Source organism: Heteronotia binoei, chromosome 2 (genome assembly GCF_032191835.1).
Source record: "Heteronotia binoei isolate CCM8104 ecotype False Entrance Well chromosome 2, APGP_CSIRO_Hbin_v1, whole genome shotgun sequence".
Classification (NCBI taxonomy): Eukaryota; Metazoa; Chordata; class Lepidosauria; order Squamata; family Gekkonidae; genus Heteronotia; species Heteronotia binoei.
Window position 1 is genome coordinate 130,901,206 of NC_083224.1, and position 72,089 is coordinate 130,973,294.

Sequence of the window (72,089 nt, forward strand, 5' to 3'; positions counted from 1 at the left end):
CATTGTTAAGGAAGGCTCCAGAAGTACCCCCAGGTTCCTGACTTTATGCGTCGCAATCAGCGGCGCACTGTCAAAAACCGGGAGGGGTATTTCCTTCCTGGACCCTGACGGCCCAAGCAAAGGACCTCTGTCTTAGCTGGATTTAGCCTCAGCCCGCTCTGCATGAGCCACCCAGCCACAGCCTGTAATGCCCGGTCCAGATTTTGTGAGGCGCAGACCGGCCGGTCGTCCATAAGCAGATAAAGCTGGGTGTCATCAGCATACTGGTGACAGCCCAGCCCATACCTTCGGGCAATCTGGGCGAGGGGACGTATACAGATGTTAAATAACATCGGGGAAAGAACCGCACCCTGAGGCACCCCGCAATCAAGCGTGTGCCTACGGGACAGCTCATCCCCAATAGCGACCCTCTTTCCCCAACCTTCAAGGAAAGAGGAAAGCCATTGCAAGGCCAACCCCTGAATCCCCGCGTCGGCAAGGCAGCAGGCCAGCAGCCGATGGTCGACCGTATCGAACGCTGCTGATAGGTCCAACAGCATCAGTACCGCCGAGCCGCCCCGATCCAGATGCCGTTGCAGGTCATCTACTAGGGTGACCAGCACCGTCTCCGTCCCATGGCCCGGGCGAAAGCCGGACTGGAGGGGATCAAGGACGGAAGTGTCATCCAGGATGCACTGGATGCACTGCATCACCACTGCTCTCTTGATAAGTTTGCCCCAAAAGGGCAAATTCAAGACCGGCCGATAATGTGCCAATTGGGCCGGGTCTAATTATGTTTTTTTCAAGAGAGGACGAGCCACCGCCTCTTTAAGCTGTGTTGGAAATTGCCCTTCCGTGAGGGATCTATTTATGATATCCCGTACAGGATATCTAAGCTCCCTGTGGCAGGATTTAATAAGCCAGGAGGGGCACGGGTCCAATTTACAGGTTGTTGGGTGTGCAGATAAGAGGATCCTGTCAACTTCCTCCAGGCTGAGAGGGCTGAAACCATCCAGAACATAATCCGAAGACAGGCCCGGAGCCTTGGTTTCGCTAACTGCCTCCAATGTGGCAGGGAGGTCGAGGCGGAGCGACGCGATCTTGTCCGCAAAGAAGTTCGCAAAAGCCTCACAGCCAATCTCCAATTCTTTACAATTTGGTCTGCCCTGAGGCAGTGTTGTTAGACTCCAAATTATATTAAATAATTGTGCCGGGCGCAATGTTGCAGACGCAATCTCAGGCGCAAAGTATGTTCTCTTTGCGGTTTTGATTGCCACCTCATAGGACTTCATAATCTCTCTATAAGATGTTCGAGTCGCTTCGTCTCGAGTACGCCGCCATTGCCTCTCTAGTCGTCTACGTTCCCGTTTTAGTTGTCGCAACCCCTGGTTGTACCAGTGTGTCAACTTCAAACGGGGACGCAGAGGACGCCTAGGTGCGATTTCTTCGATAGCTCTGTAGAGTCTATCATTCCAGGACTCCACCAGACCATCCAAGGAATCACCAGGGGGCCCGGGATCCCGCAGAGCCGTCAGGAACCATTCCGGGTCCATCAGGCTCCGCGGGCGAGCTAAAATACGCTCCCTGCCTAAACAGGTTTGGGGTGGCACACCCACCCGAGCCTTAAGGGCATAGTGATCCGACCATGGCACTGCTCTAGCAGTCATATCGTTCACTAAAACTCCCGCCGCGAAGACCAGGTCTAGCATGTGCCCCGCCTGATGAGTGGGCGTTGTGACAACTTGGGAGAGTCCCAGTGTCGCCATGGATGACACCAGGTCCATCGCCTGACTGGAGGCCGCGTCATCGGCGTGAACATTGAAATCACCCAAGACCAATAGCCTTGGGTACTCCAATGCCCAGCCCGCCGCGGCCTCCATCAGGGATGATAAGGCACCGGCCGGTGCGTTAGGTGGACGGTACACCAGCCAGATCGCCAACCCCTCCCCAACGTCCCACATCAGGCCGACACATTCAACACCCCTGATCTCCGGGGCCGGGAGGGCCCTAAAGGAGTAAACCTCTCGTATGATAAGTGCCACTCCTCCCCCCCGCCCACTAGTCCGGGACTGGTGAAAGACCGAGTATCCCGGGGGCGCCATTTGAGAGAGGGCTACAGTCTCCCCATTGCACACCCAGGTCTCGGTCACGCATGCCATGTCCGCTTAGGATCAAAACAAGCATGACAGACATAGAATCATAGAGTTGGAAGGTACCTCCAGGGTCATCTAGTCCAACCCTCTGCACAATGCAGGAAACTTGCATATACCTCCCCCTAATTTCACAGGATCTTCATTGCTGTCAGATGGCCATCTAGCCTCTGTTTAAAAACCTCCAAGCAAGGAGAGTCCACCACCTCCCAAGGAAGCCTGTTCCACAAAGGAACTGCTCTAACAGTCAGGAAATTCTTCCTAATGTTGAGCCAGAAACTCTTTTGATTTAATTTCAACCCACTGGTTCTGGTCCTACCTTTTGGGGCCACAGAAAACAATTCCACACCATCCTCTATATGACAGCCCTTCAAGTACCTGAAGATGGTGATCATATCACCTCTCAGCCATCTCTTCTCCAGGCTAAACATGCCCAGCTCCTTCAACCTTTCTCATAGGACTTGGTAGGATTGATCCATGCCATTCTGCTAGCCCATTCTCTTGGGGCGTGGCTGGGTTTGCTAACCTGTGAGCAATTCCTTTGCTCTCCAGCCAACGTTTAAACTCATTAGAAGTAAATTCCCCTCCACGGTCGCTCTGGATTGACTTGATATGCAAGTCCAACTCCCTTTCAACCGCCTTTGCCCATTTGGTAAAGCATTTGTACACCTCGGACTTGTGCTCCATGGCAAACACCCAGGAATACCTTGTATAGTCGTCGGTAGCCACTAGGCAGTACCGCCTCCCCGACAGACTTTTGGGAAATGGGCCAATTACATCGAGCTGTATTAGCTCTAAAGCACGTTTGCTCTCCCTGGTGCTTTTTCTAGCCACAGCACAAGCCCTGCTCTTGGTCTTTTTGCAGACCTGGCAGTCTAGGTAACACTTGCAGGGCTTTACATTCAAACCTGGCACCATCTGTAGAGTTTTTTTCAGTGCGTAAAACCCACAATGCCCAAGTCTTCTGTGTAACAGGTGGATACATTGGTCGTGCACTGGCACATTGGAAACTTGTGCAGCCTGGGCACAATCACTCTTGACCACATATACATTTCCATCCCTTTTGCCAGTAGCAAGCAGCTTCCCCCCACCTCCTAAGATCTTACAACAGGATTTCTTAAACATCACCTCATAGCCGTCATCAATTAAATTGCTGACGCTTAGCAAATTAGACCTTAGCGAGGGGACACATAATACATTCTGGAATGTGCAATTCAATACAGGAAAATTTACACTCCCAGTACATTTTACAGCCGCAGAAGAACCGTTGGCTAATCTCACATGGGAGAGTTCAGGAATGTCAACATCTCTTAGCAGCCTCTCATCGCAGCAGAGATGGCTTGTTGCACCAGAGTCAAATATCCATCGAGACCCGGTACTCTCTCCTGAAGAAGTGACCAGCTGGGCTTCTTCCTCACATCTGCTGGTGGTCCTCTGCCCCCGCTGCCTCCATCCACGCTGCTTCCCTTTCTCTGGGCAAACACGTAAAAGGTGCGAGGATGAGCCGCAACCAAAGCAACGCCTGACCGACAGTGCCGTCGGCTCCTCTTCAGCCTTTGGTTGTCTGCCAGCAGCACAAGCCGGCTCCTGCTTGGACGTCTTCCCAGACGCTCCGATAGCCACACGTTCTCCAGCCAATACTCCCGGATGGGTCACAGCTGCAATCCGCTCCTGGAAATCATGCAAGTGGGCACACACGTACTCCATAGTCAGAGTAGACACATCAACCGTTTCCAGGGAGGTAATTAGTGGTGTAAACTAAGATGACAACAAGATATACACTCTGTCATCAGGAGCAACAGTTTTGCCCTGGGCTTCAAGCTCCACGAAGCAGTCTGTAAGCTTCTTGATGTGCTGCCTCACACATCCTCCAGCCGGCATCAGAGTGCGGAACATTTTTCTGGTCAAGGCCATTAGGGAGCCTGCAGTGGTTCTCACGTATACCCCACTGAGTGCGTCCCAGGCAGCCTTGGCAGTGTCCTTCCCACGCACATATACTAATTGGTCATCTCCCACGGCTAGCACAATATTTGCCAGCGCCTTCTCGGCCAACACAGTCTCATCAGGAGATAACACGGCAGGGGGATTACTCACGCTTGAGATAGTGTTCCATTCGTAGGCTCCACACCGCGTAGTTGGCTGAATTGAGCTTCTCCATGGCCACTCCAAGCTGTTGCTGAGCCATGTCGCAGACTCCTCCAGACAGCTGGCTGCTGTCCTCCCCCTCGCTCTCAGACTGGTAGCTGGTAGCTGGTAGTCTTCGTCCTCCATGGCGTTCCTCGCCTCCGGCTCCTTCACAACTCTCGGTCAGCTCAACACGCACGACACTCCTCCGCACAGCAGAACCGCACTGGGCCCATAACCCTGTCGGTGCTGGTGTATGTAGAGTGAGCGGTGTGATATATACAACAGTGAGCCCCAGTAAGTAAGTGAGCCAGACACCTGCAGCTAGTGCTAAAACAGCGTATTTACAGATTATATACAACGTGTTCACTAGTGCAGTAATATACATCAACCTTAGGATCAAAGTGCTCTGCCAGCAAGTGACTCCTCAAAGAGAGACCTGTGCACTGCAAGTGCAGTCCATATATAGTTCCATCAGCCAATCCTGGCAGTCCATAGTCATGCTGACTCAGCAGGTACTTTCCACCTGTCCTTTACCGGCTAGAACCGGCTTGCTGATAAGGTCACTGTGACCTAGCCTGCCAGCTAGATCACTTGCTGTCATGTTATCGCTGTCAAACTGTGTAAAGGCAGACTTAATACTCACACTGCTGCTCTTACCCTGGTAGAAGAAATTTTGCACGATGTAAATAATAGATTTCTGTAATGGATGTATTTAGTAAAAACACTTTCGATTTCACCTCTACCAGAAGCACAGGCCATCAGATCGTCCACAACAACCAGGTTTATTTTATTAGGAGATAACAGTTCATCATCATTCAAGTTGGAGGGCAAACCCTCTACAAATTTTATAAAAGCATAGCGTTTGAGCAATTCTTCATACAATGGTTGCCAGCATGAATAAAACTACACAATATTTTGAGGCATTACAAAAAGTGTAGATTTTGCATTCAAGAGTAAATTTTTAATAGAATAACTTTTCCCACAATTGCTGGGAACTGCTAGGATGGCTGAGAAAGGGTGACGCCATCTTGTATCCATTTCAGTACCCATAGGGCAGACTCTTAAAATCCTCTTGAGGACCCATTTGTCGTAAACCACCTTCTGAATTTTTAAAAGAAGTTTTGCTGTAATGACAAAGTTCTGTTTGTCTCTGACGATGCCCAGGTGACTCACTGTGATCTCGCGTGGCTCAGAGTCAGAAACGTCCCTAAAAACCACATCCTTCAAACTGTCAAAATGGATCTTTTCTCTGCTAGCGGCATTCAGCGTAATGCCATTTACTTTCAGACACACTTCCAGACAGCTTGTATCTGTAAGTCTTAGGACCTGCAGAAACACTGTTATATACTGCCCCATGGGAACCTCACTTGTCAGCTGACATAAATAGTCTCCTAGAGGGGGGTTCGAGTCACCGGGGCAGCTCACAAAGATCATGGAATCGGTATCTGAGTACAAGCACCTCTCTCCTAAACTTTCGATGAGATCATGGAGTTCCAATTGCACATAAGCAGTGGTGAAAGCCGCTATGTACACGTTAGTCTAACCAGGAGATGTCAAACACCCTTTAGCGTGTTTCTAAGACACGCAGGCAGCATCCTCACTGATAAAACTGCTTGTGGCAACCTCGTAATTGTTTGAAAATAGCACCTCGAAATAATGGTCTGGATCTCTCACAATTTTGGTAGTTGGCAAGTTTGTTCTCTGTGCAAATTTACTCCACAGAGAATTGAGAAACAGTTTAGCGATCTGACGCTTTGCAGGGTTGGGGCAGATATGCTCGGGGTGGAGAAGGACCCCCTCCTTTTTATAAAAAATCAGCAATGTATTTAATAATAATAACAATACTTTTTATTTATATCCCACCCTCCCCGCCGAGGCAGGCTCAGGGCGGCTCACAACACGTAAACACAATGTACAGTAAAACTATATATGATAGTTACAATTACAATTATAAAATCATACTTAAAATGATAAAACCACTTGTATTAAAATTAACATTATGGTGCTATGTCTAAGGTCTTCTGCAGAATTCAGTGACTAAAACATAGAAACATATCCAGCGAGACTTTCTTGGCTCGGTATTAAGTGAAGGCTATTTTAAAGAGGTAGGTCTTGCAGGCCCTGCGGAATTGGTCTAGGCATCGCAGGGCCCGCACCTCCAGCGGGAGTTGGTTCCACAGTAGGGGAGCTGCTATGGAGAAGGCCCGATCCCGGGTGGTCTTCAATCTGGCCTCCCTTGGCCCAGGGATATTCAGCTGGTTCTTTCCAGCTGACCTCAACACCCTCTGGGGAGAGACGGTCCCTCAAGTAGGCAGGTCCTTGGCCATATAAAGCTTTAAAGGTAATAACCAGCACTTTGTAGCGAACTCGGTACACCACCGGTAGCCAGTGCAGCCCGCGTAGCCCCGGCTGTATATGCTCCCATCTTGGGAGCCCCAACAACAGCCTAGCCGCGTTCTGCACTAGCTGCAGCCGCCGGGTTCGGCAATAGGGCAGCCCCATGTAGAGGGTGTTACAGTAGTCCAGCCTCAAGGTGACCGTTGCATGGATCACCATTGCCAGGTCCTGGAGCCCAAGGAAGGGGGCCAGCTGCTTCACCCGTTGAAGGTGAAAAAACGCGGACTTAGCAGAGGCTGCTATCTGTGCCTCCATAGATAGTGAAGCCTCCAGAAGAACCCCCAAGCTCTTGACCCTATGGGCCGCTTTCAGCGGTACACCGTCAAAAGCCGGAAGGGGGATTCCCCCCCCCCCCCCAGGGCCCCACGGCCCAAGCAAAGGACCTCTGTCTTCATTGGATTCAACTTCAACCCACTCAGCCTGAGCCAACCTGCCACAGCCTGCAATGCTAGGTCCAGGTTTTCCAGGACGCAGGCAGGCCAGCCGTCCATTAGTAGATAGAGCTGGGTGTCATCTGCATATTGGTGGCACCCAAGCCCAAACCTCCAGACAATCTGGGCAAGGGGGTGCATGTAGATGTTAAATAACATCGGAGAAAGAACTGCACCTTGTGGCACCCCACACACTAGTGGGTGCCTCCGGGACAGCTCTCCCCCAATTGCCACCCTTTGTCCCCATCCATTAAAGCCCTATATGGCTTGGGACCTGTCTACCTGAAGGACCGTCTTTCCCCGCACGTTCCCCAGAGAGTACTGAGGTCGGGAACACAAAATCTCCTTACTATCCCTGGGCCGAAGGAAGCCCGGTTGAAGTCCACCAGAGAAAGGGCTTTCTCTGTTATGGCCCCTACATGGTGGAATCAGCTGCCGGAAGAGGTGAGGGCCCTGCGGGACCTTGTTCAGTTCCGCAGGGCCTGTAAGACGACCCTCTTCCGGCTAGCCTATACTTAGCTTGAGAATTTTACTGTAACTTGCTGGATTCCTTTTATATATAGCTGAAATATTTATGTGTATTAATAACTAGGGTTTTATCTGTTTTATCTGTTTTATCTGTTTTAAATATGGATCCCTTTATATGTGTAATTTTGATGGATCTACTATTGGAAGCCGCCCTGAGCCACTTGTGGGAAGGGCGGGATATAAATCTTAAATAAATAAATAAATAAATAAATAAAATCAAGGAAGGAGGAAAGCCACTGTAAGGCCAACCCCCTAATCCCTGCGTCGGCAAGCCTGTGGGCCAGTAGCCGATGGTCGACTGTGTCGAACGCAGCCGACAGGTCTAACAACATCAGCACCGCCACACCGCCTCGATCCAGATGCTGCTGGAGGTCATCCACCAAGGCGACCAGCACTGTCTCCGTCCCATGACCCGGACGGAAGCCAGACTGGTAGGAATCTAAGGCAGAAGTGTCATCCAGAAAACTCTGCATCTGTGACGCCACTGCCCTCTCAATAACTTTACCTAAAATCGGTAATTTCTCTTTATCACCCTCCGTCACACACCAGTTGGGGTAGTCTGAAGATTCCTGTTTCTGTCTGAAATGCCTTTTAATGTATTTTGCAAACAACTGATTGGATTTGTCCTTGAAATGCCAAACCTCAAAGATTTTCACAATCTGATAACCTTTCTCCACCACCCTCTGCAATTCTGCTGTAATCCACGTGCCCACTAGAGACCTCTCATCATCGGTATGGGTACAGGTTTCCTGCTGTTTTGTGTCAGCACAAGTCCTGCACAGTGTAAAAAACAGCTTCCCATCCACCTTGGAAGGCAACACCGGGTAGAAAAGCCCTCTCAGGGGATAGACTTTGACCTTAGCCAATCCAAAATATTCTGTCAGAGGTGCAAAATTATTCTGGATGATCTTGGTGGCCTAGAGGGTATGTTTTCCTAGCATTCACGAAGGGGTGCAGGCTGATGAAATCATAGTGGATCTCCTCCCCTTCCTCAACTTTGTAGTAGAGGGTAATGGCATTAGTGCGCCCCCCATAGAGGGCATCTATAGGAACCAGAGGTTCAGGAAACTGAGTTGATTTAAGAAAGGTTTTCACAAACTCATCTGTGTTTTTTAGATGATTCCACTCATGTTCCCAGATGCTCCTGACTTCAAACCCCATTCTTTTAAGGTCATTACTCCTCTGCCTGGTGGCGCAGTAAAGGTATTGAAATGGTTTCCTGGTTGCCTTGTTGATTTGGAAAGAATCATAGCATTGGGTGCAGCCGTGCCAGAAGCTACTGTTAAACTCGAAGACCGTTCTTTTACCATCCACCACCGCAAACCTGTCTAAGGAATACTTCCCCACCTTAAACTCATCCCCTTCAGTGCATGGCAAATTTGGATCTTTTCAGAGTGCTCTAAGTAGCAGAGCCACTGAATTGAAGAAGATGAAAACCTCTTTGTTTGCCTGTCATAACCATCGGGAGGGGGAATGGTCACAGAGAGAGGCTGCAGAAAGTTAAACGTGTACATGGCTAAACAGACCCCCACTAGGGTGAGATATTGCAGGGGATCTATGGAGAGAGTGTCCTGAGATGCCATGTTCATAATCTCAAAATGTTATAGAGTACAAGCATGTTCCAAAATATTCACATCTTGCTGGCAATAAAAAGCTAGTTCTTTTTGGAGATCGAAGATATTAAAACGATTTTCCTCGTGCCATTTTAAGAAATCCTCCCTTTCTTTGGGCATCATCTGGTCTACCCCATAGTATTTGGGCTCTGGTAAAGGTCCCACATAAGACTGATTTTCCTCTGTGTTGAAAAAACTGAGGAAAATACCCCTTACTTTGGGGGAATCCTAGCGTTTTTGGCAGCTTAGAGAGGGCCATGGGAAGATGGTTCAGAGAATCGATGAACTCTATGTCCATGCTTTTTATACTCACACACATCAGCTTTCCCCCTATGGAAACTAGTTTGGGATCCAACCTCTCTTCAATCAACTGCTTAACGATAAAGTATGAATCGTAGGCCTTGGGGTTATAGGCAATAAAGGTCGTTTCTCTAAACTGCTTCTTGGAAGTAATTGTTTTCACAAACTCATACACACATGTTTCGCCCCTAAATTCCCAACTTTGACCGGCTATGCGCCATTCTTTGTCTTGGTCAAAAGCTTTAGCAAAAACGTAGTTCGGCTTATGCTCCCCACCTTCTTGAGTGCATTCAAAATCGTAAAATATGTACTTTGCTGAAACAGGGGGCTCTTTCAAAGGCTCTAAGTAACACAAGTCATGAAAATCTTCATTTTCCTCCAGCACCCCACCACATTGTCTACAGACCCTCTCCCCTGCACTCTTTATATTGGTGGTTCGTGTCAACATAAGACCTGCATTTTTTACACCACACCCTGGAGGGACAGGCAATTTCATTCTTGGCAGCCAGCTCCCCATGTAGTTTTAAGCAAAATTCACTGCTGCAGTAGAAACAAAAGTTGGGACATTTCCGCAAGGTACTGCTGATGTTTTTACATTCTGAGGTTCCACACATTCTGCAAAATAAAGAACAATTGTGCTTATGATTGTACAGGGTGTGACAATGCTTACAGAAATTCCTAGATCCTGTGAACCCCTGAACATTTAATACACCAAGATAATGATCTCGATACAAAAGCATAAAATGGGTCTCAGGATATTTCAGGGGCTGTGTTTTAAATATGTTCCACCCATTCTCTGAACACAGCACCACCTGGATGTTCACTTTTAAATGCTCCTCAACAATTGATATGTCATGAGACCCACTTGTTTCTGATCAGACCACCCCAGTTCAGCATGTAATTTCTTAGCGGCCTCTAAGACTTCTGCATCAGTAGGACTCTCTGCTCTTTTCATAACACCCAATAGCCCTGCCGCAAAACAGAGGTTGTTGTCGTAAAAGGAATAATCTACCAAAACCCTGCATTTTTTGTCAACAATTAAACTGTGAGGAATAGACTTGATTTTCTGGTGTGCACCACCGCCACCCCGGGAGGTTTAGATATGGTCACGATTAAATGCAGAGTATTGTTGCTCAGAACCTCCCTGTTACTTTGGAGCATATTAACTACAACATCCAGAAAATCAGAAGCAATTAGCTGATTTTTTTCTTTTTGTAAATGAAAAGAGCAGATTCTGTAGTCCTCCTCCCTCAAGCCTCAATTGAACATAGTCACCCTCCTATATGTGCCCATTTATCTCATCCAAAACCTCCTGAACCCCGTATAGTAATGCTTCAATAGCATGAGCAAAGGAATGCACATGTTCTAAATTGATAATCGGAAATCCTCATTGATTATCAGGGATCGGAATCTATCATAGGGCCTTTGCCACCCTTTGACACGCTCCACATAGACTTCTGGAGGTGGTGGAGAGGCTGCTACTGTCTCCTCCTCTCCCCCCACCCTGTCAGAGCTAGCAGAGACTTCTGGAGGTGATGGGGAGGCTGCTTCCATCTCCTTCTCACCCCCCACCCCGTCAGAGCAAGCAGAGACTTCTGGAGGTGGTGAAGAGGCTGCTACTGTCTCCTCCTCTCTCCCCACCCCGTCAGAGCTAGCATAGACTTCTGGAGGAGATGGGGAGGCTGCTTCCATCTGCTCCTCACCCCCCACCCCATCAGAGCAAGCAGAGACTTCTGGAGGTGGTGGGGAGGCTGCTTCCAACTCCTCTTCCTCCTATCCCCCCACTCCATCAGAGTTAACAGGGCCTTCCAGAGGTGGTGGGGAAGTGTTGGGTGCCTCAGTGGTATTCTCTGGAAGAACCCACCCACCCTGCACGCTGGGGACCCCGTGCTTAGATTTTTCATTCATTTGGGCAATATAATTCTCAACAAATCGGTTGTAAGTCCGGTATTTTGCATCCAAAATAAATGTTTCAGCTTCCATCATGAGGACATGTTTTCTTAACTCAATACTCTCTCAGTCTATCACGCTCTCATAGTTATTTATCTCTGTCATGAACTCAGAGATTACCTGGCCCAATTCCTTGTGCTTCTTCAGATCAGGACCTTCCCAGGCATGGTCTGGCAAAGGACGCTTCTGGGGGTTGTGGCTGACCAGCTGTAAGAGGTTCCAGGAACAACATCGGGGATGGGGGGAAATGTGTTTACAAATATATAGTGGAAACTTTACCCTCCCCCCCTCCTAATCTAAAATTAATGTATCCCCTCCAACTACACATGCAGGTACAATTTTGGTCACCACACCACAAAAAAGACTTTATAACTTGGAGAAATGCTGCCTGAAGGTGGCAGGATAGAGAAAGATGTACTTTTCTCCCTTTCTCACAAGAACTCAATGACCTGTGGAATTCACTGCTACAGGAGGTAGTGGCAGGCTTCAAAAGGAGATTGAATAAACATGTGGAGTTTGCTCTGGAGCCAGTATCCTGGCCCCACTATGTGAAACAGAATGCAGGCCTCATCCTACATGGCTATTCTTAACTAACTTTAATTTATTCCTCTCCTGTGTTTTTGGTTGACTCCTTGGGTTGCACCAGGCACACAAGAACATAAAAGTACAAGAATTGAGTTAAAAATTGGCTATTTACCCTAAACACAACGGTTAAGCTGTTTAAGATCTTTTAAAAATCTTACCAGGTTCCACAGCTGGTTCTGGAACAGGCCAGACAGTCACTTGCTGGTCAGCTGTACCAAACATAGAAGCCAATTGCTGGGAAATTGGCATTTCCACTGTTAAAAAAGAAAGGATATTAATCCTTTGAACCCAATGCCATAGAGTCTATCCTTTTTCTCCAGGGAAGCTGGAGATCTCCAGGGTCTGCCTGGAGGTCCCTGCTTGTCCCCTCTCCACATTTAATAAAAAACACCTCTGCATAAAAGTGCCACAATTGGGTAAAAGACTTTTAACTCCCCCCCACACACACAATGGTCAAGCTGTTTAAGAACTTTTAAAAATCTTACCAGTTTCCACAGCTGGTTCTGGAACAGGCCAGGCTGTCACATGTTGGTCAGCTGTACCAGGTATAGAAGCCACTTGCTGAGGATTGGCACTGCCCACTGAAATTGGCATTTCCACTGTTAAAAGAAAGGAAATTAATCCTTTTAACTCATCAAAAAACCCTATGCCATAAAGTCTACCCTTTTTCTCCAAGGAAGCTGGAGATCTCCTGGTTCTGCCTGGAGGATGGCAACATTGCACATACCCTCATTCTCAGCGATATATAGGTCTTCTGCAGAAAATTGGAAAGCATCTGTGGCATAGACAATGTGATTTTCTGTAGATAGAAAATATAAGTGGACTGAGAAATAAAAGAACTGGCACCCATTTGCATTTAAAAAATTTTTGAAACATGGGCATGACACATACCTTCAGAATCCTCAAACAGCTGCTGCTTTGGGGGATCCATGCTGAAATTTTGTTGCAAAGAAATCCTGGAAAGCTGCAAGTTTGTTTAAAATGCAACTGTCTGAAAGCCCCCTTTTATCCTCGTGTTTGGGCCCCTACCCATTCTTATCTATGCAGTCCAAGAAATCCCAGAGCCTGCTCTGCAGGGGGGCTGTGCCAAATGTTTTCCATACAGCTCTATGCAGACTTTATTTTTAAAAAACACCTTAGCAGCCACTATGCAAACTTTTAAAATTTTGGAACGTGTTTTTTTTTTTTATTATTTCATTCAGAGCCCCTTTTTTTTGTTTGAATCCCCAACTCAGTCACTTGCAGTTGCTGGAATGTCCTTGGGTCAGCCGTGGCTATCACAGAGTTGTCCTTGAAAGGGCAGCTTTTAGGAGGGCTCTCTAACACCCACCTGCCTCACAGAGTATTTGCTGTGGGGAAGGAAGCTAATGGAGACTGTGAGTCACTCTGAGACTCTGTGTGGTAGGCGGAATATAAATCCATTGTCTTATTATTTATAAGGTGTGTGTGTGTTTTATTTTAACAAGTCAGAGACGGCAGCAAATGAAGGGGGGGATTCCTCTTCAGTTAGAAATGCAGGCAGTTAGAAATGCAGGCTGAAGGGTGCAGCTGGCATTGGCTGAAAAGACTCGTTATTCCCTGCTTCCTGAATGGCTAAAATCTCCATTTCAGCTGTCAGACTGGAGTAAACACCTGGTGAGCTATGTTGATTGGTCCTTGGTTTCTCAGTCCCTCCTCCTCAGCCTGACACGCTGTTCTGTATTAAAGTCTGTTGTCTTGTCTTTGGCATATCTAGATTCAACTTGTGTTTTCAACCACCAACTCATTTTAATGTCCATATTTTCTAGCTCTTCCCTGGTTTTCAGTTGGTTATCATTTTTCGACAGTTCTTCATATCTATAACACTGGTTAGGTTTCAAAAGATTTGGAGGAGTGAATGCTTCCACTGGAGATACCCATCTTGGAATTTTCTGATAGATTCTCGGTTTTAGCCACGACCATGTATGATACAGTGATTTCCGGAACCAATGGTTTTTAAAATAAGAGTGTCCTTCTAGTCTTTGGTACCATAAATACACATGCCAACCCAAATTAAGGTCGTGACCCTCTAGCAACAACTGTCTCCTGTCATTCAGTAGCACCCAGTCTCTTACCCAAGAGAGCACAGAAGCGCTGTAATACAATTGCTGATCTGATAGGCCCAAGCCTTCTCTCAATTTAGAGTCTTGCAATGACTTTAGCTTAATTCTTGGTTTTTTACCTTGCCAAATATATTTAGAGATCATCTTATTCAGTTCTTGAAAAAACACTAGTTAAGAGTACTGGAATAGTTTAAAATAAAAATAACAGTCTTGGCAAAATGTTCATTTTTACTGAGGCTATTCTTCCCATTAGGGATAGATTCAAATCTTGCCATTTTCCCAGGTCTTTTTTTAATTTCTGTAAGTAATTTATCATAGTTATCCATCTTTAAGCTGCTACACTTATTTGAGATGTGTGCACCTAAATACTTAATTCTTTTCTCATAGGAGAATCCTGATTTTTGTTGGAGAAATTGAATTTGTTCAGTCGTCATATTCTTCATCAAGAATTTTGTTTTGTGATAATTAATCTTCTGTCCTGCCCATTAGCCAAATTGGTTGATCTTTTTTATCAAACAATTAATTGAATCCATTGGTTGCTCTAATATAAAGACCACATCATCCACAAAGGCTCTCAATTTGTATGGTTCACCTTTAATCACCGCTCCCTTGATACTTGTGTCTTCTCTTATTTGATTATTCAGTATCTCTAAACGCAAAATAAAAAGGAGTGGTGACAGTGGGCAGCCTTGTCTTGTACCCTTTTGAATAGCAGTTGCTTCTGTTAGTTCACCATCAGCTTTGCCCTTTGCAAGGAATATATTGATTCTATTGTTCTCAAAAACTTCTCACCACATTCCATTCCCTTCAATTGTTGCAACATAAAATTGCCAACGAACATTGTCAAAGGCCTTCTCTGCATCCAGACAGATAAATGCCAGTTGTTTCTTTGGATGGTTCTCATAGTATTCCATTATATTACATACTGTTCTAACATTATCTTTCAGATATCTTCTAGGAAGAAATCCTGCCTGGTCTTGGTGTATTGTGGACTGTAAGACCTTCTTCAAGCGTTGTGCCAATATTGCAGCAAAAATTTTATAATCCACATTTAAAAGAGAAATTGGCCAGTAGTTTTTTATATCTTTCAAATCTGCACCCTCTTTTGGAATTAAAGATATTGTACCTTCTTGCCACGAAACTGGTATTTGGGCTTCCTCTTGAATCCTTTCCATAAGACATTTAAATGGCAACAATAAGGGCTCCTCATAAGCTTTATAGAACTCTGCAGGTAAGCCATCTGGACCCGGTGCTTTGCCATTCTTTTGAGATGCCACTGTGTCTCCCACTTTCCTTATTGGTTCATTTAAAATTTTTTGTTGTTGTTCTGTGAATTTATTAACATTATTTTGTTTAATATATTCTTCTAAGTCTACCTTTTGGACTTGTTTATCTTCATATAGTCTTTTATAAAATTGTTCCACAATTTGACATATCTCCTGTCTTTGAACTTTCTCTTTACTATTTTCATCTTTCAATACTGGTATTATTCTTTTGGCATTCTCTTTTCTCATTCTATAGGCTAACCACCTTCCAGGTTTGTTTGCATGTTCAAAAAAGTTTTGTCTGGCAAATCTCAATTTTTTTCTCCGTTTCCTCTATAAGCAGAAAATTAAGTTGGTGTATTTTTTTAACTTTATTTTGAAACTCCTGTTTTGTTGGTTGTGCTTTTAAATTCTTTTCAGCTTCTCCTGCTTGTGACATTAGTCTTTGAAAATTTTCATTTCTTTCTTTCTTTTTCTTGGAACCATATCTGATTGCAAGGCCCCTAAAATATACTTTGGCAGTATCCCAGACCACTTGCATCTTTACATCGTGAGTTATATTCTGTTTAAAGAAGAATTCCATTTCAACCTTGGATTCTTTAAGAAAGTCTTTATCTTTTAAAATAGAAGTATTTAGCCTCCAAGTTCTTCTCAACTAAGCACCTTTAAGTTTTATCATTACAGGACTGTGATCTGATATAACTCTTGTTTGAATTTCTCTCTCAGCTAAATCTTTGACCAGGTTTGTAGAGAGCCAACACATATTAATTCTTGGCCACGTTTGGTGGCTGGCGGAGTAATATGTAAAGTCTTTCGAACTTGGGTATCTTGTTCTCTACGCATCAACTAGCTCTAATTCTTCTACAAGCTTCCAAAACTTGTTGGTAGTTGGAGACCTTTAGCTTTAATGTATTTATGTATTTTTTATCCAATTGTCTATCAGAAACTGTGTTAAAGTTTCCTATTATACCATATTCTGCATAGTCCAGATTTGACAACCTAAGATGTAATTCTTTGAAGAATTTTTCTTGGTGATCATTTGGGGCATAAATGTTTGCCAATAATTTTTTTTTTATTATCCACCATAACTTCCACTAGTAAAATTCTTCCATCTTCTGAAGCATACTGTAATTGTGGGTTAAATTTGTCCTTAATGTATATTGCCAATCCCATTTTCTTTTTATTTGAATCTGTTGCTGTAAACAAATTGTCAAGTTTCTATTTTTTTCAAAAAATGTTGATCTTTTGCCAAAATATGAGTTTCTTGTAAACAAATTATATCCATTTCCAGTTTTGTTAGATATCTAAAGGTCTTCCACCTTTTTATAGGAGAATTAAGTCCATTCACATTAATAGAGATTACTGATACCATTATGGATTTATCTTATCACTATCTTTTGTTATCTATTTTAGTCTGCAATCTTGTTGGATATTTCCTTAGTTCACTTGAATCTTCTTCATCTGAGATTTCTTCCTTTTCATACGCCTTCTTTTTCTTCCCCTCTTTTTCTCAGCTTTCTCCAGAAAGTTTTGAGCTTTGAAAATAGAGTTTATCCTATATCTGTTCTCTTCATAGGTAAAGAGTAGGCCTTCCAGCATTAGCCCCGTATAAGGTATTTCTCTCAGAAAGTTTGTCAAGGTTTGCTATTCTCTTCTCCTTTATCTGACTGGCCTGGGCACCTCTCTCAAAATTTTCACCATATTTCCAGCTATCGTCACTGGTTTATCTCTTGCTTGCTTCAAAATATTGTCTCTAGTCTTCTTTCTTGTGAGTTTCAAATGGATTTAGCTAGGCAGTTTATTCTGCCTTGTGATGCTTGATGGAACTCGCTTCATTTGATCAAACTCTTCTTCCATCTTTTCAGATGTTACCTTTAAGATTTCTGCCAGGGTGTCACTTAGTATTTTCTGTAAATCTTCAGTTTTTTCTTTTGGTACATTTTGAAACCTCAGCATATAGGCCGCTCAATCTATCTCTAACTATAGAAGTCTACTGTCATATACTTTCTGTTCTTTTTCCAGCTGTTCCACCTTTTGTGTGTTATCAGTCACCTGTGCATCTAGGATCTTTAAAGATTTATTCATCTCTCTTGTCTGTTTTCCGTTCTCTTGAAGCTCTTGTTTGATTTCTGCCATCTGTTCTCCTATATTGTCTACTTTACCAGTCAGCTGTGCTATGGCAGTTAATAGATTATTTTGCATTTCTTTCATGTCCCCCTGCATGGCTGTAAACTTCCCTAGGCCCAACAAAGAACTGGGTGAAGGGGTTGGTGGTTTACCTTCTTGATTGCCTTTTTTTTTTTACTAACTCTTTAAAGCCAATAGCAGCTTTATTTTCCATCCTTATTAGTATATTTGCACTCATGGCCACAAATTTTTTGTGTACTGCCCTTTCAGTAATCTGTTTTGGAACACAGTATTCCTATTGATATTAGTTGAGCTAGTATCTATCAGACAATGTCAATATTGTGGAAAAATAGCAGTTTGTTTGAAAATACAACCGTCTTACTTCTATCAACAATTTAACAAACCCCAAACAGTGATAAGTCTTATATTAAACAGAGTCTTTTTACCACAACAATCTTTAGTATCACCTAGCCAAAACAGTTCAACTCACAGAAACAGACAGTTCATTGTCGTGCTTTTTTCAGAGCAAGTAGTCCAATAGAATCCAAGTCTTAACAAGTTCATCCAACTATTCCAAGCTATAAATTGTAATCCAAGGATGAATGCCCCATTTGTATAATCCACAATTAAGAGCAGGAATTGAGAATAAGCAAAAATAAATAAATAAAAAGATTTTAGAAAATCCAGATGAACCCAAAATGAAAATAAAGAAATAAAAACTCCACAGAGAAGGAAGAAAAGAAAAATGGAGAAAAATAGATGAAAAAAGGTAAAAAAGAAAAAATGTTCAGACCATATGTTTAAAAAGGAGTCCTCCAGGAAAAACCACTTGTAATAAACACACAAGAAGAAAAAGAGAAAAAAAAAACAAAAGTTAAAAACCATGTCCATAATATCCACCATCAAAAATTTATAATCCACTTAGAAAATTTCACAGCTATTCTTCCAACAGCAACAACATAGCTGCATTTTATAATCCACCGTACAAATCCAATGTGATCTTAAGTGTATATTTAGGACCCATAGAGACTTATTCAGGATACTTCAACATAAACTTCAAACTCCTTCCTTTTCTTATGTCTTTCAAAGTCACAAAGGTTTATACAACACTATATCTGTCCGTTAAAGTTCAGTTCTTTATAATATTCATTGGCAACTGAACCGCCTTCTCATCCACAAATGCTTGCAAGCAAACTTTCCAACAGCAAAATATTCCTCCCCAAAAATATAATGTGATATATATATATATATATATATATATATATATATATATATATATATATATATATATATATATATATATATATATATATATATATATATATATATATATATATATATATATATATAATGATATATCATGATATAAGTTTAGGACAGATCAATTCAATTCAGCCATGAAGTCTTTTCTATCTTTAGACACTGGTGTGAGTCATTCATATTTTCCAGAGTAACGATAAGAGACTCATCAAATTAGGCAGGAACTTTTGGAGGCCTCCGAAGAGAAAAGGAGAGTTGTATTCCCCCCTCCTTTCTCATTGCCTTTGCTCTGTCCATGCTCCGCTTTGCTCCCAACTCTCCAGTCCCCTGTTTGCACAAATGCTACTTCAAAATTCAATATAGAAAAAAGGAAAAACTTACAATCTTCATAGAAATAATACAGTCTGTTCAGATCATGCAGAAAACCTTGATAAAAGGAGAAGAAAAGGTCCGACAATCAACCCCCATGCCATTTAAAAATGGCGATCGGGGCAGTGAGGCTCACAGCGGGCCAGGCTCGGGAGACAGCCGCTGCTGTCAATCCCGACCCTCAGCTCAAGCTGACCGCCTTCTATGGTTATAAACAATTTTTATTAGTAACATATGGTAGCAAAACTATATCTATATCTTACAACTTAAAAAAGAAAAATTTATCTACCCCATATCTTACTTTTCCCCCACCCCTCCCCCCCATTACTTGACCCCCGCCAGTGTTATTTACTTAAGGAAAAACAAATATTAAAGGTACCCTTAACTATTAAAGAACCAAAAGTTATACTCTTATTTTAAAAACTTAATCATTATCAAAGATTGTCCAGTGTCCCTTTATTTTCTACTCTTTTTATTCATATCTTCTGAACTTCTTCCACTCCAACTTAAAAAGTTCTAAATCATAGTATCTTAATATTCTTGTTAATTTGTCCATTTCACTCCATGACATAACTTTTATAATCCAGTCCCATTTCTCTGGTATTTTTCTTGCTTCCACAACTGCGCATACAATGTCCTAGCAGCTGAGAGCAAGTACCAAATTAAAGTTCTATCTTCTTTTGGAAATTTTTCCATTTGTAATCCCAACAGAAAAGTCTCTGCAACTTTGTTAAACTCATATCCCAAAATATTAGAAATCTCTTGCTGGATCATCTGCCAAAACGTTTTAGCTCTTTCACAAGTCCACCACATATGGTAGAAAGAACCTTCATGCTTTTTACATTTCCAACACCTGTCTGGCATCTTGTTATTCATCTTTGCTAATTTTTTAGGAGTCATATACCATCTATACATCATCTTAAAACAGTTTTCTTTAATACTTTGACATGTTGCGAGTTTCATAGAGTTCTTCCACAAATATTCCCAAGATTCCATCTTTATTTCTTTATTTACATTGATTGCCCATTTTATCATTTGAGATTTCACTACTTCATCTTCCGTAGACCATTGTAAAAGTAATTTGTATACTTTTGAAATTAGTTTCTCATTGTCTCCAAACAGAACTTTTTCCATTTATGTTTGTTCTTTCCTTACTCCTTCAGTTTTGATGTCATTCTCCACCAAGCTTTTTATTTGTTGCATTTGAAACCAATCATATTTATGATTCAATTCTTCAGCAGTCTTCAGTTCTATTTTCCCACTTTGTATTTTTAATAATTGATTATATGACAGCCACTTTTCTTTGCCTGTCTTATCCTTTATCTTTATCACTTCAGCTGGCACAATCCATAAAGGTCTTCTCTCATCTCCATATTTCTTATATTTTATCCATGTATTTAATAAATTGCTCCTTATATAATGGTGAGAGAAAAGACCATCCATCCTCTTTTTTCCATAATACAAATATGCGTGCCAGCCAAATTTATTTCCATGGCCTTCCAACACGAAAAGTTTTTTGTTTAATAGCGTTATCCATTCTTTCATCCATACTAAACAAACTGCTTCATGATATAATTTTAAATCTGGTAGTTGAAATCCACCTCTCTCTTTTGCATCTGAAAGAATTTTCATTTTAATCCTTGGCTTCTTCCCGGCCTACACAAATTCTGAAATTTTCCTATGCCATTTATCAAATTGTTTGGCATCCTTCACAATAGGAATAGTTTGAAACAAATACTTTATCCTTGGTAGAATATTCATTTTTATTGCAGCTATTCTACCCAGCAATGACAAATTCAGCTTGTTCCATTTTAGCATATCTTCATCCATTTTATGCCATAACTTCTCATAATCATTTTTAAACAGATCAATGTTTTTCATTGTTATCTCCACCCCTAGGTACTTTACCTTAGAGGTAACTTCACAGCCCGTTAATCTTTGTAATTCTTGTTGTCTATTCAACTACATATTCTTACACAAAATTTTTGATTTGTCTCTATTTATAGAAAGTCCCGCCAACTTCCCATATTCTTGTATTTTCATTAACAACAAAGGTGTAACTTGTATGGGGTTTTCATTTATAAACATTATATCATCAGCAAATGCTCTATATTTGTAAGTACATCCTTTTATTCGTAAACCTTCTATATCTTTTTCTTCTTGAATCTGCATCAATAAAATTTCAAGAGTCATTATAAACAACAATGGTGAAAGCGGACAACCTTGTCTAGTACCTTTGCTAATTTTCATTTCTTCTGTAAGGTCTGCATTAACACACAACCTTGCCCTTTGTTCAGAATAAATTGCTTTTATCATTCTTATAAAGCTTTCTCCAAGCTCCATCTTATCCATTACTGCAAACACAAAGTCCCAGCTTAAATTGTCAAATGCTTTCTCTGCATCTGCAAAGAATAATGCTACTTCTTTTTCTGGATGTCTTTCATAATATTCTACAATATTTACAACAGTCCTAATATTGTCTCTTATTTGTCTTTTGGGAAGAAACCCTGCTAGATCTTCCTTTACAAAATTTATCAAATGTTGTTTAAGCTGTTCTGCCAAGATTCTTGTAAATATTTTATAGTCATTATTTAATAACGTAATTGGTCTGTAGTTCTTTACATTCATGGCATCTCTATCTTCTTTAGGTATCAAGAAAATAACAGCTTCTTTCCATGTATTTTGTACATTCCCTTTTATTCTTATTATATTCATCAGCTTCTGCAATTTTGGTATTAATTCATCCTTAAGAGTTTTAAAGTATTTAGCTTTATATCCTTCTGGCCCAGGAGCTTTTCCATTTTTCATTGCGTTGATTTCCCCCTATGGAAACTAGTTTGGGATCCAACCTCTCTTCAATCAACTGCTTAACGATAAAGTATGAATCGTAGGCCTTGGGGTTATAGGCAATAAAGGTCGTTTCTCTAAACTGCTTCTTGGAAGTAATTGTTTTCACAAACTCATACACACATGTTTCGCCCCTAAATTCCCAACTTAGCATATGTGTCTGTGTGTAGTCTGTGTCTGTTAGCAACAATCTCTTATCAATATTTAATTTCTTCAGCTTATCCCAAAGTCAGTTACTGTCTATGGAATCAAAAGCAGTGGCCAAGTCAACAAACACTGTATATAGGGCTTTGGTTGGATCTTTTATGGCTAAACTGCATTTGCTTTTTTAGCCACCACATCACACTGTTGACTCATGTTCAGCGTATGGTCCACTAAGACCCCTAGATCCCTTTTGTACATACTACTGCTAAGACAAGTCTCCCCCATCCTATAACCATGCATTGGATTTTTCCTACTTAAATGCAGAACTTAACATTTATCCCTGTTAAAATTCATTTTATTGGTTTTAGCCAGTTTTCCAGCCTGTCAAGGGCATCCTGTATCCTGTTTTTGTCTTCCACTGTATTTGCAACCCCTCCCAATTTAGTATCATCTGCAAATTTAATAAGCATTCCCTCTATTCCTTCATTCAAATATTTTATAAAGATGCTAAACCAAACAGGTCCCAGGACAGATCCTTGAGGCACTCCACTTGTCACTCCTCTCCAAGAGGATGAGGAACCATTCACAAGCACTCTTTGAGTGTGATCTGTCAACCAGTTACAGATCCACCTAACGGTAACATGATCCAAACCACATTTTACCAACTTGTCAACAAGGATAGTATGTGGAACCTTATCAAAAGCCTTACTGAAATCACAATAAATGATGTCTACAGCATTCCTGATACAGCAAGGTAGTCATTTTCTCAAAAAAAGAGATCACGTTTGTCTGACATGACTTGTTCTTAGGAAAACCATGCTGGCTCTTGGTAATCACAGCCATCCTTTCTAAATGTTCCAGTACTGACTATTTGATGGTATGTTCTAAAACTTTTTCAGGTATAGACATCAAGCTGACAGGTCGGTAGTTACCCAAATCCTCCATTTCCCCTTTAAAAACAACCAGGGAGCAGGCCTTCTCCATAAAAGCACCCCAATGCTGGAATCAGCTGCCTGAAGAGGTGCGGGCCATACGGGATCTTAATCAGTTCCGTAGGGCCTGCAAAACCGCCCTCTTCCAATTAGCCTTTTAAGATGGAACCAGAACTAATATTACGCTATCTTGGACAAACAGAGATTGTAGCACCATTGTATTGTTTTAGCTTAATTTTAATATTAATTTATATATTGTATTTATGCCATTGTTTACTGATTTTATTATCTGTTCATTGTTATACCATGATTTATATCATGCTTTGTAAGCCGCCCTGAGCCTGCCTTGGCAGGGAGGGCAGGGTATAAATAAAAACTTTATTATTATTATTATTATTATTATTATTATTATTATTATTATTATTATTATTATTATTATTATTATTATTATTATTGAAAATGGGGACAATATTCACCCGCCTCCAATCTTCCGGCACCTCTCCTGTTCTCCAAGAATTCTCAAAAATAATAGCCAGAGACTCAGATATTACATCCACAAGTTCTTTTAGAACCCTTGGATGCAGTTCATCTGGCCCTGAGGACTTAGTTTCATTTAAACAAACTAGGTGTTTATGTACTACCCTTATGCTGATACTAGGTTGGAACACCATACCCTCCTTATATGTTCTGTTTTTCCCATGTTGAGCACTGTTTCCCTCAGAAGAGAAGACTGCAGAAAAGTAGGAATCTTTTCATTACCTGTTACAATTTCACTTTCCTGCACTTGCAATGGGCCTAACATGTTCTTGCTCTTTTTCTTACTTTGAACATAAGAAAAGAACCCTTTTTGTTGTGGATCATATCAGTCCACACAAAGTAAAATAGTCTATAATGTGGATTGAAGTCATGTGGGAAGAGAAGAGAGGATTTCCAGCCCTCCTTAGTTTAGTTAATCAAAACTGGACACACTGTCCAGATCTGGTGAACCCAGACTTAGACTTACAACTGGGGGAGGAGGAAAGGAGAGTCAGAGAGATTGAGAGGGAGGGAATAGGAAGCCCAGAGCCATTCCTGACACGACCAGAAGAAAGGTGGAAGTAGAGCAGAATGGGGAAGCGGCCAACACCAGGGCTGCCTCATCACTGAGTGAGGGCAGAATTGAACCAGGAAAGGAGGGAAAGTGTACCAGGGAGCTGACCGTAATCAGTCACAGCTGGAGGGAGGGGGAAGAGCCCGGACTAACTGGGAGTGAAGGGAATGTTCAGGAAGGGAGAGTCAAGTGTGGTGTGTGGGCCATCAGAAGGTTCCAACACCATTGGCTCAGCTGAGGGGACCGGGGAAAAGGCAGGGGAATAAAAGGGGGATTGCTGAGGGAATGTGAGGATTTGCTCTGTGGGAACGAGAGGGGACAAGTCTGTGCCAATGGGGAAAGAGATAGACCCGGGCCACGGAGTCTTTCCCCAGAGACTCTGATGCAGGGAGAACGATGAAGTGTAACCACCCTGTCAGAGAAGTCTGATTTCCCCAGACAGCAAACCACCTGGTTCCCCACCCTGGAGGTCCGCTCAGCTGATGAAGAAGCTGACACACACCTCCCCAAATGCTATCAACAGATTTAAAAGAAAAAAAATATATTAAAAAACTATTTTTCCTTAAAACATGTTTAACAGTATATGAAGCCTAGTTTTGATCAGGATAATTGAGTGAGAACTGCAAGATTAAATCCCCCCTTCCTGTGTAGTCAATCCAAATCATGTCTACATGCATGCACAATTTATCATTTATAGACCAACATTGTATTACGCATCATTGGATAGAGAAGTCAGGTTCAGCAGTAACAGACATATGCAGCTGAATTATTCTGCATGAACAAACTGTGAATGATTGCTATAGCACACTGATAGAGAGATATCTAATGTGTGAATGTAGCCTAATGAAGATCCATGGTTTCCTTCACTGTTTTGGCTATGAGGTCAAGAGATCTATGAAGGGATTTCCAACAATTTTTTTAAAAGAGTAAATAGCACCTGTATGGGGAAAGAAGGAAGGTTACAGACGTTAACTAATTAGAACCTAAATGGAATGCATCCCATTTTTAATATTATTTATTATATCACATTCAAATTAGAAAAATTAATTACAATCAGTAATAAAAGGAAATCTTCAGATGTGGCTGTTCATTGAGAAGGTCACAGGGTGAAGATAAAATGAAAAGAAAGAATCTTAAAGATATGAAAGTATCTGGGGTGTTTACCAGCTAGTCAAGTTATAATTTTGCAGCACCAAAGATATTTATGTCAATATGTCTATCCTTAAATGTCCAGTGATATTGTTCAATCACTGATTTGTGGGGAAGGTTTTGATTTGATCTGGTGTAAACAAAAATAAAGAGATTCTCTCCATCACATTTATTACGTCTCCGAGAACCAAAGTACACTCTGTCAAGAAAATAGACCTCTAGTCAATTTCTTGTTCTTTCATTAGACATAGAACTAAACCTTGGTTAACAAAATTTAGGTCTTAAACATGAGGGAAGAGATCAAAAGGAAAATATCTGTTATTTTTTCATGACAAAGTTCACAGGTCTGATTTAGTGTTTTGAATAACAGTGACAAGAAGCCATGCCTTTGGTCACCAGGAAGAGTGGCACCAAAAACATACCTCACTTCTGCTTATTGATGTTCTGAATTTACATTCCAGAGACTAGTACTCTGGCATAGACTGTTCCTCTGCTAAAACCATCTGGTGCCAAAGTTGCATGTTAAGAAACTTCAAAGGGCCCCAGCCTATGCAAATTTCTCAGCTTTAAGAAGCTAGAATTCTCTGTTGTTTTGAATTAGCTGGAGCAAGCCCAAAGGAAGTAATGGGTTAATCCTGTATTGTGGTAGGCCCTGATCTGACACAAAGGAAGACTTGGAATAACTGCCTGAGTTCACTCAAGAAGCATAACTTGGTAACTCTGGCTTATGATTTAAGTGTGTAGCCAGAACCTTAAATGATAGCTTCTTTGTTTTCTTTCTTACTGCTAAGTTCCTTAGAAATATTCTGGCAGTCTTTAATAAAATGAGCTTTTACTATATCTAGTTGTTCTGTGCTTCAAGAGTTACTATTGAAATCCTGTATCTTAGACTTAAATACCAATTTCTCACCAGCATTGCTCCATTTCCAGGCTTCTGTTTTCTCCCAGTGCAAGCAATTGATTTCCCACCAGTTTCTCCATGGTTGCATTTTGAGGTACAGCTCCCTCCAGTTCCCTTTGCAGTTTCTTAATCCTTAAAAGATGGTATCACAAAGCTGAGAGGGAAACTGGAGGGAGTTGTGTGTCAAAATGCACCTGCAGAGCAACTGGTGGGAAATCAAACACTTGTGCTGGGTGAGAGGAGTGAAATAATGAAATGAGCTGAAACAGAAGGAACCAAATGTAATGTCTTAGTGATTGTTAAGGTGCAAGGAGCGGAACCGGGTACAAACATTTAGTAACCATAGCACAGGGGTAGTAGCCATTGTTAAAACGCAGAAGCCGAAAAGAAATAACACGGCTGAACAAGCCATGGCAACAGTAGAAATTAATAGCAATAGAGATTAATAAGCAGCAAGTACGCAGGCGTAATCAAGTAATGAATATTAACTGACACACCCCACCTCGGGGAAAGGTAAATTTAAATGCACATGCAATGTATGTAACGGGAGGGGTACATATCAAGGAGGGGGTGAAGTAGGCGTGCCGGGTAGCCTGTACCCTCTAAGTACCTCAGCCTATGGGGAAAGGAGGAGGGACTCATCGGCCGGGAGTAAAGGATAAAATGGCATGTATGGAACTAATCAGAGAGCTCATTGAAAAGCGACTCCCCTCTTTCTTGATATCAATAAAGTTGTATACTTCAAAGGAGACTCCCGACTGACAGCTCTTTTTCTTTGCATCTCCTGGAGGGGCCAGGGGAGGCGGACAGATTGTCTCTAACAGAAGCTTGGGGGGGGGGGGGGAAGCAATGCTAGTGAGAAATTGGTTAAAGTGTCCACATATTGGTGAATTGTGTGGAGATTTCTGCAGATAACCCACCCAGCAGAGTTGGCTTTCTTAATTTCCATTATGATTAGAAACTTGCCCCTTGCCTTCTGACTGCATGTGTAGATAAGAGGCTGGTGGTGGGCTATCCCCCTCTTGGTTTGTGAAGACTCACACTTCAGGTTGGTTGTGTAATTTTTGAGCCCTTCCCCTGAAACCAAGGATTCCCTGGGTTAGGAATTCTTGACACACTTGACATTAAGAAATTCAGGAATTCCTGCAATTTCTCCGCTAATTTAAAATATTCTCTTCTTCTGTTTCTTATTGACCATGGAATCTCTTTTAAAATCTTAATTTTACTACCTCCAATCATTATTTGTTTTTCTCTAGATTCCATCCAGACCATCTGTCTAATTACCTTACGTACAAACTTTACATGTACCTCCCGCGGAAGTTCATTCTTTTTCGCATATAGTGTATTAACTCTATAGATAGCATCAATTTCTTTTTCTATTTCCTCACTTTCCAATCCTAATATATCCATTAAGAGCTCCGCCATTATTTTTAATAAAGATTCATTTTTTTGCTCAGGTAAATTAAGAAATCTGAGGACATATTCCGCCCGCTCCATTTCCATTTGTGCTATCTTGTCATTTTGTTGAACCTGTTTTTGTTCTATCTCATCAACTTTGCTTTCAGTTAATTTTAATTTGCACTCTATAGACTTAGTAATTTTAACAACTTCAGATAAATCTTTTTTAGTATCTTTAAATTTACTATCTAAGCCTTCTAATTTGTCTGCAAGACCATCCATCTGCTTAGATAACGTATCTTTCATTTCATTTAGTGCCTCCATAAAATTCTGCTGCATTTCTTTCATACCTTCTTGAGAAATTGCAGACGCCACTGTTTTAGGATATCCAGGGGATGCCCTGAATTTCCCTTGCTGAGACATGGTAACCAAATGCGATAATAAACTTAACAAATTGAAATACTGAATTAATTCCCTGACAGGGCTTCTCAGCTGAGCTGACAGCAAATCAGAGCAAACCTTCTCACCAGTACCATAGAACAAGAAAAGATAAAAAATAAACCTTCTCATACACGTCAAAAAGCATAAACCGTAAACCTTAACAGTCAGGTTGTGGCTTTAAGTTTCAAGCTATATATTAACTCCCCCAAAGTTTCTTTATCTTTCTTCACAGTTCTTTGCAACCCAAAGTGTCTTCACTACAGCGTCTTTCAATTCCTCCAAAGTCTGATACACATCCCCACTTCCAGTTCCTCAGAATATAGATTAGAATCAGTATAAATCAACAGACTCAGCAGATCAAAGTTTAGTCCCAGCACTGTTGCACCACCGACAAAGAGAGTCTTTGCAGGCTGTGAGTCATCAGTCAACGCCTCTTTGACAGCCCGACCTTCTCACCAACCGCTTGCTCTGGTGTTTCCACTTCTGTCCGCCCGATTTGGCGCTTCCCAGCCACCGTCCCGATCACCTTCTCTTCAGTCCGATAATAAAGAAGCCGCTCTGTCAGGACTCATAGTTCTCCAAGTTTCTCAGTTATTAAAGTTCAAAACCACTCCACAGCTCTACTTCTCAGCCAAAAACAAAACAGGAGAAACAAAAATTTAATCGAACCGCCGCAATCAGCTCCACCCCTGATACCGTGCGAATGCTTCCGCCGCCGTCCCCGCTCCTCAATTAAGAGGGGAGGAGCCTTCCTCTTCGCTCGTTAACTTCAACGCCGAAATGTCAAGAACAAAACAAAACAAAACTGGAAATACCGCCGTCCAAAGTGCCAAAAGGAAAGCCCAGACAATAAAGCTGAAAAAGAAACTTGCGTCGTCCTCTTCAGACTCACCACCCCCTGTGGCCCGGTGGTTAGAAGAGTGCGTTAGAAGAGTGTTATTCTGTTCACTATTACACTAAAGATCTACCAAACTTTCTTTCAATTTTGATTGAGGTCAAACATCAGAGTTGGAAAATACATCATTTCACTATCTAATTTACCCTCTTCAAGATGCTGTTAACTGTACCATGAAAAAAAAAAGTTCCAACACAATATAGGGACAATACATGTAAATAATGTGAGGGGAAGGCATGTGCTAATTCTTAGCACATCTACTTGGATCAATAGTACCCTCTGCTGCTTGAAAGTTTTTAACAGTCAGATGATGTCATTATGGGTTATTCTCATCTGATCTGTTTTGATCCTTTGCATTTGAGGTTTTTGATTCAAAAACTAGTTTCCCTGGCCCTCAGTGAAAATTCAGTGGCCAGAAGGGTGTAAGGTATTTGAATATAAAATACAACCTCTTTGAAATCAGGCTTAGGGATTCTGGGTCTTCTGAAGTTTGACATGTTGCTGATGAATTCTTTCTTCCTAGAACACTAAATAGCTTACTTTAATTTCTCCTAAATAAGAGTTCACAGCTTGTGAGAAGCTCAGTGTTTTTAATTTTTATGAGAAATGCTTTATCCATGCTAGATGCTTCTGATGACATTAGGGAAAGGGGTTTACTTTATCATGCTTCCATTCCTGCCATATTTTATGGGATGACTATAATTATAAAGATTAAGAAAGAAAGAATCCACTAAGCATTCTTTTAAAACTCTGCGAGTAGATAGGGCCAGAATGCCTGCCTTTAATACATCCCCTGCAATTTATTTCATTTATCCATGCCTTGTTATATCTCTATTGTTACTTTTTAATCATCACTTCCACTAGGCAGTTTTTTCCTATGGAGGCAGCAACTAAATGAGCTGAGAATTAGATCTACATTACATCAGCAGTGGGCATTTACGATATTACCAATACATTTAAAATAAAATCAAACAAAACAAAGAATATGTCCTTTTCTTTTCCCAAAAATTGATCCTGATTTCACTGCTTTAGCACCAGACCTGCATTCAGGTTGCTGGTGAGACTGTCCATGAAAAACTTATTATACAAGATCATTAAACAAAATAAGATTACCCACCATCCTGAAATTTGTTTTTTTCTTTGTTAGATGAGATTGATTAGGTGGGAAGAAGATTGATCCTACTACTGTAGTAATGGCACAGCGGTTTTAGATTTTCTCTTTGAGATTTAGAGCCCTGAGCAGTCAAGATAAGCATCCATAGTTTAAAGCAATTAACATTTCTATCTAAATAAGCTTAGTGAATAATTTGCCAATCCCAACACTATCAAAGACAACTAATGCCTCTTGTGCTATGCTCTGTTGTGACAGCTCCACTGATCTGAACAAAGGCTTCGGAAGGTGCCACCCTACAAACAAGTAAAATCAGCAGTTTGCTGTTCATGGAATTTTTTTTTGGAGGCTCCTACACTGTGAGGCATTCTGCCTGAGGCTATTAGGAAGGGACATGCACTTCTATTTTTTTTTTTTTAAGTGCAAAATAGAATTGTTCTGGAGGCTATTCTTGTAGAAGGAGCAAAGATGCATTGTAAAGGTTCAGCTCAGGAAGCAAATTTTAATAGGGATAACATCTTTCCTACACTGATAGTTGTGCTCAATAGATACGTTTGCATGCACTATTTGGGGTTCTCCCCCCCTCATTCTACAAGACCAGCCCAAATTCCTGTTCTACAAACCCAATGCAATCTCACTAGGAATCTTTGCTGTTAAAATAAAATATTATTTTGTAATCTACTTACTGATGGACTGAAAAGTTGTGGGGGAGTACCTGTATTATACCTGTAAGCAGGAGTCATTTTGTAGAAAAAGAGGTGCCAGAGCTCATTAGCACAACTTATCTAAGTTTTGCAGGGCCTGTAAGATGGAGCTCTTCTGCCAGGCTTTTAATTGATCCAGCAGGTGTCCCCAGAAATCATCGCTCCCCCAGCATCTTATGCTTATGTTTTGCTGAACATTACCAGCCTATATGTGGTCTATGACTTGTTGCCAATGAAGTGGATCATGGTTGTGACGGAACCGGCCCGATTCTGCCTTCAGACCCGGTCCCGTCAGCTCCCTATTGAGTCGCCAACTCCTGGAGGGAGCTATTTCTCCTCCTGCCCCTTGGGCTCTCTGCCACCACCTGCTCAGTCTAGGGGTTCAGATTGAGAGGAACAGGACTCCCAATCCCCCTCTCCAGCTATGAGGCCAGGCCTCAAGGTCCTCTGCCACCCTGTACTTGGGTTTCACAGAGACCTCAGCACTTCTTTGGGGCACCCCTGGAGGATTGGCACCTTATCCAACTGCATGCCTTCCCCCTTCCCCGGGGCCCCCTTCTTAAAACAGCGTGGTCTAAAGCGGTTTGGGGATCTATGTGGTACAGAGATGGACTGCCAGCATTTAAAACAGTAAAAATATTTAATTAAAAGAGAAAAAGAAAAGAACAGAAGAACAAAACAAAAACAGTTGCTTGTAAAAGGTTACACAGCACAGCACCCGCACAGCAAACAGCATGACAAAGGAAATGTGGTTATAAACGCATCCTACAGTCCCTGATCTAAACACACCCTGCCTTTTGGGATGACTTACTTGGTCTTACTGCCTGGAGGCCTCATTTTCCTGACTAGGCCGCATGCACAGGCAGGAGCCCCCACACTGGCAACCTCTTCCTTCGAGCTGCAGCTGAGAACTGACTTCTCTTCCTGCCTAACACATGCCAAGAACAAAAGAACTTCCTGCCGCTCTAGGAGACTTTCCCCCTAGAGTTGTTGGTTTGGCTCTGGAAGGGAGGGGGGAGTGAGGGGAAGGCTAGGCCCAAGCCTGCTTGGCAGTTTAGTGATCCCTCCCAATGAAGCACCAACATTGACTAAAATGGCGTTTCTCCACAATGGTTTTTGTCAATTTTGTGATTATGAGATTATCTAGTTTGGATGTAGTTCAATGTTTTATAAGGTTTCTTAATGTTGTGTAAGGTTCCTTAATGTTGTAAGCTGCCCAGAGCCTGCTTGCAGGATAGGGTGGGGTATAAATTGAAAAATTAAATTAAATTAAAATACTTATTGAATTACGTATAATTGTCATAATAAAACCTTACTCCCATCATAGTTCTTAAATTACTTTCTCCTATGTGGCCACAGTGGCATGATGAAGATTTCCATCTGTCTGCTTTATATGTTTTAGTTATTTTCCCATTTTTGGTGGGGAAAAATATTAGAAACGGGGGTTTTGTAGAAAAAGCCCAGCAGGATCTCATTCACATATTAGGCAACATTCCCTGATGCCAAGACATCTGGAACTGCATTCCTGTGCATTCCTGCTCAAAAATTTGTCAAATCTTAGAATTCAGCTAAATTTTTACAGGGGGTTTGAACAATGGAGCCCAGAAGCAAGCATTGGAGGAGAGGGAGAATAAAAGAGCACAATAAAATTTAGAGGTTCTGGAGCTCCACCCCTGTGAACTCCTATCCAAAATGAGGCCTGCCTGTAATCCACTTTGAGTACCAGTGCCAAAGGTAGGAAAAATCCAATACATGGTTATAGGATTGGGGAGACTTGTCTTAGTAGTAGCATGTGCGAAAAGGATCTAGGAGTCTTAGTGGACCATACATTGAACTTGAGTTAACAGTGTGATGTGCTGGCAAAAAAGGCAAATGCAGTTTTGGGTTATATCAACAGAAGTATAGTGTCCAGATCACGTGAAGTGATGGTATTGCTTTACTCTGCTCTGATAAGACCTCACCTGGAGTATTGTGTTCAGTATTGGGCACTACATTTTAAGAAGGATATAGACAAATTGGAATGGGTCCAGAGGAGGGCGACAAAGATGGTGAGGGGTCTAGAGACAAAGTTCTATGAAGAAAGGTTGAAGGAGCTGGGCATGTTTAGCCTGGAAAGGCGGCAGCTGAGAGGTGATCTGATCACCATCTTCAAGTACTTAAAGGGCTGTCATATAGAGGGATGGTGTGGAATTGTTTTCTATGGCCCAAGAAGGTAGGACCAGAACCAATGGATTGAAATTAAATCAAAAGAGTTTCTGGCTCAACATTAGGAAGAACTTCCTGACCATTAGAGCAGTTCCTTAGTGGAACAGGCTTCCTCAGGAGGTGGTGGGCTTGGAGGTTTTAAACAGAGGATGGCCATCTGACAGCAATGAAGATCCTGTGAATTTAGGGGGAGGTATATGTGAGTTTCCTGTGTTGTGCAGAGGGTTGGACTAGATGACCCTGGAGGTCCCTTCCAACTCTATGATTCTAGACAGACTATAAAGTTTGGTGTAGCCAGTTTGGTGTAGTGGTTAAGAGTGAGGAACTCTAATCTGGAGAACTGGGTTTGATTCCCCACTCCTTCACATGCAGCTGCTGGGTGGCCTCTCTCAAAGTTGTTCTGCTCAAGAACAGTTCTGTTAGAGCTCTCTCAGCCCCACCTACCTCACAAGGTGTCTGGTATGGAGAGAGGAAGGGAAGGAGATTGTAAGCCACTCTGAGACTCCAAGTGAAGGGAAGGGTATAAATCTAATCTCCTCCTTTTCATAAAAATAATAAATGTCTTAGAGAAAGTTATACTGATTTGGGACTTCAAAAAACAGCTGTGCAATATTTTCTTCAAACTCTGATTGCTTTTATATTTTACTAAATCAATAAGTTTCATGATGTCATGGTTACCATCTGGATTCCCTTGGGTCAGTCACAAGCTGTCAGTCTAACCTACCTCACAGAGCTGTTGTGAAGATAAAATGGAGGAGAGAACAATGTAAACTACTTTGGGTCTACATTGGGGGGAAGCATTTGACACAGTTGATCATCCAGTACTATTCATCTGCCTAGCCTCACTGGGATTGTGGGGCATTGTCTTTTTTTGGTTCTCCTACTTCTTATTCCTTCAAGGACACACTCAGAGAGCAGCCATTGGAGACAGGACTTCTTCCACTATTATGGCCTACTGCACTGTCTTCATTATGCTGCATTTACACATAAAAAAATCAACATGATTGTATTTTTATTTCACCATATGGGGCACATTTGTAAGAATTACAGAAGAATTAACAGATTTCTCAGTTCGAGGTGACATTTCTTTGGATGATCAGATCTTGAATTCCAAATATCAAGTATTTAAATATGAAGACATATACTACAATATCAATGGCAGAGACAAGCAGCTACAAATCAGGTAATGCAATAAAAACCATATGTAATAAGAGACAAAATATTGCTACAAGATTTCGTCTAGCTTACTACCTTATAGCACGTCCACCATGATAGTCAATTTATGACTTGTTCTGCAGAAATTCACATCTGAATGTTATCAAACTCAAATGCAGAATGGAAATGTGAAGTGGAGAAACAGAATAGGCTAGATGCATGGACTGACCTTTTAAAATTGTTTTAAATCTCTCTAGAGAAAGTGTGATTATTCAGTATTAGCTCTGACTTGTATTATCTTGTGGGTCTTCATGGACAGATTAGTGAGATAGAAGCTCGCACAGCAACGACATAAGAATGTTTGATCACATTTCTTAAACACAGCAAAACAAAACCATCTTCAAGTAGTGAAGATATCACCTGCATGATAACAGCTGATATTCTGTCAACTGGCCCACTTCACTAAGATTCTAGAAGGGCTTTGCATATTGATGAATTTGCACTGAGTGACCATTTTAATCAGTGACAACATATACAGCCAGAAATATATTGAAATGAGGTGGTGGTGGTGGAACTATTTTCAAAATAGAAATTTTAAATAATCAACGCTATATTATTTCTCATTAATTGAAGAGTAAATGGGAAACCCCTTCCCTACATCCCCCACTTAACAGACTTTCCTTACTATAGTATGAGCCAGTTTGGTGTAGTGGTTAAGTACACGGACTGTTATCTGGGAGAACCGGGTTTGATTCCCCACTCCTCCAAATGAACCTGCTGATGTGATTATGAGTCAGTTACAAGTTCTCACAGAGCTGTTCTCTCAAGAGCAGTTCTGGGAGAGCTCTCTCAGTTCCACCTACTTTACAGGGTGTCTGTTGTAGGGTGGGGAAGGCAAAGGTGATTGTAAGCCAGTCTGAGGCTCTTTTGGGTACTAAAGGTGGGGTATAAATCCAAACTCTTCTTCTTCTAGATCGGTTCTGATAGAGAAGATTTTCCAAGAGAAAAGTCTACTCTCTTGCCATGAGACCTTACAAGCATCTTTCATTCTTCTCAAATATCCTTCACTGCTAGGAGCAACCAGACATATGATATATGATAAAAGATTATAGATTATTGTAATTTTTTTGTAATTGAAGAACAGAGAGAAGGACATGATCAAACATTAAATTTACAGTTAGGGGAACCTAAGAAGTATTATTGTTTTACACCAAGGATTAAAATGCTACATTAAAAAAATGTTCTTGGGAGCAGAATTTAAAGTTGTTGGCTCCAAACTCTTTTCCTGTTATGTTCAGCATGTAGATAGGTTTAATACATACCAACATATGTAAGATCTGACCTACTGAAGGAAAAATTCAAAAGTGGCCATACTATAAGCTGTAATTTATCAATGATGTTAAATTTTGTTCGAAAATACAATATTGGAATACTTGAACTAGTGTACCAAATTTTCATGATTTTCTAGTTTCAGTGCAAATGATTCTTTGTAGGAGTGATGCAAAAGGGGCTATGAACTATGGAAACTACCATCCACCCTCTTCTACAATTTTTGTGTCTGCAACAAATGTCTCCCCAATTTGCTTCTGTGCCATTATTTTAAATGAAAGGGCTTTTTCACTGTGAGATCCCAGCCAATCAGGCATTTAGTGGCCATTATGGATCGACAGTGCCAAAGAAGCCTTCCTGACGTATTTCAAGAAAGATAAGGAAGGACTGAATTTCCATTGCCCAGTCAACTAGACTGATACTTCCTACTCTGACTGGTTGCTCTGACAGTTCCATCACCTGCAGTGCTGCATGGCGATGCTTTACTATACTTGAACGTACCTAGAGGGAGCAAATGTAGATGAGGAAGCACATTCAGATGAACAACATCCAACTATTTCTCCTATTGATAATAATGCAACACAGATGGACAATATCAGCATTTGGATACACATGTCCTGATTGTCCCAACAAGGGAGTATATTTATGCTTCCACAAATTCTACTATTGAGTTTACATGCTTTCACAAAATTCTCCAAACAATCATAAAAAGAGGAACTAAAACTTGGGTGGTAAAAGTTTGTGAAATGCACATTACCATTTAGGCTCAAGTATACTTTATTTTACCCTGTTTCATATAAACTTCAGAATTTAATTTTATCTCTGATCTTAGATCTGATTCATGTTTACAATTCTTGGAAATGATAAACGCCTGGAACAATAAAAAGGAGTGTCTCTGATTATGTGTGAAGTGAAGTACATTCAAGGATGGACTGGATAGCCCAAAACAGTCCATGAATATGGCCATACATTCTCCTGCCATTACCCACCCCCATCTTATGGTTTTAAATTTATACTGTTGCTTACAGATTTGTCCTGATCTGTGTATTGTAGATGGATGGGTGTTGTCCTTCAAGTTACCTATGAGGGCTTTACAAGAAGACACTATTGCCCCTTCCTTTTTCCCCCTTTTCTCTCCCCACCCACCATATTCCTCCAGCAGTCTTTGCAGCCCTACCTTCTCCTTTCCATTATTTTGTCCCCCCTCCCCCATTTCTTTCCCTGGAGGTCTCTGCTCTTTCTCCTCTCAATGGTACACCTTTCCACCCCCCTTCTCTACCTTGCTCTATTTGCCTTATCTGTTCTTCCCATTCCAGTTTCACCTTTTCTATCTTACCCCATTTTATATACTTTTTCTATCCCACCACATCTTGTTCTCCTTGTCTTTTTGGCTTGTTGCCCATTGTAAGGTAAGGAGTTGCTTGAATGCAGGGTCTTGCTGGCCTCAACAGCAGCAGCCTTTTATGCTCACTGGACTAAATATTTTTTCCTTTTGGGATCAGACTATGTGGGTGTTGCTTGTCAGAGCCTGATTCAGTTGCTCATATTTCACACCATTGCCCTGTGTTTCGTGAGATTCATCAGCAACTTCTTGATCCTGCTGTCTCTGACCTTCCCAGCTCTCCAGTGGGAGTTGCCCAGCATTTGCTGGGAATTCCTCAGACTGATGGGCTGGTGGCTGGATGTTTGGCTGTTGTATTGCATAGGGGCTATCATAATTTTGTGCAAAGGTGATTAATATTTGATTGGTTTTTCCATGATGTTGTCTTGATTGCCTTTCTGGTAGGTGTAATTTTTACTCAGCTTCCCCCATTTTGGATCCTGTCTATGTTTTTGTTTCATTCTTTTATGACATTAAAGGTTTTGTATCCCTGTATCCCATTAATATGGCCATACATTCTCCTGCCATTACCCACCTCCCATCTGATGGAGGGCTGTAAAACCATCTGAAGAGATGCGGTGTTCCTCCTCATGGGCTGTAACATGTTCAGGCCCACACAACCTAGACAGGTATTGTTGTCCCTATGCTCCTCCTCACGGGCGGAGTTGAGTACTGTCATGCGCATGGTCTTGCTTGTAGGGCAAATATGGTTACTAACGTCCTCCTCCTTATTGGCTACACCATTCCAAGGCAAGCAGGATGAAGCCACATGTCATGTTGCTCCTCCTTGCTGGCCTGCTATAGGGATGTCTGGAACTCAGAGTAACAGCCCACAAAGATTTCCCTGGTAGAATAAATATCCAATCCACCCCTGATTATTTTTTCCTGGTGCTGGGTACCATGTAGATAAGTCTCTGCATGAGAATAATTTAATGGTTGACTCCTCTTTTTAAAGAATACAACCACTGGAATTAAAAGATGCCAGAAAATTAAGAAGGATGTAGAAGATTTCCAAGAATTGCATTCATTGGCTTCAGAGGACACCAGACTGGACTCTCTACAATGGACTCGCTTCCCCCCTAAGTCAAAACACACAGGAAGAGGAAACTGCAGCAGTAGGTTATAAAATATAAGCAGCCATTTAAATAATAAATGGAGACAAAAGTTTAAAAAATAGAACTTTAATCAGGATTAAGGTAGTTCTACAATGAGTCAGCTGCTGATTACAACCAAGGTAATTAATGATGAATAAATCTTTACTGTCTATGAATGACAGTATTTTTTCTCCCCCCCCCCTTTTTTAAAAAGTAGGCTTCTTCTGCTGTTCCCTTTCCTTCCTTTTCTTAGTAAGTCAGGTATTGTGAGTTCTCAGATAAAAGCAATGTAATTCAAAGATAAGTCTGACACTCCATCCTTATCTTACAAAGAATGCACACATGGCAGAAGCTTAAAGGAAGTGAATACCAGAACTTCATTTTTCCCCCTTCTACCAGTTTCTGTCACAACATTCATACTGTTTAAGCTGAGTTTTGCATTTGGATGTTCTGAGTCTGCAAGAGTGGGAAGGCAGTGGGAATTGACACCAAGGAAGGGAGAGATGGGCTACACTCTAATAACACTTGCCTAGGGCCTCAAAAAGAATTTACATGAAACAAGCCTCCCATTGGCTAATATGTTAATAAGACAGACACAGCGCATGCCTGTTATATACATTTTTTTGTATCCTGTCTATAGTTTCCATATATTTATAAAAAGAGTTTCCAGGTTTCATGACACTGTCATTATCTAAATAAGTAAATTTAGCAGAATACAAAACTACTATGATCTTCAAAAACAGCAGATATTGCTCATGCCCAAGTTTCATGTAGATACAGTGGAGTAAAGAACACTTAGCCTTTTCTTGCCCAATTTGAAGCCAAGGGGACACTGGCACATGCTAGGCTTGCCAGTCCCCAGGTCCCAGCAGGGGATCCCCCATTTTTGCAGGTTCCTTCCACTGCCAGGCAGCTGGCCATCAGGAGAAGCCCTGCACCAACAGTGTGCCTTTAAATCCTGTGATTAGTACTTGGATGGGAGACCAAGAGGAAAGCTGAATGGGCAGGGTGAGTAGGCAGAGCCACATGGGTCTTCCTGGTTAGTGTGTGAAAGGAAGAGAAGCCACCAGAGTCTCTTTGTTTGAAGGAAAACTCAACTTCCTATGCTGCTCTGCTTTTGTTTTGCTGTTAGTCTGAAGAAGCTGGTTGAAATACAGCAGATGGTTGCATTCAGGAGCTCCAGTGAGAACATTGCCCCAGGGAGACCTCAAAAGTGTTTGAGTGCTGTGTTTATTTTGGCTGTTTTGTGAGAGTGTGTTCACTCTCATTTAGTGGATATGCAGCTGCTGGGGGAGGTAAGAAAATGAAGATTGTATTCAGGGGTACCGCACTGCTGTATTTTTGCTTATTTATTTTAGAGAATAGGAAAGTCTCCTGGCTCCACCTCCAAAGTCTCCCAGCTCCATCCCCAAAGTCCCCAGATATTTTGAGTTGGGCTTGGCAACCCTAGCATGTGAAGCTTGGGTCTGAGCATCAGAATGTGGATCACTAGATCATATCCTCAGAGAGAGGAGAGAAAGAGAGAGAGAGTCCTCGAAACTTACAGCATGGCAGTGTCAATTAAAAGAACAAGACTTTGTTTTTAGTATCAATTTAAAAAATATATAAATGCAAGTATTGATTTTATTTAAAACATTTTGATACCATCTTTTCACCCAGTTCATGGCCTTCAAGGAAGTGAACAGCCAAAACTTAAAACAACTTTTAAAATGCATTCGTATAAGGCCAGGGATTTTTCTCATAGAAAAAAAACAGCAGGAACTCATTTGCATGTTAGGCCACACCTCCTGACTGTTGTTATTAAGTCTTCCTTTACACAGTTTGACAGGTGCAACATGACAGCAAGAGATCTAGCTGACAGGCTAGGTCACAGTGGCCTTGTCAGCAAGCCGGTTCTGGCCGGTTAAGGACAGGTGGAAAGTACCTGCTGAGTCAGCATGACTATGGACTGCCTGGATTGGCTGATGGACATATATATGGACTGCATTGCCAGTGTACAGTTCTCTCTTTGTAGAGATAGATGCTGGCGGAGCACTTTGATCCTAAGGTTAATGTATATGACTGCACTAGTGAATACTTTGTATATAGTTTGTAAATACACTGTTTTAACACTAGCTGCAGGTGTCTGGCTCACTTCCTTACTGGAGCTCACTGTGTATATACCTCACTTCTCACTCTGCACTCACATGCACCGACACTGACACCAAACCAGCCAGAACTGCATTCCTCTGCTTCCTGCTCAAAAAAAGCCCTGTATAAGTCTATAAAACACAAACATGTAGACAACAAAACACAAACATGTAGAAACATAAACATTAATGGGGGGGGGAAGGGTGAAAGTATTACAGAGGAACACCAAACAAAAAAGAAAACTCTTCACTTAGTAGTGGAAGGCACTGACAGACAGGGTCAAACAAATCTCCCTAGGGAAAAAACTCCATAATTTTAGTGCCACAACTGAGAAGGCCCAGGGCTTTTTTGTTTTTTTGAGCAGGAATGCAGTTCCAGCTGGCTTGGCATCGGAGTGTGTGGCCTAATATGCAAATGAGTTCCTACTGGGCTTTTTCTTTTTAAAAAAGCCCCGAGAAGGCTTTTTCTCAGTTTGACACCCATCTAATCTCCTAAAAGAGTGGGCACCTAAAACAGAGCCTCTGACAACAACTGGGGTTATCAAGTAAGATTATATAGGAGTATGTGTTTCTTAAGGTATGCTGGCTCTAAGCCAATATGGCTTTAAATAACAGTACAAACACCATGTGAAGTGCCTTACCATCCCTGATGGAGGCCGTGGTGAGCTGGGCGTTGGAGTTCCCAAGGCTTATAGTCTTGGGTGATTTCAATGTCCATGCGGACGATGCGGCCTCCAATCGGGCAATGGACCTAGTGTCTTCCATGGCGACACTGGGACTCTCCCAATTTGTTACCACCCCCACACATCAAGCCAGACACATGTTAGACTTGATCTTTGCATCCGGGATTTTGGTGGACGATATCACTGTAGAAGCGGTGCCATTGTCAGATCACCTAGCCCTCAAGGCTCGTGTGGGTGCGCCGCCCCAACCCTGTATGGGCGGCGAGCCTATTTTGGCTTGCCCGCGGAGTCTGATGGACCCAGAATGGTTCCAAATGGCTCTGCGGGATCCCTGGCCCTCCAACGATTCCCTTGATGACCTGGTGGAGGCCTGGCATGACAGGCTATCCAGGGCCATCAACAAAATCGCTCCCCGGCGTCCTCTGCACCCCCGTAGCAGGCTAGCTCCACGGTACACCTTGGAGCTACAGCAGCTGAAACAGGGACTCAGACGACTAGAGAGGCGGTGGCGGCATACTCGTGATGAAGCAACGAGAACATCCTACAGAACGTTTATGAAGTCTTATGAGATGGCAGTCAAGGCCGCAAAGAAGGAATACTTTGCGGCCAGGATTGCGTCTGCAAATTTGCGCCCGGCACAATTATTTAAGATAATTAAGAATTTGACTACTCTGCCTCAGGGCAGACCAAATGTAAGAGAATTGGAAATAGGCTGTGAGACTTTTGCAAAAAATTTTGCAGACAAAATCTCGTCGCTCCGCCAAGACTTTCCCGCCACATTGGATACAGTATTGGAACCCGAGGCTCCGTGCCTGTCTTCTGATTTTAGTTTGGATCACTTCGACGCACTTAGCTTAGGGGAAGTCGACGAAATTCTCTCTACTGTGCGCCCTACAACTTGTGATCTTGACCCATGCCCCTCCTGGCTGATTAAATCTTGTCAGAGGGAGCTAAGATATCCTATATGGGATATCATAAATAGATCCCTCATGGAAGGGCAATTTCCAACATCTTTGAAAGAGGCCATGGTCCGCCATCTCTTGAAAAAAAGTACAGCAGACCCGGCCGAATTGGCGAATTACCAACCGCTCTCGAATTTACCATTTTTAGGTAAAGTTATTGAGAGGGCAGTGGCGGCACAGTTACAGAGATTTCTGGATGACACTTCAGCCTTAGACTCCCACCAGTCCAGCTTCCGTCCAGGCCATGGGACGGAGACAGTGCTGGTCGCCTTGGTGGATGACCTCCAGCGGCATCTGGATCGAGGCGGCGTGGCGGTGCTGATGTTGTTAGATCTGTCGGCCGCGTTTGACACGGTCAACCATCGGCTACTGGCCCGCCGGCTTGCCGACACAGGGATTAGGGGGTCCGCCTTACAGTGGCTTTCCTCCTTCCTTGATGGTCGGGACAAAGGGTGGCAATTGGGGGAGAGCTGTCCCAGAGGCACCCACTAGTGTGCGGGGTGCCACAAGGTGCAGTTCTCTCTCCGATGTTATTTAACATCTACATGCGCCCCCTTGCCCAGATTGTCCGGAGGTTTGGGCTTGGGTGCCACCAATATGCAGATGACACCCAGCTCTATCTACTAATGGACGGCCGGCCTGACTGCGTCCCGGAAAACCTGGACTTAGCATTGCAGGCCGTGGCAGGTTGGCTCAGGCTGAGTGGGTTGAAGTTGAATCCAACGAAGACAGAGGTCCTTTGCTTGGGCTGTGGTGCCCTGGGGGGGGGGGAAATCCCCCTTCCGGCTTTTGACGGTGTACCGCTGAAAGCGGCCCACAGAGTCAGGAGCTTGGGGGTTCTTCTGGAGCCTTCATTGTCAATGGAGGCACAGATAGTGGCCACTGCCAAGTCCACGTTTTTTCATCTTCGATGGGCGAAGCAGTTGGCTCCCTTCCTTGGGCGCCAGGACCTAGCAACGGTGATCCATGCTACGGTCACCTCGAGACTGGACTACTGTAACGCCCTCTACATGGGGCTGCCCCTGTGCCGAACTCGGCGGCTGCAGCTGGTGCAGAATGCAGCGGCTAGGCTGTTGTTGGGGCTCCCAAGATGGGAGCACATACAGCCGGGGCTGCGCGGACTGCACTGGCTGCCGGTGGTGTACCGAGTTCATTACAAGGTGCTGGTTATTACCTTTAAAGCCCTATATGGTCGAGGACCTGTCTACTTGAGGGACCGTCTTTCCCCGTATGAACCCCAGAGAGCGCTGAGGTCAGCTGGAAAGAACCAGCTGAATATCCGTGGGCCAAGGGAGGCCAGATTGAAGTCCACCAGGGATCGGGCCTTCTCCATAGTGGCTCCCCTACTGTGGAACCAACTCTCAGAGGAGGTACGGGCCCTGCGATGTTTAGACCAATTCCGCAGGGCCTGCAAGACCCACCTCTTTAAAATAGCCTTCACCTAATACCGAGCCAAGAAAGTCCTGCTGGATATGTTTTATGTTTTAGTCACTGGATTTTATGGAAGATCTTAACTATAGCACCATAATCTTAACCTTAATGTAATTTTAATGATTTTAAGGATGATTTTATAACTGGAATTGTAATTATTGTATATGGTTTTATTGTACACTGTATTTACGTGTTGTGAGCCGCCCTGAGCCTGCTTGCGGGGAGGGCGGGATACAAATAAAAAGTATTATTATTATTATTATTATTATTATTATTATTATTTGGGCTCCCATATACATTGGGATTCATCGTAGATGAAACAGTAGTAGCTGACACCTCACAAAAGTGGCAATACTTTAAAGCAGGGGTGGCCAATGGTAGCTCTCCAGATGTTTTTTGTCTACAAATCCCATCAGCCCCAGCCAGCATGGCCAATGGCTGGGGCTGATGGGAGTTGTAGGCAAAAAACATCTGGAGAGCTACCGTTGGCCATCCAGGCTTTAAACTCAAATACTTTTTCTTGACTATGGATTTCAAGATCACTTTCTAGAGTTCCAAACTAGGATCTAAGAGACCCAAATTCAAATCCCCACTCTGCCATGGAAGCTTGCTGGGTAACCTTGAGCCAATTCCATACTCTCAGCCTAACATTCTTCACAAGGTTCTTGTGAGGGCAAAATGGAAGAAACAACAACACTGTAGGCTACTTTGTGTCTCCATTGGGGAGAAACACAGGATATAAATGAAGTAAAATAAATAATTAAAAAAAAGACTATCGCCCTATTCATTATTAAGTGATCCTGGTTTGGGGTGGGGGGAGAACCTTTCACCTACAATGTACAGTGAAAGGTGCTTAAAGAAAACAAGGGATAACAAAAGGATAACTTCTTCAGAATCAGTTTATGGTAAGAAAATAAGGGGAACATTGTTGGATCAACCAAAGGATTTTTCAAGATAACTCTAACCTGTGTATACATAGACTTAAAATCTCAGGCCAAGTGCATATGTAAAGACATCAGACATGTCCCCTACCTTGTAACATAGTGTGATAGTTTCCCACAAATGCAGGATGTGGCAAATCATTTGGCACCAGCCAAGCAGCTATGACCAGGGGTCATTTTGTAGAAAAATAGGTGGTGGAGCTCATTAGCATAACTCATTAGCATATGTCGTCACTCCCCAGCCAAAAGCAACCCAATACAAGAAAGAAATGCCCCAGGCGAGCGAGGCTTGCTTGGGCTGGCTAGAGATCCAGCCAGCCGAAGCAGGCCTCACTCTCCTGGGGCTCTCCTGGGCCACCACCCCAGTCAAAGGCCAGCAAGCCACCTGCCACCCAAAATCACATAAGAAATGGAGAAAGGCTGATGTGGGCTTCTCCAGGGGTTAATGAGGGCTGCTAGGTGTGCAGCAAAGCCCCTGGTGGCTGCCCGCTCTCCTAATCCAAGGATTGTTATGCAGCTGCACCTACTATTAAATGGACAAGGTAGGTGAGGAGGAAGAGGGGGAACCCTCCGAATGGTTCAGGAGCTGTGTTCCTTTGAGCTCCTGCTGAATCTGAGGCCTGGCTATGAAAATGTCTGAAAAAAAATTGCATTGTTTTCAAAATTAATCAGAACAAGAGAATGCTTTTTCATGAATAACTGCAGTGATAAATCAAATTTTGTTAAACTGGGGTCTTGATGAAGAAAAAGTAGGTTCAATTGCTATAGAACTTATTTTAAGCTGTATTCCCTTTAAATCGATTATTCTAGTTTGCACCCTAGTAACACAACAAAGTTCCATGTCTTTACAGTTCTTTTGGGTATGTTAGATGTGAAGTTTTTGAATTTAAAAAATGCAAGCATTCCAGAATAGTATAACAGTACTTTCACAGAACAAAAAGATTACTTTTGGGCTGAAGAAGCACAATGAGAAATTTCAATGCAGATGGTAGTTTTTAAAAGAAAATGATGAATCTGAATTTTGAAGCTTCTCAACCATAACCAGAGACTGCTACCATGACAGTATAATGAAGTGCTTTATTGAAATTGGAAGTTGAAAAATCTCTCTGCTAGATGTTATGACAAATGCAAATTGGATATCAACTACACAGGTTGCAGTGCATCGGCCTATATGTTTATAAACAGCATGTTTCTTAAATGCCATTTCTCCGGGTGTTTTTATGAAACACCTTGCAAGTTGTAACCTGTATTCATGGGGAAGGGGCCTGCCAACAATGATGAGAAAACTCCCAATTTTACATATTTCACCAACCTCTAGAGAGCATTGAAATTTCCATGTGCCAAAGAGACCAGTAATACTACTGGGATAAGAGAACAGATTCTCCAAGAATGTTTCTACAGAAACATATTTTGGGGTAAAGAAAAGCAAAAGTAAGCTTCTTTTCTCTGTGTGTGACTTTAAACCATTAGGGATTATGTTAAATTTGTCATCCCTGCAATTTTAGTCAGAAGATTTGTGTTTAGATTTTACTGTCCCTTATGAAGATCATGCCTGTAAAACTATCAATTTTCATACCACTTTCCTTTCATTTGACCAGTTTCCTCTCTTAAAATATGCACCTTTTTAGCATTAGCAGCCAATCAGCATACATTAAGTGATCCTATATAAGTACATACTGTTTGGTTAAATTGTACACATAAACTACAGATAATCTACAAAATTTGCAACAGCAACAGTATAAAGGAATCAAAACTGCTGACAAAAAATAGAAATAATTTGTAAGAGACTGCTCATGTGAACACAACATGCTTCCTTACGTTCAATGAAACGTGGCCCAAGACATGAATAATGCTCCAAGAGCATGATTTAGTCATGCAGCAGTTTCTGGTTACCCCTATAAATAAGCATAAAAACAATTATGTCAGTGGTAGAGCAACTTCTTTGTGTGCAGAAGATCCTTGATTAAATTGCTAGTACCTCTACTTAAAAGGCAATGTGAAAGACCTCTGCCTGAAATCCTGGAGAGCTGCTGCCAGTCAGACTAGACAGACTATGATGTACTGATAGATTCAGGTGGGTAGCCATGCTGGTCTAAAGCAACAGAACAAATTTTGAGTCCTGTAACTCAACTTGTCCTTTCTGGCAACCAAACTCCACCCGCATCTCTCTATCTGTATGTAAAACTTCAGGAAAACTGTTTCAATGTATCTGATACCCAGAATTAAACTTTGTTGGTCTTAAAGGTGCCAATGGACTCAAACTTTGTTGAAAAATGGACAATAGAAGGCTGATTCATGTGTCAGGTGACATCATTTTATCTTTTCCCAGTGTGAAAAAAGATTACATACAGGTAGGGCATGATGAAATTAAGGACTTTCCAGTGCTGGGCCAATGAGGCTGCTCATGCTTAGAGCTACCAACATTGCCTTGGCAAATGGCAGGAAATTTGGGAGGCAGTGTCTTGGGAGGGCAGAGTTTGGGGAGGATGTAATATCAGTTCTGGGTGATGCTGTAGACTACTTCTCCTAGACTCTGTGGTCTTTACCAAAGAGACTAGGGGAAACTAGAGTGGCACTACATGGAGATAATTTCTCCCACTCCTTAATTCCTTGGGAGTAGAAAATTAGGGCTGGAAGCTAGTAATTATCCACCCCAGGCAGGTAGGTAGGAAATCTACTGCACTTTACATGTGCAGTATGGACTCAGTAAGTTGTGGTTGTCCCTAAAAATATGACATATAGCTTTAGAATAGGGGTGTCAAACATGTGGTCCAGGGGCTAAATCAGGCCCTTGGGGGGCTCCTATCAGGCCCCTAAGCAACTGGCTCTCATCTGCTTCCTTCTCCCTGTGTCTTGCTTCCTTCTGCATCTCAGCTTGTTTGCCAAGCTTGCTAAATCACACAGGAGCTACAGAGCAAAGTCTCTATTTTTTCCATTGGCTGAGGCTTCTCCCTTGGAAAGGAAGGGGGGAGGGAGAGCTTGCTTTGCCAGGCTTTCTCAAGCACACAGCAGAGCTACTGAGCCAAGCCTCTCTTCCTTCTATTGGCTGAGGCTCCTCCCCCTCCTGGTCCCCTGGAGAAGGAAAGAAAGAGCCAGAGCTTCCATTGCCCAGTTCCCTGGATCCCTTGGGAGAAATAGAACAAAAGCACCTTTAAGACCAATAAGTGATGTTTTAAGGTTGTTTTTTTAAAAAACTTTAATTGTGTTTGTCTGTGTCCTTTATAAAGTTTATATGTCTGCCACCTAATCTTAAAGAGACACACACATGGCCCAGCCCAGCCTGACAAGGCCAGTTCTGAGAAGGTCTCATGTATGTCTGATCTGGCCCTCATAACAAAAAAGTTTGACAGCCCTGCTTTAGAACTTATACTGACCAAAGCAAAGTTTTCTTTCAGCAAATCATGCAAGGAATTTCAAAGGAAGTTAAAACAGTTCTTATTTTTATTGTGATTTTATTATTTATATTGTACTCCGCTCTGAGCCCGTAAGTGGAATGGGCAGAATATAAATAAACAAATAATAATAATAATATTAGTTAAATTTCTGAATTAAGTATAATAGATTCATGGCAGTTCTATTTACTTTATGAAATACAGATATTTTATTTTCTTCGTCATAATATTGACAGGGGTTCTACGAAGCCCTGAAGGCAGTATATGGTCCATCATATCAGACTCAGAGTCCCTTGCGTAGTGCAGACGGCCAAGTGCTCCTCACAGACAAGGCATCCATATTGAACCGGTGGTCGGAGTATTTTCAGGTTCTCTTCAGTGCCAACCGCGTAGTTCAAGATTCAGCAATTCACCTCACCCCACTTCAACCAGTGAAAACAGAGTTGGATGAGATCCCCACTCTAGAAGAGACTGTTAAAGCCATCAAGCAACTGAAAAGTGGCAAGGCAGCAGGAGTTGATGGAATTCCACCAGAGATCTGGAAGCATGGGGGCACAGTACTACATAGCTCATTTCACAAAGTACTTGTCACCTGCTGGGAACAAGGCAAATTACCACAGGACTTTCGCGATGCAATCATCATCACCCTATACAAGAACAAAGGGGAAAAATCAGACTGCTCCAACTACCGGGGGATAACCCTGCTCTCCATCACAGGCAAAATCCTTGCCAGAATACTCCTGAACAGACTGGTGCCCGCCATTGCAGAAGAACTCTTCCCAGAGAGCCAGTGCGGCTTCAGAGCTAACAGGAGCACCACCGACATGGTATTTGTTCTCAGGCAGCTCCAAGAGAAATGCAGGGAACAAAACAAGGCTCTGTATGTGACTTTTGTCGACCTTACCAAAGCTTTCGATACCGTTAGCAGGAAAGGCCTGTGGCAAATCTTGGAACATTTAGGATGTCCCCCAAGGTTCCTCAGCATGATCATCCAGCTACACGAAGACCAACGAGGCCAAGTCAGACACTGCAACGACCTCTCGGAGACCTTCCCAATAGGCACAGGTGTAAAGCAAGGCTGCGTTCTCGCGCCAACTCTCTTTACGATCTTCTTTAGCATAATGCTTCAAAGAGCCGCAGTAGATCTAGATGATGACGATGGTGTCTACATCCGCTATCGCAACAATGGCAGCCTGCTCAACCTGAGGCGACTAAAGGCCCACTCCAAGACAATGGAAAAACTCATCCGAGAGCTACTGTTTGCTGATGATGCTGCACTCGTCTCCCACTCGGTATCAGCTCTGCAGCATATGACGTCCTGCTTTGCAGAGGCTGCCAAGCTATTCGGCCTAGAAGTTAGTCTGAAGAAGACAGAAGTTCTCCACCAGCCTGCACCCCAGGAAGATTATCACCCTCCCTGCATCACTGTGGGTGAATCAGTTCTGAAGACAGTCCAGCAGTTCAGCTACCTGGGGTGCATCATCTCCTCAGATGCTAAGATCGACAAGGAGATCGACAACAGGCTGGCAAAGGCAAACCGTGCATTTGGCCGACTGCACAAAAGAGTGTGGAGCAACAAGCATCTGAAAAAAGGCACAAAGATCAATGTTTACAAAGCAGTTGTGTTGACAACCCTCATATACGGCTCCGAATCGTGGGTTTTATACCGTCATCACCTGCAACTCCTTGAGCGCTTTTATCAGCGCTGCCTTCGCACCATCCTCAACATCCACTGGAGTGACTTTGTGACTAACACTGAAGTTCTCAAGCGGGCGGAGGTTACCAGCATCGAGGCACTGCTGTTGAAGACGCAGCTGCACTGGGCAGGGCATATTTCTAGGATGGAAAACCACCGCCTTCCCAAGATTGCCCTGTATGGCGAACTCTCCACCGGCCATCGAAATAGAGGGGCACCAAAGAAGAGGTACAAGGACTCCTTGAAGAAATCCCTTGGCACCTGTCGCATCAACCATCACCAGTGGTCTGACCTAGCCTCAGATCTCAAAGCATGGAGGCACACCATCCACCAGGCTGTCTCTTCTTTTGAGAACGCACGCATAGCTGGTCTTGAGGACAAAAGGAGATTGAGGAAGAATCGCACTGCTACAGCACCAACCCTAAATCAGACTTTTCCCTGCAGCCACTGTGGCCGGACCTGCCTGTCCCGCATTGGTCTTGTCAGCCACCAGCGAGCCTGCAGCAGACGTGGACTATTGCACCCTTCTTAAATCTTCGTTCGCGAAGCCAAGCCGAGAGAGAGAATATTGACAAATGCATATATGCAAGCAAGGGACCTGCATCTCATTTTCTCCTCCCCCACTATTTCCTCCTTTCCTTCCCTGAAAGCCCTCACAGGCTCTCCTCTTTTTCTGCTCCTTTCACTCCTTCTAAGCTACCAATCAACTTATATTTATCTTCATACCCGATCTTCAGCTAACCTCTTTCCCTAACCCTGGAAGCCTCTTCCCAGGAAAATATTTTCAAATTACAGCATGGCAGACACCAGCCCAGGCCCAGTTCTGTATGGCTGGCTGCTGGGCCCAGTTACATGGCAGAGAACCTGCAAAGACTTTTCTCACTTTTCTCTATACCACCTCCCCGCACTATTCCCTCATCCTGGCATCCCATATCCTCATCTTTGCCTCTTTCCTTTTCCCATTCCCACTCAGTAACCAACCTAGTTTTAAACTGCCCCCAATCTTCAGCTATTTTTATTATTATTATTATTATTAATAATAATAATAATAATAATATTTTATTTATATCCCGCCCTCCCCGCCGAAGCATATTTACTTCATTTATATCTATCCTATCTCCATAATGTGACCCAAACCAGCTAATATCATTCTCCTGCTCTCCTCCTGTAATCCATTATTTTAACCTCACAACAACCCTGTGTGAGGTATATTAGGGTAAGAATGTGTGACTCACTCAAGATCATACTGTAAACTTCCATGCAGAATGGGGATTCACATCTGGGCTTCCCAGATATTAATTTGAAACTTTAGCCACTACAACAACTGGCTTTCATGAGGTAGCTGCTGTTGAACAGTAGCAAGCAGCCAGTTCGAGGTGACTGGTATCACCTAGGACACTTGATGTCAAGTTGCCCAGTGGTTACTGTTGTCACAATCCCCTCCAACCAGCCCAGCAGCTCAGACAGAATCCTCAGTGGAAGAGCCTGAGGAACCAAGGCCACCAGCTAAGGAGGAGCATCAGGACCAGGAAGGGCCTTACATTGCAGAAGCACCAATAGACAATGTGCCAGAGGTCACCTTGAAAGAACCTGCAATTGAAAGCTTGCCACTGGCCCCTGAGCAGGGCTGGATCTGGGGGGGGGGGCAGAGGGGGGTGCTTGCCTCGGGTGCCAATGGAGGGGGGGTGCCAAATTGGGTATGGAATCCATTGTATTCTATGGGACCATAAGATAGAATGGCCCATAAGGGGACGCCATTTTTTAATTTTGTCCCCCCTCAAAAAACATGTAGATCCGGTCCTGTCCCTGAGATAGTCGTTATGCCTTCATTGTACAAATCTCAAACCCTGGCCCATAGCGCTCCCTGGTCCTGTCCAAAGCACCCCCAAAAAAGGCAAAGTGCCAGATTGGCAGCGTGCAATGCTGTCTCAAAGTCAGATACTTATTATACTTATTCACAAGATCCTGTTCACAGTATAGCACAGCTGCAGGAGCTCAACACCTGCCAGCAGTGCAGGTGAATCTGTTTTCCTCCAAGCCTATTTTGGCCAAAGCTTGGGCTGGCTGCCTTGCTGGAGCACCCAGTTCACTAGGTACAGTTCTAGTTTGCCAACTCCTATCAATATTTTTAAGCCTTGCTATTGAAACCTGAGAGCACAGCTCCAGAGAAGTCCTGACTGGGCAGCCTACAGAGTGCCGGATGACTGCCAGGTTTGGCCACATGCCCTTTCTTCAGAAACCAAAACAGCTGTGAAAAGGGCCCTTTCTCCTTGTGTGTTTCACTGGCAGAAACCAAGGATTAAAGGCAAGCAATACTTTTGTGGTTGCCTAGCAACTCCCACAACAGCCATTGAGGATATTCATTTATTAAAGCTATAAGCATTTGGTGAATTTTAAGCCCCATTTGAAAATATTATTATTATAAATTTACAAATCTGAATCTGCAAACTTTTTTTTTTCAGGCTTGTAGAAAGATCTGCCTTCTATGTTCATGGCTTCAGTCTCCAATTTCAAGTATACAGAGATCTGGCCATGTTAAGAATTATATATATTGATGGTTGGGCATATGGAATTGACATTGTGACTCAAAGTAATGATTTAAATAACTCAGTATTGTCAGTTCTGATAATGGGTTCACTATTATCTTCAAACCTTTGTTGGGAGATTCTTGGAATGGAATCTGAGGCATTTATACACTATAATGCTACAGGAGCAAAAAAAAATTCAGAATAAACAAAAGCATTAAAGAGAAAGTTTTGACACCTTATAGATTACTGATATTTCAGAAAACACGAAGCTTTGAAAACTATTTTTTAAAAGCTTTTCAAGTTGTAAATTGAAAACTTGATATCAATGAGTAGTTACTTTAAAGTCTTGCTTTTTTATGAGTGGCTGATAAAGTTCATTTGTGTTCAGGCTTATATTGCATTTATCGTTTCCTTTATTAATCATATAAAGCGAAGGAGAAGAAAGAAATTAATCAAATCCTTTTTATTAGGAGTCAGAATACATAAAGGAAATGATTGATTAAGTTGGAAAAAAATATCCAGAGGATTAATGGTATTCTAAAATACTCTGAGTAACACCCCTTAGATGAAGAGTCAGTGAGAAAAAAGTCCTGTTGCTAGGAGACAAAATCCACAGTGTCATGATAATTTTTTGTCTTATTAAATAAAATGTTGATGAACATGTAGAAGCTCTAGATGGTGAGCAATACAACTTCTGTTTTGTATCATAGATCAAATGCCCCAATTATTTTATTTTTCAAAAAATTATTTGTATCATATGACTTAAAGTGGATCAATAAAACAAATAAGAGCCACACAAATTATCATGGCAAGAGTTCAACACTGAATTAAGTGCCTTTCAGTATACTGATTTTAGTACCAGTTAACCAGCTATCTCAGGGAATTGTAGCTAGGAATCTAAACCCAGAAATATCCAGGGAAAGTACAAAAAAAACACAAAACATAGTAGATATGTACAGAATTCTGGGATTAATAGGGACTATATTTCCAGCAAATCAGACTTTCAGAGGTACCTTTGGGTAATCCAAACTGTAGTTTGTCAAGTTGCAGCCATTAATAGTCCATAATAGGAATTTCATATAAATCCCAATTTATGGCTTTATTTCTTGTGCATATTATTGTAAAGTCAATTGAAATTCTATTCAATTGTGCTGAATAAGGTAATCAGATGCCCCTATAGTATATCCAATAAAACAGTAATTGAGGATTAAAGGTCTGTCTAGATAGTAGCCGTCCACATTACTGATTCAGCAGTACAGTGAAGTGGGGCAAAATAAATGTTCTGAGGAAATGCTTTTTTTTTTTCCTCCAGGGACATCCATGAGCCAGTTTGGTGTAATGTGTGCAGACTCTTATCTTGGAGAACCGGGTTTGATTCCCCACTCCTCTACTTGCACCTGCTGGAATGGCCTTGGGTTTGCCATAGCTCTCTCACAGAGGTTGACCTTGAAAGGGCAGCTGCTGTGAGAGACCTCTCAGCCCCACTCAACTCACAGGGTGTCTGTTGTGGGGGGAGAAGCTATAAGAGATTGTAAACCACTCTGAGTCTCTAATTCAGAGAGAAGGGTGGGGAATAAAATCTGCAGTCGTCTTCTTTTTTGGAAACCAGCAATATTGATTGCACAGCCATCAGCACCCATGACTCTAGTGAAAATGGATCTGAAATGAAAGCTGTCTGGATAAGGACTGAAAGACAATTCAAATCAACATACTAAACTACTTCTTATATATGGACTGTTTAACTTCAGCTTTCACATGGAGTGGTATTTATTTGAAATGGCTCTCAATAAAAACTGCTCCTCCTCATCAATTCAGCATGTCTCTCTGACAGTCTCTCCCTGTAATTCTCACATGGGGTGATTTCAAACAACTACCTCTCTATGTGAAATGTAATTACAAAGGTAGACATTTTTCAGGTAACAAATGATTTCAGATGTCACACAAAGCTGACAGATCTTAGTGCAAGAGGAAGAGTGGGAATTAATTTCTTAAAAATTAAGTATACAAAAATGCTTGGTATTCTAAAATTTGATTGGAATAAAATGATCTTTAAAATGACTTTAAAGGTTGTAATTAAGGAGTGTCAACAACTGGAAGTTAAAAAGAACCACCCAGTTAAGACAATGGTGGTTTGCAATTTGTATACACTCATTTAGGAAAACATAAATTGATGGGGGGCACTTTTTGGGGTAACAGTATAGAAACTGGGAACTGAATAGGGTATCTCAGTCCTCGGATACCAGTTACAGTTCAGACAACTGTTATCAGAATTTTTGCCTTCTGTGGTCTAGTGGGTCATTGTGGAAAACAAATACTGATTAAATTGTCATTTGTTTGATTCAGCAGTACTTTCCTTATATTCTTACTACAGCTATAGCCTGCATCTGTAATAAATTTCTGCTTCTCCCTAAAACCCTTGTCTGGATCAGAAAAGGGGAGGAACTAGCTGATATAGCACAGTGCCATCACCATCCCTCCTTCAACCATTTAGTCCAGAGGTGTAAAACAAATTTGTTATAAGGGCCAGATTTGACATAAATGAGACCTTATCAAGACCTTGTTATAAAATGTAATGCCAGGTAGTGAAGATATAAATTTTATAAAGGGCACAAACAAACACATTTTTAAAAAAAATTAAAATGCTTAAAAACATTAGTATGCTTGCAATATTTTGTTTGACAGTCTCTGATAACTGACAACTCTTGCTCTAAATTATTGCATCAAAAACTGGAGATAATGTCTGTGCTGTAGCAATCTTGAGTATGCTGTTCAGGGGCTGTTCAAGTATGCCTCTGTAAACTGCAAATCTACTTTTGATTTATTGACATTCATTACAGAAATCTCATGGTCAATGTTTTCAGCCTAAGACCCATACGAAAACATGCACACATAATTTGCTTCATGTAATGGTCAAGAATATGTGAAGACACCGTGACACAGACTGAATGCTATGTGTTTGTCTACAAAACTATAGTATTCGCAGAAAAATAACTACAACTCCTATGTAGCAATGCAAGAATAAAGGCAGCCTTGTATAGTGGTCAGTATCAGCCTACTATATGGGAAGTCTAAGTTCAAACTCTCCAATCAAAGGAAATCAAAGGAAAATGTGAAATGTGAAAGAAAAATGTGAACTTGGTCTGGACACACTCTCAGCCTAATCCTTGTTGTTGTTATTCCTCTTCTTGATCATGAGGCATGAATACATTGAAAAGGGAGAGGCAAATCCAGTTGCACCCAGGAGAGCCCTGGCATAATGAGCCAATCTCTCTCTCTCCCCCCCCCTCCTTGTAGCAAGGCAAAAAGCTCATACCTTGAATAAAATGTTGCTGGTCTAAAGGTGCTTTCTTTGTATCTCTTTTGTGCAATAGATGGAGGAAACTAGACAAAGGCAGCTCTGGCTGTTTCCCTCCCTCCCCAGGGTATGAGGAGGGGGAGGAGCCTTAGCCAACAGAAGGAAGAATGGCTTTGCTCAGTGACTCTGCAGTGTGATTGAGAGAGCCTGACAACCCAGGTGCTTTCAATCATGCAGCAGAGCTACAGAGCCAGACTCTGGCATTGGCTGAAACCCCTCTCCCTCCTACTTCCTTTGGAAAGAGGGAGGGGGAAGAGGGAAAGAGCAAGAGGCTGCTTTGCTCAGCTGCCTCATAACTGAAGGAAGCAGGTGAGGGAGAAGAAAGCAGGCAATGGCCAGTTTCTGGCGGGGTTAATTGGAGCCCTCTGGGGGCTGGATTAGGCCTGTGAATCAGACATTTGACACCCCTGCTCTAAGCAGTGGAGTCATGTGACCAAAAATTCTTCACGAGCTACTGCATAAATTAATTTGCTCTGGGGCCATTTTTTCTGAACTAAGACAAAAATGTGTGAGCCAGAGGCTAAAAAACTGTGAACTAGCTCACTCTAACTCAGCTTAGAGGGAACACTGCTTGGGGAGTAGTATCTTGGTGGGAGACATGTAACTTTCCTGAGGATAGGCATTTATATTGTATGTTAACTTTTTATAGGCATATTGTGATGGGTTTCAAGGCCCACCAAATGTGGATAGCTTCCTGGGGGACGTTAAGAAAAACTGAAATCTGTATATCCTTGAATAAAATATGCCCCTTTATCTTCACCTTGTCCTCAATTCTCTTTTTTTGATCTCCAGACCATGAATTGTACACGTAAGTCTTTAGGACCTTTCCTTCTTCGGGTAATAACAGGGCCCCGTTCTGTAAACTTTCCAAATGACTGGTGCCACACCATGTTCAAGTTTTAGAATAGAAGAAAGCCAATTTGAAACAAACACATAATGTCTGTAGACTCCTCCTCGCTCACAGGAAGGCCTCTAAATTTTAGGTTTAATTGTTTAGCTTGAGCTCTTATTTCTAAGTCCCTCACATTGTATTTCAAGTCCAACCCCATTTTAAATACTATTTCAGTTATTTGTGAAGTCTGTAATAGAGAGGCTTGAATCCCTTCAAGATGGCCTTCTGAGCCTGGTGTCTTATCAGTTTTTAATTTGTTTATCAGTCATAGGACCTCCTCTCTCAACTTGCCAGCATATGGACCATTTATGCTAGTGCAGGATATTAGCACCACTTTACCACCCTGTTGCACTGGCACAATTCTAGCACAGTCCCCTACACCAGCAGCCATGTGGGCATTCCAAGGGGTATGGCTGCATTTAGGCACCTTCCTAAACACTTTAAGCACAGGATCACCCCTGAAATAAGCACAAAGTTGCACCACCAAAATGGTGACATAGCCAATAGGCATCCATTATGTATGAAAATCAATGCTCCCTTGCTCCAGCCATGACCACAAGATCCTAAGTAGCTCACAATGCCAAGTGTAACCAATCAGCACCGTCTCCTGTGCCAAGCTCATTTCCTCTCCAGCACACAATCATGCCCCCCTGCCCTACAAATGCTTCTCACAGGTCACACCACAACTCATGAGGTAGGGCATGCAGCACAGGGCACTTTCCAACAGATCCCTGCCATGCAGACTTAGAGTGAGCTCCAGTGAACCCTGGTGGTGGAAAAAGCTGTTAGCCACCCTAAGCCTGTCAGGGGAGGGTAGGATATAAGTGTCAATAAATAAATAAATAAAGGTACAGAAAGAACACTTAGGCTGTGATCACACACACTAAATAATGCACTTCCAATTCACTTTCAATGCACTTTTCAACTGGATTTTATTGTGTGTACTGTCAAAAACCAGTTGGAAAGTGGATTGAAAGTGGATTGAAAGAGCAATATTTAGTGTGTGTGATTGCAGCCTTAGTATCACTGAGTGAGCACTTGGTGACAACATCCAAGAGGGAGAGCAAAGTCCACACTTCATGCCTGACCTCTCCTACCTTCATTCCAAAGAGGTACCTCATCTCCTCAGCCAAGGACCAAAGGAGTGGCCAAGCATTGACATAAGAACATAAGAGAAGCCATGTTGGATCAGGCCAATGACCCATCCAGTCCTACACTCTGTCACACAGTGGCCAAAAACTTGTTTATATATATACACACACACTGTGGCTAATAGCCACTGATGGACCTCTGCTCCATATTTTTATCTAACCCCCTCTTGAAGCTGTCTATGCTTGTAGCCGCCACCACCACTTCCAGTGGCAGTGAATTCCACACGTTAATCACCCTCTGGGTGAAGAAGTACTTCCTTTTATCTGTTTTAACCTGACTGCTCAGCAATTTCATTGAATGCCCACGAGTTCTTGTATTGTGAGAAAGGGAGAAAAGTACTTCTTTCTCTGCTTTCTCCATCCCATGCATTATCTTGTAAACCTCTATCATGTCACCCCGCAGTCGACGTTTCTCCAAGCTAAAGAGCCCCAAGTGTTTCTACCTTTCTTCATAGGGAAAGTGTTCCAACCCTTTAATCATTCTAGTTACCCTTTTCTGGAATTTTTCCAATGCTATAATATTCTTTTTGAGGTGCAGTGACCAGAATTGCACACAGTATTCCAAATGAGACCGCACCATCGATTTGTACAGGGGCATTATGATACTGGCTGATATGTTTTCAATTCCCTTCCTAATAATTCCCAGCATGGCGTTGGCCTTTTTTATTGCAATCGTACACTGTCTTGACATTTTCAGTGAGTAATCTACCACGACCCCAAGATCTCTCTCTTGGTCAGTCTCTGCCAGTTCACACCCCATCAACTTGTATTTGTAGCTGGGATTCTTGGCCCCAATGTGCATTACTTTGCACTTGACCACATTGAACCTCATTTGCCATGTTGACGCCCACTCACCCAGCCTCAACAGATCCCTTTGGAGTGCCTCACAATCCTCTCTGATTCTCACCACCCTGAACAATTTAGTGTCATCTGCAAACTTGGCCACTTCACTGCTCACTCTCAACTCCAAATCATTTATGAACAAGTTAAAGAGCATGGGACCCAGTACTGAGCCCTGCAGCACCCCACTGCTTACCACCCTCCACTGCAAAGACTGCCCATTTATACTCACTCTTTGCTTCCTATTAATTAGCCAGTTTTTGATACAGAAGAGGACCTGTCCTTTTACTCCATTACTCTCGAGCTTTCTAAGGAGCCTTTGATGAGGAACTCTATCAAAAGCTTTCTGGAAGTCAAGGTAAACAACATCTATTGGGTCCCCTTTGTCCACATGTTTGTTCACCCTCAAAGAAATGTAACAGGTTAGTGAGGCAAGATCTTCCCTTGCAGAACCCATGCTGAGTCTTCCTCAATAACCCGTGTTCATCAATGTGACAGGTAAGGAAGGCAGCTCTCCATCAATCTCCATCAATCTCTCTCCATCAATCCCCATTCTCCCTGTGTCCTCCAGAAGTGGCAGTGATCTGCCCTGTCAATGGCACTTCCTGTTCCCAACCCTAGCAGTTGGGGGGGGGGGGTGCAATGTCCCCCCTCCAGTGCACTGCAATGCCACCCCTAAACCCATTCCTTGCAGGAACAGAATCCCCTGAAGCAGCTGCCAAGGTGAGCCTTTCATTTGCTGCTGATTCAGACATGAGTGCCTCACAGGTAAGAGAATTAAGATGGCATGAGGAAATGTGGGGGCACATTTGTGACATCACCAGGCCTCAGATTCAGTGGGAGCTCACAGGAGCACAGCTCCTGAACCTTTCTGAGAGTTCCAGCTCCTTCTGAAAGTTCCACCTCTTTGTCCATTGAATATTATGTGCAGCTGCATAACAATCCCTGGATGAGCTCCACCAGTTATTTTTCTACAAAATGATCCCTGGACATCACTGTGCCTTAGGGACCATACTGTGCACCCCATGGCACCTCCTGTGGGACCATCTAGTGTCTACCAAGTGGCCATCATGGCCTTGCCACTGTTGCCCCTCCATGTGCTTGTTAATTCCACAGGTGGAGACCCTACAAGGTGAGCTGCAGTCCCAACCACTGAACCTCAAGCCTTGGTCTCAACTGCAGAAGAAGTCTGCCCTCAGAAAGGTCCATCGGTGTCCAGGTTGCTGGCATATTAGACCTCTATTCCACTTGAAAGCTATGCCTAGAAGCTTATAACTGGAAGGTAATAACATTAGTATGTGCAGGTGTAATGAGTGCTCTATGCCCCCTTGTCCCTGGAACCCATCAATAAAGTTTTCTTTGTGGCTGTACCTGTGGTTGTGTGTATTTGTGTCAGGATGTTAGATCAGAACACAGATGCTGCTATCCTTCCACACAAAGGATGTGAGGTGGGTGCACTGGATTGCACTATGGAGGGATCAGCCATCTGTATGTGTTGTGTATATGGACTTCAGGTTTCAATTACCAGTGTTCCTGCCTGGCTCATTGTAGCCTAGAGGACTGAGCTTGGGGACTCAGGAACAATGGGCAGTAGGATCCAAATCCCTGCTGCCCTGGTCCAATCAGAGGTCCCCTGCTGGTTCAAATGACCCAGTGGCATTCTAGTGTGGGAACCCAGGACTGTATAAAGTTGGCCCAGTTGGCCCAGTTGAGCAGTGTTCTAGTTCAGTGGTTACCATGCTGTAACTTAATAAAGAGCAATGATCACTGCAACCTCGTTTCCTCAATGTTTTGAATCCACTATATTATAGTATGGATGAGCTGATCCTGCCACATCCCAAGAAGTATATTGGAAAAAAAAGGTAAACTTTTATTCAAGTAGGTCCACAGTTCACATTCAGGTTGTAGTGAGAAGGAGAGAGAGAAGCCTAATCTAAGCATACTTTCCCTATCACAAATGTCCAACTTGTCCAGCTTCGTGTTGTCAGGAAAAGCCTGCCATGTTTTGGAATAGACATGAACTGGTAGTATTACTCGCACTGAACTCTGTAGCTTTAATTTCCTATAGCTGCACATAATAAGGCGTGTGCAGGAGAGTTGGCTTTGTAGTTGATTGTATTCCAGTTATGGACAGCTAATTATCATGTTGCTCTGACAAAGGAGCAATAAAACAAAGCAGTAGACAAGTGCAGCTTTAAGACCAAGTAAGTTTTATTCAGAATGTAAGCTTTCATATGCCCTTAATGATCTAAATATCTTTATGTGCCACCTTCTGTGAGAACCAGCGGTTTGTTGGGTGGAGAATTGTTGCATTCATCTTTTTTTACTATAATTCTAAGTAACCATATTGCTTTCATCATTCCTGGCTTTGGTTGGCTACAACACAAGGTCATGCTCTGTAGTTGATTCCAATAAACATTTTAGCATTTTATTATGAGAAGGGGTCATTTGGATCAATAACTAGCAAACCCTTACACACGTGTGTGGGAGTATGAGGGTACCTCCATGAAAGGCCACATGAAAAGAGAGTGAGAGTGCAAAGTGAGAGAGGAGTGGTGTGATGGCAGCTCTCAGGTAAAGAATAACACTATTCAAGGAAATAACACCTATACACACTTAGAGTGATGTAGTGCCCCCCCCCCAATGCCCAGGCATGTTGTGTCACTCATAGATTTTAGATTATGATTGTTATGGAAAGAGGGACTGCTTTTTCCAAAATTCATTTTTTTAAAATACAAACTTCCATCTTCCTTAACTGCATCTTGAGATCAGAGAATTAAGAGAGAGAGGACACAATATGTAGCACAAGCCTAAAAATAATAGAGCTTTAATCCACAACTTCTTATCAAAATTATTATTATACCATTGACAGAACAAAATCTTGACTATTATAAACCTGAACAGCAAAAAGCCAGCAACAAAAAATTGTTTGTATTGGGATATATGCTTAATATAGCAGAGTTTGCCGAGTCAGATGTATGATACTGAGTGCAGGAAATGAATCTCCCAAGAAAATGAATCTCTGGGCATAACTGCAAAGACCCATGCAAAGGCTGAGGGTTACTTTGTAGTCATGTGTGATGGAATAGCACACAAAATCTGCTTCGAATTTCATATCAGAATAGCCTATATATACAGAACATGCATAGTAGAGAACAGGGCTAGTTTGTTCAGTTGTGAGTGGAAAAGGGGCATGGTCAGCATATACATTTCATCTCTCTTGGTCACAAATGTATCATGTATACAAGACTAAAATAGGATAACTTATGCTTCCAGTTGCCCCCCCAAGTCGGAATAAAGAGGCGGACACAATTAGATTGGTAAAACTATGGGCCACTTTATTAAATAACACTGCAATGGCAAGGGCAACCGAACTGCAGCCAGGTCAGGGCCAGGGGTCTCCTCAGACCGCTCCCCTGCCTTTTTCAGCAGGCGAGAGACCCCCCCCCAGCTGGAGCTATGTGTAACAGCTCCCCTCAGGCAGACCCAGCAGGGAGGCTCTCACCGGAGGGCCCAGACACCAGACGCGAGTCTCAGCGAAAGGCACCCATCCAATCGAGTCTCCAGGACAGTCTGCATTCACACACTTCAGGCCACACCCAAAGGTTGATCCTGCCAGACCCCTAACTCCCCAAACGGGGGAGGCTAACCGGTCCTCCCCAGGCTGCATGGTGCCATAAACCCCGTAAAACCTGCCCTGAAAAGTGACCAATCTATACAAAGGCACCAACCCGAGGCCAATTCCTCAATCCACTGATATGCTATGCAGGGTAGGCAAAAAACACCCCCCCAGTCACCAGCCAAATAGCCGGGGAGTAAAAAATTCCTACCCAGGGAGTAAAAAATTCCACAAAAGAGGCGACCAGCGATTGCCTACATAACAAACAGGGCGGGTGGGAGGGCCAAGCACCCGAAGAGGACTGACATCCACGGAGCGGAGGCTTCCGAGCAGGCGCAGAAGCCCCGCCCCCTCAAGACATGCCGAAAGCGTGCCAAAGAGTCCGCTCTCCCTCTGAGGGGGCAAAATCTCCCTGGCAGCCACGCCGCAATGCGGGGGGGCTGCTGGAGGCTCTGTTAGCCATAAACACTTACGTTAGACTGAATCCTTAGGTTTACATCAGAAATCCCAATGTTGGAACGCCTGCATTGCTGATAAGAATAGTACTTACTATGGTGTTCTCACTATTATGCATACTAATTAGAGAAAGCTAGGAATACTTTTGGCATTACTGGACCTGGGAAATTGTACAACACTTATAAGAATGGTCCCTAGAAGAAGGATCTGAGATCCAAAACGGCTTGCAAAGTGGACCAGTTCTCCGTTGGACCACCTACTAACACTGAACTGAATATTATTTAGTGGCTTTCAGCCACATAAGGACAGTAGGAGCATTGAGTAATGTATGAGGTTTTAACTTGGTGATATGTACTGATATTATTCATTTTGTATTTTGATATTTATTATTCACAACAAGTTAAAATTGCATTTTACATGGAGAGTTTTTTCTTTCTGTTGTGGCTAAGATAGAAATCAGACAGCCATAACAAATTCTCATAAACCCCACTTGTACATATCTTTGCACTCAATTTGTTTTATTGAAACTGGACTTTATCTTCAACACTTGCCTGCATTTGTTTGAGTCCATGAAACCAAGGACATACAGTTCAGTCAAATGTAAATGCTCATAAGTCTCATTGATTTCAGCTAGGAGAAAAGCATTTACCTAAATAATTCTGTTGAAATCAATGGTAGTTAAACATGCTTAAGTGTTAGCTGCAAATGAATAGCAAAACCAGAGTAATTCAGTATTATATTAATTTGTTTGTCATAGCATCAGTCATATAATTGGAATAAGCAATAAGCAGCATAAAAAGTGAGTTGTCCCACTACCTTTGTACAGGAGAAATCCTCACAAGCTGCATTTTGAAAGATGCATATTTCATTAGTGATGCACCTTTTTAATTAATGATGCAAAAGCAATGTACTTTTGTGTGAAGATCTAGATTTCCCATAATCAACTAAAAATCAGAATCAATCACAAAAAACCTCCAAAACTTCTATAAAATGTTGCAGCTTCAAAAAGCCTACAGTAGATATTAAACATTGAGCTATAACATCAGTCTTCTAGACTGGCTTTGACTGTTACGATACTAACAATCAGAAGGATAGTTTTACATTGCTGGGAAAGAACCAGAATTATAGTCTTAAATTGATGACAGTTGTCAGATCAACAAAACTTATGAATCTTCAGAAAATTATTTAAAACATTACCTTCCACAGCACAGTCATTGGTACTACCAATTGTAAAACATTTTAAGCTGTTTATAGATAGTTATAACAGAAAGGTTAAATCAAAGAACTCTGAGGGTTTAGATTGGAATCAGATTGCATTCTTTCCAGAATATGCCAAACAGAAATGTTTCCCATTCTGAAACAAACAACACATTAGTTTTTCATTGAGGGAGAAATAATTTTCCTTAAGTGTAACTTTACCATGACAATGAAAATCAGTTGATTCCCAGAAGACCTCCAAATACAGAAATAAAAACAATAGTATCAAAGGAAACATGCCAGACTGTATGAATAAAATATTTTGAGACAATTTTCCTGAAAAAATTGCTGCTTTGCTAACCACAAGTGATCTAGGAAGTCCAGAATAGTGTTGAAAGAAATTAACAATTCTTTTTTACCTAATTTTTTTTCCTGAAATCCAAAAATTAATTTCTTTCTCTGTTTTTTTAGGAATTTAGAGTTTGTTGCTAATAAATTCTATTTTGATCAAAGATTCCAAGAGAGGAGGGGCAGAATGGGGAGCTTCTGAAAAATATCAGAGTTTCATTCAGTAGATTCTCAGAGTCAGGGATGTCTTCCCAAACCTACCTATCCTCCTGCTAGAATACCACCCTGTAGTATATAACATAAAACAACTGCAAGGACCAAAGTTACAAAAGGGTGCATTGATTGCTCTTCTAAGGTAAATGAAAGTGAAATCCCTCTTTTAATAGAGTAAAAAAGTGAATAAAAGGGATCAATAGTTATATCTTTAAAAATGGATTTTGGAAAAAGAAACCCTTCTTTCCGTAACAACACTGGCCTAAATCAGGTTTAAGAATTAGCATTAAAGGGCCTCAAATCATTTTATTTTTCCTAAGAGAAGCTGGTTATTTGGGGTGTGCATTCTAGTCTACCCAAATAAAAAAACGTACCCCACCCCACAAAAAAATCTTAGCTGTATTTTCTGGGAATATTTTGACTTCCTAAATGTATCTGGGATTTTTCAGGAGAACCAAAAGGATCCCCCCAAACTCTAGATATATTTGGGAATTACCAGCAAATACAGGCTGCCCACCAGAGTATCGGCTCCTTGGCAGGCTCTGTTGGGCGATTTGGTTTAAATTAAGCCCCAGCCAAGCCTGTGGGAGAACTCTCCCAGAAAGATTGGCTACTTGGTGGGCTTTGTTGGGCAGTCCAACTGAGCTGCCCAGCAGAGCCTGGGGAGAGAATTCTCCCTGCAGAATTGGCTCTTGAGCAAGCTCTGTTGGGCAGACCAGTTTAAACTCTGGAGGCTAGGTCTACTAAACTAAAAGCTGCTAGTCGATTCAGCTGTTAGTCCACATCTTTGGTCCATTTAAATTGTAGTGTTTCTGTAGTAGGGAGTAGGCCTGGCCTCCGGAATTCTGGATCTTAGATCTTCCCATTTAAAGGGACCAGAGATGCTGACAGCTGTTTGTTAGGGCCAGCTTCCTCTCTCTTTCCATCCCCACTCCTGGCCTCCCTAAAATCTAAGATTCTCCTGAAATTTCAGGAGATAAATTTTAATTATTTCCAGAATTTTAGGAGTGTTTGGTGTCATTTTGTGGAAGAAACACAATTTGACCTAAAATAGATAGTTATCAGATTAAAATAATCCAACTGTGTGGTTTCATTGGTTTACCAAAAGTTAATGGCAGTTTGTTGTTATAATTTTGAATAATGCAGCCTCACCATCCTGACTGCCACCATTTTGCTTCCTTTCCATGCTATATCCTGGATAGGGTAATAAAGTTAAAGGCTAGTTAAGTATCTGTCTCCCTTCCACCCTTTCTTTTTCCTGGCAGAATGTCAAACTAGGAACTGAATATACAGTAGACTCAAAAGATTCAAACCCTGGAATCTGTGTTCTGTGCTTAGATGTATATAGAGGATGCTCTTTACATGCCGGGCTTGGCATGATAAGCAGGACAGAAAGCAAATATCTCTGCTCTTCTTGGCATATTAAACAGAGCCAACCTGTGTTCCATGTGTGCTGTGAAATTTGCCTCTTTGAGCAGGCTGATCAGTTGCATCATACTGTGTTGTTCTTACAACTATTTTAATTTTTTGAAATTAGACAACGGGAGGTAGTGAGGATGTTATTTAAAGATACAATATCATTCTAGGTAAGTTTGACAAGCTTTTGGGATTTCTTTTTCTAACTGTTGCGACTCCATTTAAGCCTTCAGGGTAGGGAAGGAGATACATCAAAATAAATAAATAGAGATAATTACAATTGCATAAACCATCCCTATTTGCATTTCTAACTACAGGCATTTAAAAATAGATTACTTTGAAAACAACATTTTTTCATATAAGAAATTACACTTCAGATGAGTTATTAGCCACTTGTCAATAATCCTAATATGTTAAAGGATCCATAAAGATTCAAAAATGGGTTTTCATGGACAGATCATTCCAACCTCATAAAAAATATAACACAAATAATTTTATTTTGGTGTGGGGGTGATATAAGAAGGCTCCTATATATATATATATGTATAATTGGATGCTTTTATTCATGGATGAATTGTAAGCATCCTCCTCAGTTGGAAGTTCTAGGATCAGGTGATGAAGAAACTAAAAACAAGGCAGAAACTATATGACCTTAATCTGTGTCTCTAATTCAAATCCAAGTGCACAGTTGTTGTACTGAGTGACGAGACGTGTTGAAGTCAACATGCTTTATTAGCGAGTATTTTTGGTTTAAGAGCGAACGGAACTCGCCTGGCCTTCAGCCTTATCGGTCTCACATGGGGATCGAGGGGTAAGGTGACGGGAGGCTCCTTGTAGCACCCCAGGGACCCATCAAACACTTCCAGGAATTCCCGGCACACGTGCTCGAAATTTTGCGTTCGCATCTGCTGAACCCCCACTATGTGAATACCCAGCGGTCGAAACCAGGTCAGCCCCAGTAATGTGGTGAGCTGGTGTTTGACCACGAGAATGTCCAGCTTGCCCTTAAAGTTCTTAAATTCTACCCTTACAGTGGCCCAACCCAAACTCTGTACAGGGTTTTTTTGGCAGTCCCGCAGTATGAAGTCCACCCGTCGCAGCCTGGGCTGGCCATGGGGACAAAGTTTTCTTAGAGACTCCTCCGAAATTATGGAGATGGAGGAGCCCGAGTCCAGCTCCATTAGGCATGGAGCACCCTCGATTAGGACTGACACCCTGACCTTATCTGGGGTGGTGAGGGGCAAGTTCATTACCTGCAGGCTAGTTGATGTGGTCAAGTAGGCATCGGTTGAGTCATGGTTGGTGGACTGGCATCTGCAGGTGGCCTTGGCCCCGCAAGCCCGCGCTATGTGGCCCACTCTTCCGCAGTTCCTGCAGTCCACGTTGTGATAGGGGCAGTCCCGGTGCTCATGTGGATCCCCACAGCTGGCGCACTTGGTGTTGGCTGTCGCTCATGGCTGAGTGGGTGCTCTCAGCCCCATTCCTTGTTGGCGACGTAGCTGGTTTGCCTTCTCCTCCTCTGGGTTGCCCGGTGCCATCTCCTCCTGGTGGACGGCTTCCGCTCTCGGGTTGTTGTAAGCTTTGGTTACTCTCTCGAACACAGTGGCTTCGTTGAAGGCAAGTTGGAGGGTGAGCTCTTCCTTTGCGAAGAGCTTTTGCTGCAGTCTTTCATCTCAGAGGCCCCAGACGAAGTGATCCCTCAGGGTTTCATCCAGCTTGTCGAAGCTGCGGTTCCCTGTGATTTGGCGGAGGGCAGCCAGGTAGATGGCGGCTGTCTCTCCCGCCCCTTGATCCCTCTTGTGGAAGAGGAATCAGTGGGCGATGATGAAACGCTGGGACAAGAAGTGCCCAATCAGGAGTCTATCTCCTCGTACGTTTTCTCCGTGATCTTCGCGGGGGCCGAGAGACCCTTTGCGATCTCGAATGTGGCCTCCCCGCAGACACTCAGGAGCACGTCTCTCTTACGACTGTCATCTGTAATCATGTTCGCTCGTAGGTAGCAGTTGACCCGCTGCGTGTAGGTCTCCCACTTATCGGGGTTGGTGGGGTAGAACTCTGCAAAGTGGTCCGTCGTCCCACTTGGGTTAGCCATGGCGGCGGGTGCTTCCGTCTCCCTCTAATGCGTGCTTTCCTTGTCTCCGGCCAGGTCAGCAAAGTCCCGCTTGGGGAGTTACCTGGCTAGCATCCCACCTTCGTCGCCACTGTAATGTACTGAGTGACGAGACATGTTGAAGGCAACATGCTTTATTAGCGAGTACATTACAAGGCGAAACAATGCAGGCCAGGTCCCAATTATATACATACCCCAGAACAACGCTCAGTCTGGCCAGGTCCAATCCTAGCCAGTTAAACTTCCCGCCACAGATCTTGATTGGCGGCACGTATTTGCGGATCTACATTTGGGGACCAGTGGACTTCCACTGTTCACCTCCGTAGCATCCGCTGTGTTGTAATTTCAGGACTGAAATGCAAGACACAACAGTTGTGTTCTATAGCAGAATGGGAAACAACCAAGGAGGTCCATGAGTGCTACACAGAGGCAGAGAACAGTAAATGACCTCTGTCAGTCTCTTGGCTTGTGTCAAACTCATTTTTTACAAGGGCCAGATTTGTGGGGCCATGCATGTCAAAATGGAAATATAAACTTGATAAAGGACACAGACAAACACAATTAGGTATTTTTTAACTTAAAATACAAACATGCTTAAAACTCTCACAATATTGAGTTTAAAATGGGTGGAGAACAATGAGATTTGGCAATGCAATTTTTAAAATAAACATCAAGGAAAAACACGAGCACAGCAGAAACTAAAAATATAAAATGTGTTGAGCCTAGGGAAACATGAAATGGCTGGATATTGCAACCTTCTCTCCCCTCCCCCGCAATGTTTACTCAGACTGGCAATGACTCTCCAGTGTAATATCCCCCTTTGCTTGTGGGTTCCCAGGTTATAATACTCACTAGGCTCCAGTTCTCAGGTCCATTCAGCAGAGGCAAGCTGGCTCAAAGTATCAACCCTTTATTTGCAAGGACACAACTCCACGAAGCAACAACTTCAGCTGACCATACAAATTCTGGAAAATGAAATTACTTGAGCTCCACTCCATTGAAATACATTGCAGCACAGACAGTTGAAAGGAAAATGTGGAATGGATTTTCCATTAAGGTATCTACACCCAGATAGACTAGTCTGTCTCACAATAGACAGACTACTCTATCTGGGTACAGATACCTTAATGGAAAATCCATTCTAAATTTTCCTTACAGCTTTGCAAACTCAAAAGAGCTTCAAGGCGGAACTGGGAACTTTGGCAACCTCAGAGATTCAAAGGGTAATAATGAAAGGAGGGGGAGGGCGGAAGAAAAGAACCACAGGCCTAATAAAAGCCCAAGGCAGGCCAGTTGTGTCCTACTGCCTGTAAGTTTGACACCCCTGCCCTATGGGCTTGTCATGTTAACTATGACTATATGGCAATTTTCACCACATGAATTCAAACCCAGCAGTTAGGGTATTTATTTGATTTTTTTTTTTTTTTGCTGTTGAGTCTATTACCAAAAGCTGAAAATATTCAATTGTTGCTCAGACCGATTTGTTGTGTTTTCAGACAATGGCTACATGAGTGATTACTCAACTTTATGTGCCCACATTCTATTTTGATCCATTACTTTCAGAACTGTAAAACAAAACTTTATTTTGGTGTGAGGAATACAAATCATACAAATACATCTTGGAAGGGGATTAGAGTAATGGTTTCTAATGTCACAAAGACATGAATAATTCCCAGAAGCAAAAGAATGCAGGATTATTATCCCATGCAATTTCAAGGTGTGTACGTATGGTGAACATTTGCATCTTATTGAAAAACAGTTACCTTCTCTCTCTCCCAGTTCCCAGATGGTGTCTCTTCCACCCATCACAACAAAACAGGAGAAGACAGATCAACAGTTGATCTCAAATTTTATTATAGATTTAAAAGGTTTGAACAATTGGCATATAAGTTACTGGATCTGCAGGCTTTCTTTCTAAAATTCTCAGTAGGGTCTCATACATCTCCACCCTGTTAAAACCTGTGCTTGATTAACAATGTATGAATTCAAAAGGTTATGAAGTTTTGAATCACTTGTTAATCAATTAAATAGTATAATTGCAGCTTTTCTGTGTGTCTTGGTTAAGAATTAAATTGTCTGTGATCATTTATTAGATTGTAATTGTTTGATGGCTTGATATGTTTTATATGCATACTCTAAAAACACTGCCTTAAGACTGGGACACATTAGAGGTGTTTAATAAAACACTGTTATGCAAATTTCTTTCCCTCTCCCACACTGAAAGATCAGCCATGTTCACTTATCCAGCAACAATCAAACGTGGACTGGGACATTGTCCAGCACACATTACTAATTTACATGACAATGACAAGAGCAAGATTTTTCTACCAGACTAAATTTGAAACAAAGGCTTAAGTGGAAAAAACATTAGGAATAATTTATGATGGCAGATGATGATGAAGCTGTACAATATTGTCTGACGGTAATACGGAATTGATCCTGCCATTTCCTGGACAGAGTAATGAAGCCATTCATCTTTGAGTAATCTTAGGAAGATGCTTCCTGTAAAGATATGAATGAAAACTAAATAAGGCTGATATATAACATTTAGTCTCACCTGTATGGATGTGAATATTTTCAAATATTTGCAAGCCAAGTGTGGTATTTGCATGGATGTTTCAGCAATGCATCACTTCTTTCCTAGTGAAATTCAACTTGTTCATTATTAACATATGCCTTATGAAGCTACTTTATGCTTCGTCTGATCCAGTGCCAGGTCCATCTGGCCAGGTACTGTAGAGGCAACAGCTCTCTTGGTTCTCATGCAACCTCAACTGGTAATGCTAGCTATTATACCTGGTACTTTATATATGTAAAGCATGTGTTCCAGCACTGAACTATGGTTGTTCACAAAGAATGGATCTATCCTTCATCCATTCTAGTCCAGCTTCTGCCTTGGCCATAGGACAGACACTGTATTGGACACTCTTACGGATGACCTCTAGAGGCATCTGGATTGAGGTGGGTCAGCACTGCTGTTGCTTCTCGATCTTTCAGCAGCATTTGACACAGTTGATTACAATCTTATGACCCACCACCTTGCCAACATAAAAGTTCAGCGGATTGCCTTACAGTGGCTCTCCTCCTTTCTCCGTGGTCAGGGACAAAGGGTGGCACTTGGTGAGCAGATCTCCTGATGACACCCACTTGTCAGGGGGGCAATTCTCTCACCAATGATGTTCAACATCTATATGCACCCCCTTGCTCAGTTAGCCCAAGGTCTTGGACTGGGTTGTCACTAATATGCAGACAACACCCAGCTCTATGTTAATGGATGGCCATCCAGACTTTGCCTCAGATCATCTGGTTGAGACTTTGGGAGCCATGGCTGGATGGTTGCAACAGAGCCGGTTGCAACTAAGATGGAGGTCCTGTACCTTGGCCAAGGTGGAGTAGAGTTCAGTATATGGCTCCCAGCCCTGGACGGTGCATTACTTACACCAGCCCAGAAGGTGGAGAGCTTGGGAGTAACCTTAGATGCCTCCCTTTCTATGGAGGTCTAGGTCACTGCAGTTGCCAGATCTGCCTTCTACCATCTTTGACAGATCAGGCAGCTAGCACCCTATCTCTCCCCTCAGGACTTGGCTACAGTGACCTATGCAATGTTAGATTACTGTAACTCACTGGTCGTTTTCGCACTCACCTCCAGCCGGCGCGACCCCCCTCTTCACCGCGCAGGATCTGCGCGGAGCAGCCTTTTGCGCCGGAAACTCCCATCGCAAAAGCCGCTCAAACGTAAATCGCCAAAAAGCAGTTTGGCGTTTGCGCGGCTTTTGCGACGGGAGTTTCCGGCGCAAAAGGCTGCTCCGTGGCATTTAGTGCGAAATCCGCGCAGATCCTGTGCGGTGAAGAGGGGGGTCGCGCCGGCTGGAGGTGAGTGCGAAAACGACCACTGTATGCGGGCTTGCCCTTGAGGCTAATCCCAAAACTCTAGCTATTGCAAAATGCAACTCCGCATTTGCTAACTGCATTGCCTGTATGGGCAAGCATACAGCCAGTACTGTGCCAATTCTACTGGCTACCTATTGAGTACTGGTTTTGCTTCAAGGTTTTGGTACTGACATTTAAAGCCCTGTGCAGCCTGGGACCAACATATCTGAGGGACCACCTCTCCATATCTGCCTTGAAGGACTTTACATTCAACTAATCACCATCTACTGGTTGTCCCTGGCCTGAAGGATGTCTGTCTTGCCTCAACTAGAGCCAGGGCTTTCTCTGCCCTGCTTCCAGCCTGGTGGAATATGCTTCCATTGGAGATTAGGGCCCTACCTGATTTACTACCTTTTCGTAGGGCCTGTAAAATGGAGCTGTTCTGCCAGGCCTTCAAGTGAGATGCCCATAGTATATTGAGTCTGGCCTCCCTATCGCAGCATTCCTTGTCTATCGAGCCTATTGGAACATCATTGGTTCCAGCTCTGTTTGTACTATGCATGATTAGTTGTCTTCCATCTGTAATGGAGTGATTTTATTGTTTTAATTGTTTAATTGTTTATTTACTTCTAATTTTATTGCCTATTGTCATGCCTATTGTGATCTACCCTGAGCCAACTCACAAGATAGGGCAGACTAGAAATTAACATAAATAAATAAAATTTGCCCCAAAATTTCTTTTGTAGTCTCCAGTTCTATCCTTAAATGAGCAAGAATTGGAATGTGAAAACATGTACACATACACATGTGTGTGCATACATTCACTCAACATATTACTTAGGGTCTATTTCCATTGCTGTGGACTACAGTAAAGTCTGTACAGAGGTTCAAAGTATTCAACATTAGAGCAAAATTATATGTG